Genomic DNA, 72,089 nt, shown 5'->3' with positions numbered 1-72,089 from the left:
CCCCTTTCTCTCTCATTATCCTTCCCCTTTCTCTCTCATTTCCCTTCCCCTTTCTCTCTCATTTCCCTTCCCCTTTCTCTCTCATTCCCCTTCCCCTTTCTCACATTCTCCTTTCTCTCTCATTCCCCTTCCACTTTCTCACTCTTTTCCCTTCCCTTTTCTCTCTCATTCCCCTTTCTCTCTCATTCTCCTTCCCCTTTCCCTTTCTCTCCCATTTTCCTTACCCTTTCTCTCTCATTTCCCTTCCCCTTTCTCACTCATTTTCCTTCCCTTTTCTCTCTCATTCCCCTTCCCCTTTCTCTCTCATTCTCCTTCCTCTTTCTCATTCTCCTTCCCCTTTCTCTCTCATTCTCCTAACCCCTTTCTCTCTCATTTCCCTTCCCTTTTCACTCTCATTCCCCTTCCCCTTTGTTTCGTCGCACCACGAAGTTAATTATCGTATTAATTATTAATAAACTAATTTCACCTTTTTTGTTTAAACATTAATGTGAACTAATTAGGCATAATTATATTGTATAATACAATATATAGGACAGATTGCTATAAGTATAATACAATTAGTAAAATCAATCTTCTATAATTAGATCAACTAAGAATTAGAATATTCTTCTATTTATTCTTATATTTATTTAGTAAAAACTGAAACAAAGCTGTATATTCTAATCTTTTATATTTTTCATTTTATACTCGTGCAATTATGAAAAATAGGCTGTACACTTGTGCAGATTTTCTTCCCAAATTAAATTGTATAATATATAAAAAGCCCCCTGTACAGTTTCTTGGATAAGATTACATCCATTAGTGTATATTAATCAATTTTGCCTCTGAGATTAAATATATAAATAGATATATATATATATACATATAAAGAAAAATACATATATAAATTTGCTATATTCTTTTGGAACATCGTTGCAGGTTATTTTTTTATTTCTTTTTGTAAAAATAACCAATTTTCTAATGAGTTTCATTTTAGCATCCATTTTGTATAATAAAAAGCGGGAAGGGGGAATTCACCACTTTGAAAATGCCGAGATAGGGGAGTGTGATCCATGTCAATGTAACAAATAAACAGTTTTTGTTTCATCGAAGTTTTAAAAAACTTTCAAAACAAAAACATATTACTTGCCCCCCCCCCCCCCAACTTTTTGGGCAAGCAAGTTCTGCATTAAAAAGTTCGGAAAAAAATTTTAAATGATTTATAGCCTAGATTGAGCCTTGAACCCGCCCTGCAGTTCGTTAATTATAAATTTCATCAAAAAACAATTATTTCTCAGTGTTTTTCCAGTTTAGTTTTACTTCCAAGAAATATGATTTTTATTACATTTTATCTGATTGGGAAATTTTAGAATCTGTTTTGAAATAAATGTTTTTCAATTGAATTTTTAAAATTAAATTTTTAAATTGCAAATTTCAAAGTTTTTTCCATGAAATTGGTAAAAGTTTCTGACAATCACGTGTATCAAGCTCCAACCTACATATTTTGCACAAAACGGGCTGGGTCCAAAATAAAGTGGGTTTACTGGACGGGTAAATTCTTGTACCGTACTGGTTTGGATAATGAAACAATTAACTCGTGTACACATTTTTTATCTAATTCCTGGGACAAAAACATTCATTTTAACAAGTTTAATGAGAATCGAACAATTTTTGTAAAAAGGGGATAATTTTTTGTTTTACAAAAACAAGCAATCCAGCAAACGGTCTAGTAAAAATAGGTTTTAAATATCAAGTATGTGCGTACTGTACAGCTCTATCAATAAAACAGAAATAAGTTAATTAAATATGCATTTTTCCAGTTTTCTCTTTCCCCTTTTACTAAATATACAAATATAAAGTACATACCTTCTAAATCGTTTCTATACTGGCAAGTAATCTATATTTATGGATAACCCCAACAATATTTCCGTGGGACATTCATTCAATGTTTGTACATTGCAGACATTCATTCAATGTTTGTACATTGCAGACATTCATTCAATGAATTTACATTGTAGACATTCATTCAATAAATATTTCCTTGAGACATTCATTCAATAAATATTTCCTAGAGACATTCTTTCGATGAATGTACATAGTAGACATTCATTCAATGTATTTTCATTGTAGACATTTATTTAATGTATGAACATCGTAAACATTCATTCAGTGTTTGTACATTCTAGACATTCATTCATTTCATGTACATTGCAGATATTCATTAAATGTATTTACATTAAAGACATTCATTCAATAAATTTTTCCTTGAGACATTCATTCGATAAATATTTCCCAGGGACATTCATTCAATGTTTGTACATAATAGACATTCATTCAATGTATGTACATTGTGTACATTCATCCTATGTATGTACATTGTAAACATCATTTAATGTATGTAAATTTTACATTGCAGACATTCACTTAATGTATGTACATTGTACATTGCAGACATTCATTCAATGTATGTACATTGTAAACATTTATTTAATGTATGTTCATTGTTAACATTCATTCAATGCATGTATATTCTAAACATTCATTCAATGTATATACATTGTAGACATTCATTCATTTCATGTGTGTACATTTTACATATTAAGTCATTAAATGTACATTAAATTGTATACATTCATTTATTTATTCACTCGACCATCCTCATCTATATAAACGTCCAAATACAATAGATTAGATATTTTGTTTTTCTGTTATGTTGAATTTAATTTCTTTCTTGCACCACTAGAAATAAAACAAAAAAATGTTCGCAGATTTTTCGGGGTATTTTTATTTCGAAGATTTCCAGCTCATACTTAGAGATTTTTTTCGCGGGTAATTTTCTGTTATTTTATTAAAAAAAATACTACGAAGTATCAATTTTTTGCATACATATTGATTACATTTCAAAAATTGTACTTCTTATTGTTTAGAACTTTTTTATTTTATTTTTATTTTGGTTTTTTAGATGGTTTGAATACGGAAGGTTAAAGATTTAAAAGGTTAGATTGAGGTAAAGGTAGAAATAAAAGAAAAGGATTTTGAAGTAGATTTAAGATTAGACTGGGCAAAATAGATTTAAAAGAAAAACATTCATTCTTTCCTTTGTGGAAAGCTATACACTTTAATATTATTTAAAGATGTTTTTGATGTTTTTAAATTCATTTTATTCGTTTTGTTGATTCGTTTTCAAGTTTAAAATAAATTTAGTTTGGTTTAAATTTTGACAAACGTAGCATTGTGTGTTAAATACCAGAGTTTACATGAATACAAGATAAACCTGAGGTGGGAACTTTTGTACTGTTAATCCTTTCTAGGAATAGGAATTTGTTTCTTTTAAAGTCCTTGACTCAAGTTTATTCCTTTTAAATTGCTCCGACTGATGAGAAGCCATGCTGAAAAAGTATGCTATTGACTCGCGAAATATAAGAGTCGGCTCTCTACTATATAGGATTAAGCATCAAATTAAGATTTAAAATATAGCGATTAGGTGTTTGTGATTCAACACTAGTTGAAATCACAGGACTTCTTAGTTGGACAGCATACTGGAATAAATCAATGTTGAAAGGTTAGATCATGAAACTACTGAGAATACAACTATAAGAGAATTGGTACAATCAAGTTGGAATGACAGATAGAGAGTGGAAGGAATGATAATGGAAAAGATGTAATGATAGAGACAGTGAACGTAAGTATATATGGAGTGGTTGGAAGGATAGATGGAGTGAATGGAAGGATAGATGGAGTGAATGGAAGCATAGATGGAGTAAATGTAAGGATGGATGGAGTGAATAGAAGGAAAGATCGAGTAAATTGAAGGATAGATGGAGTAATTGAAGGATAGATGGAGTAAATGTAAGGATAGATGGAGTAAATTGAAGGATAGATGGAGTAATGGAAAGATAGATGGAGTAAATGTAAGGATAGATGGAGTAAATGGAAGGATAGTTAGAAAGTTCATATTTTAAAATATTCTATATCATGACGTTGTAACCATACAAAACACATATTTATTTTGATATGTTGGTAAATAGTTCAAGGCGGTGGGTAGGGGGGGTAGGGGGAGGAGGGGGGGATCTCATTTCTTGTTTTTCAACGTTTTATGACATAGGACCTTAAATAGAGGGTTTAGTAAAAGAAGAATATAAGGTTTAGTAATAGAAGGAGCGAAGGTTTAGTACTAGAATAATAATAGAAGGAGCAAAGGTTTATTACTAGAATAATAGAAGGTTTAGTAATAGAAGAATATAAGGTTCAGTAATAGAAGGAGCGAAGGTTTAGTACTAGAATAATAGAAGGTTTAGTAATAGAAGAAAAGAAGGTTTAGTAATAGAAGGAGCGAAGGTTTAGTACTAGAATAATAGAAGGTTTAGTAATAGAAGAAAAGAAGGTTTAGTAATAGAAGGAGCGAAGGTTTAGTACTAGAATAATAGAAGGTTTAGTAATAGAAGAATAGAAGGTTTAGTAATAGAAAAATAGAAGGTTTAGTATTAGAAGAATACAGAAGGATAGAAGATTTAGTACCAGAAGGATAGAGAAAATTAGAAGGCTTAGGACTAGAAGGACATATAAGATGGAAGCCCTAGGACTATGTGCCGATGATAATAGAAGGTTTAGTGCTTAAAGGATATGGAAGGATGGAAGGTTTAGTGCTTAAAGGATATGGAAGGATGGAAGGTTTAGTGCTTAAAGGATATGGAAGGATGAAAGGTTTAGTACTAAAAGTTTAGTACTATAAGTAGTTCTAGAAGGATAAAGAAGGATGGAAGGTTTAGTACTAGAAGTTTAGTACTAGAAGAGTAAATGAGGATGGAAGGTTTAGTACTATGTGCCGATGAGAATGGAAGGTATGATACAGCTCAAAGGTTTTGTATGGAGATATTTCTTTTATTTAAACATTTCCCACTTTTTATTACATCTTTTCTACACTGAGTAAACGAATTTAGTTTAGATTACAAAGCATGAAGATTTCTTCAGAAAATTCAGATTTTGTTTTGTTTTTAGCTTGATCACTACTTTAAACTTCAGACACAGAGATACAGGTAAAGAGGCCAGGAAAAAAGATGTCGACATCAGATATGGAAACAGGATATTGACATCAGATATGGAAACAGGATATCGACACAAGATATCGAAACAGGATGTCGACATCATAAATGTAAACAGGATATTGACATCAGATATGGAAACAGGATATCGACACAAGGTATGGAAACAGGATATCGACATCAGATATGGAAACAGGATAATGACATCAGATATGGAAACAGGATAATGACATCAGATATGGAAACAGGAAATCGACATCAGGTATGGAAACAGGATATTAACATTAGATATGGAAACAGGATATCGACACCAGGGATGAGAACAGGATATCGACATAAGATATGGAAACAGGATATTGACATCAGATATGTAAACAGGATATCGACATCAGATATGGGAATAGGATATCGACATAAGATATGGAAACAGGATATCGACACCCTGGATGGGAACAGAAAATCGACATAAGTTATGGAAACAGGATATCGACATCAGATATGGAAACAGGATAGCAACACCAGGGATGGGAACAGGATATCGACATAAGATATGGAAACAGGATATCGAAACCAGGTATTGAAACATGACATTGAAACCAGGTATGGAAACAGGCTACCGAAACCAGGTATAGAAACATTACATTGAAACCAGGCATGGAAACAGGATATCGGATATCGACACCAGGTATGGAAACATGAAATTGAAACCAGTTATGGAAACAGGCTATCGAAACTAGGTATGGAAGCAGGATATTGAAACAAGGTATGGAAAACTTATATTGAAACCACGTATGGAAACAGGATATCAAAACCAGGGAGGGAACCAACGAATCGAAACCAGATATAAAAACCTTATTAAGGCCATGCATTGAAGCAAAAGTAATTATTAATACCAAGTATAAAAACAAAGAATTAAAAATACCAGATTTCTAAACCATAGTATAAAAATAAAGTTTAAAACCAAGTATAAAACCAATCATTGAAACCAAGTATCGAAACCAAATATAAAATTAAGCATCAAAACCAATTATCAAACCCTAGTATTAATACAAAGTATCTAAACCAAGTAAAAATGTCAGAAATCCAGATCAAGTTTCTATTTCAAGACTGAAAATAATGTATTCTGAATGAAGAATTCAACCTTAATGTATAGTATTGAGCAAAAGTATTTATATCAACGAAACGAGGATTTAAAACAGGTTCAGGCTCAAAAGTTCATTGGAACTTTTTCATGCGGCGTGAGATTTAATCCATCTTTTTGCCTCAACAGGATAACATTATTTTTAAATTATTTCTAGAACCAAGACAAATAATGAACCAGTAAACAGTTCTTCAGTTTTTCAGATTAATAATTTTATTCTTAGTTTAAATCATTCTTGTATTCAAGAAAATTGTTTTCTAAACAATATTTCTTTAAAAGTCACTTTTTTCACTGTCCACCATTTGTCGACAAAAAAAAGCAAAGAAATTTCTAGATAGAATATTTTAACATGATTGGAAGAGAAGAAAACTACTTGGTCATGTTAACGTGAAACTTCTTTAATCAATCACAAGAAAACTTTGATTAGTAATCCTATTAATTTAAGCTATGAAGAGGTTCCGTGAGTTAAATCAAAATATACTCCGGAGAATAAAAACCAACGGAGGTTTACTTTACTCCGAGGTATTAACCAGACTGAAGGTTCTCAATATCCCGGTGGTTCACACTCAAACCTCGGAGTAACCAGGGGCAGGAAGAAAACTCGGTGCAGGAAGGAAACTAGGAGCAGGAAGGAAACTAGGAGCAGGAGGGAAACCAGGAACAGAAGGGAAACTAGAAGCAGGAAGGAAACCAGGAGCTGAAAGGAAATTCAGTGAAGGAAGGAAACTCGGTGAAGGAAGGAAACTAAGAGCAGGAAGGAAACTAGGAGCATTAAGGAAACCAGGAGCAGAAATTGGAAACCAGAATCAGGAAAAAAGCCAGGAGCTGGAAGGAAACCAGGACCAGGAAGGAAACTCGGTGCAGGAAGGAAACTAGAAGCAGGAAGGAAACTAGGAGCATGAAGGAAACTAGGATCAGGAATTGGAAACCAGAATCAGGAATAAATTTCCAAGAGTTTAACTCAACCCCCTTTCTCGCATTGATATCGCATCGTTGGTGTGGAAAATAAACCTTAAAAACAACCAAAGAAATTGAGTTTTTGCCTAAAAACTATGATTCTTTAATTACTTTATCTTTAAAACCCAACGGCGTAGACCTTAGATATGTTAAATTGAATAATCCAAGTTTAAGTCAATTCCTTTGAATTATCCAGACATATAAGAAATTATATCCAACCATTCATCAAAAAAAGAAACAATTTTTTCAAAAATTGAAGATAAATTAATTGAACTTCTATTTGTTTTCATTACAGAAACCTTGTTGGTCTAAAATCCAAAATTATGAACCAGATTTTATTTTCAAGTGAAGAGAAAATTTTCTAAAGTAAAAAAACTCTATTTTCAATTCCCTCCTCAAATAGGTTATTTCAGCTAGGATCAGTTTAGGGTTTAGAGATATCAATAAAAGATTAGATTTTCTAACTGTACAAAACTTGCCAAGGAAAATAGGTTTTGCTTCGAGTCTGATATAGTTTTTCTCTAAAATAATATCTGTATTTTATATATATCTGTTTATTGCATCTACACTTCACGTTGTTACTTCCCACCCTGTAGCACAGTTATATAAATCATGCATCCACTAATACGTCCGGGCCAATTTTTATGTGTCACCACTGTCTTTGTCTTTGGAATTACCCTATGTTTTTCGTAGCCCGGGATATGAAGATTCCATGGCTTTAAAGGGGTTGTTTCTAGAATACTTTTTAAATGAACATTTAGCAAAATTCATATAGATTTTTTTCACAAGAAAGTGTTGGTTTTAGTCACACTTTACTTCCGTTGTTTTTAGTAAGAGCTTAACAGGCATGTTTTAAATTTGCTGTTTCTAAAATCTCATCAAATTGAGAGTATATATTAGCGTAGAGTGAAGTTTGCCCTATCACTTTCTCTTATAAGTATAAGGCTTGTGGTTCTCGTATTCTATATAATAATTCTCTTCGCTCATATATATTTGAATGTATAGTAGCTAAAGCTGGCCAAACAACCAGACCAAATGGGCTGAAACTTGTTGAGGGAACCCATGGGTGACCGGGAAATAACATAGGCTTAAAAAAATTCGACATTTTTTTTAAAATCAAAAAGTAAATTCAAAAATTGATTTTTTTCTCAAAATTAAAAAAAAATACACTTTAGCTAGCATTTAATATTTTACCTAAGAACGTCCATTTCGGTTGAATCATGCATCTCCAAACATAGCGGGGGAGAAAAAATTCTCTTGGTATTTGTTTAAAACAACTTAAAGAACAGATTTATCTTTATCAATGTTTACTTATATATCTATATTTAATATAATGACTTTTTTAAAAAAAGTCAAGGAAACAAGTTTTAATGAGTTTTTCAATTCGAGGTCACACAGGAGACAAAATACGAAATATAAAATTACTAAGAGAAATTTTCGAGAGAGAGAGAGGAGAGGTGAAATTAATTTTTCAATCAGTAATAATACTTACTTAGTAGTTTACTAGTACTATAGGAGCCATGTCCATAAGGAAAAAATCGTCGTTTTTCATTATAAAAATGTTGAATTTTGACAATTTCATTCATTGTGTGCGTAGAATATCTTGAATTCGCATACCTCTTTTCTATGAAACCGCAAGCTAAAATAATCTGTTTTTCCGAGAGAAAAATATGGATATCTCATTTATTCTTGATATAACAAGATCCCACGGCCACGACGTGATTCGTAGCGCGAAGCATCAGCATTTCCAAAAGATTTTTAATAGACAAAAGATAGAATACTCCATATTTTAATTAAATTCAATGCATTAAAATTAAATGTTTTTAACTCTGGATAAATTACACATCAATTCTTTTAATTTAGATTAATTGTGAGGTTAAGGATGTATTATTATTTTAACACGACAATTACCTCATACTTTTTGTGCCTTTTTATTCTCCACAAACACTAATGTAAATCAAAATGAAAAATGGAAAAAATGTTCTCAAATTTTCTACTCCCTATATACTTTGTAGCCTGATAGCGTAAACCTTTGATATTTCAAGCTTATATTATTTGATCGAACAGAATATAAAGTTTGAAATTTCTGAGGTCTACGACATTGGGTTATAAAGAATCAAGGGATTAGAAAACTTGAGTTTGTGGTTAGGTTAATTTCCGCTAATATTTGGAGATTTTCAGTTGTCCGCTAGGTTTTTAAATTATTTCTGTAGGGCAAGGAATTTCTTATCAGACTTTAAGGAATTTCAAATTAGATAAGAAATTAAAAAGAATTTATTTTCCATAACTTGTCCGCTGTGTTTGTGCATCTTCACATTTCTAAATATGTCTTTTCCAATTAAATTGAGTCTTTAGCACAAACTCTGATTTTTAATTCCTATAACTGAGCAAATAGGTCAAATCAAGGTACTAATGCAAGGAAAGTTAATTGCAGTCACATATACTCTGCGTACATATTGAAACCAGTTCTCTTTTGGGCGGACTTAGTAAACAAGAATAGATGCATCATTGTATGTTCAGTATCCGAGGAGGTTAAAAGCATTTAATTTTGATAGTTTTGAAAATTCACATAATAGTTTCCTATGACCAGAATATTTCATAGATCACTTTTGTAAAAATGGATCCCATGTCAGGCTGTGACATCCGTTTTGTGTTTACTTTTCCTCCAAAAGACATTACACTGCAGAACAAAAATGCGTACACCTCTGAAATAACTTTCCTTGCATTAGTACCTTGGGTCAAATAGTCTTGACTACAAAGATATAAGAATTAGAAAATCAAAATTTGTGGCTAGAGCTCAATTTCTTTATTAAATAGACCATTTAGATACTACTTTAAAGGCAGAAGACTAACTACAGACCTGTAAAAATTCATATTTGAAAAGTGTCAGGTCGTCATTGAAGTCTCTTTCTTTTCTTTTCTTCAAAATGGCTATTAATTTTCTTCTACTCTTTACTTACAATTCAGATGTGTAAAGGAGTTAAAGATTAGCACAAACTATGATTTCTTATCCCTACATCTTTGTCGTAGACCTCTGATATTTCAAACTATGAATTCTGTTAGATCAAATAATTTAAGTTTGAAATATAAAAAAAATTACACCATTGCGTTTCAAAGATATAGCGATTAGAATATTTGAGTTTGTGGCCAAGACTCAATTCTTTTATTTGATCCAAGCGCAAGAATTTAAATTTTATTGAAAAGAAACCAAGATCTTACAAGTTTAAAATGTGTTTATGTTGTTTGAGGGAAACGGGTTTCAAATGCATTTATAGTTTACAACAGAGTTTAAACTGACACATGCAGATTTTTAATTTGCTTTTAATCCAAGAAAAAAAGATTGGTTCCAAGAATAAAAAACTTAGTTAAATGGAAATAGTTGTCAATTTTTATATCATTATGTGTGAATCGGCACAGATTAAGATACACTTCTTGCAGTGTGCCACCTAAACAATTCCTCTTCTTTAAAAATATGAAATTGTCCTCGAGATATATTTAATGAACCATGTTGAACATGTTTTGTTCCCAGATTTCTTGTAAATCTCGTGCTTTTCTGTCATCCATCTTGGATACACTAGAAACACAGTGTAAGAAACCAGGGAAGAAAAATACTAAATATATAATCTTGTGTCTACGATTAGATTTGTATTTTTTTCGACAAAAATCATCAAAATTTTTCTTTTAAAAATTGACTTCGATGAAAATGTATTTATATCTCAGAAGTTTTCTGAAATTTATAACAAAAATGTTTGAATTTATTTCACAGAATCATTTAACAGAAATAAAAAACAGTTCCAATCCATTCATAATATATGGTTTATCCTAAACCAACCATTTTTATTAAAGGGACTGTAAAGGAAAAATGAAAGGGGGTATAGGCTGAAAGCTAATCACTTTAGCTCTTGATCGCGACCCATGAAAGTTTTATCTGATGTTCCTGTCTCGAGAAATTGATATAAAACTGTGTAAATTTTTATACGAAAGTTCATATATGTAAAATTTAGAAAATCACGTGACCAGAACTATCACCCTTGGCAGAGCAGTATACTGGTCACGTGTCTCCGCCTGTATCATGTGACCACTTTACTGCACTGCCATTGGTGGAATTTCTGGTCAAGCGATACGGACGTATAAATAATATTATGAATTAAATCTATAAAAAATAGAAATAACAAATATAAAATTAGAATTGGAGTAAACCTAAGTTTCAATTAGCTTTCTCTGGGATATCATCGTTTTCAGATTGGTTGCAAAGGAATTGAGTTTTTGCCACAAGCTCAAATTTTCTAATCCCTCTATCTTTGCAACTTGACGGTGTAAACATTTAATATTTCAAACACAGACTATTTAATCTAGCAGAATTTATAGTTTAAAATATCAGAGGTCTACAACATCAAGATGCAAAGATATAGGGATTAGAAAATCAGAGTTTGTGGCAAAAACTCAATTCCTTTGCTGAATTTGATCTTTTTAAACCCACTACTTTTATACAAAATTGTATATATATTAATTTTCGTATATATTTGACAAAGTTGTAAATCTATTTTTTGAGATAGGAACATCAGATATAACTTTCATGGGTCGCGATCGAGAGCTAAAGTGATTATCTTTCAGCCTATACCCTCTTTCATTTTTCCTTTGCAGTCCCTTTAAATGCTCTCTTTTTAAAGGGTTTATTCACCTATTTCTATGTACTTGAATGTCAAAAACTCTATTTCCGAAATTTTAGCGCCAATTAAACACCTCCGTTTGGTAAGGTATGCTTAGTTTTTATCCTTAAGTAAAAATAAAAATAATGCATGTATTTTGAAATATGACAACAAACCCTTTAAAGTTTGAATTTTATTTTTAGAAATATTAGGCTTACTGCAGAGGTTTGAGACCACAATATAAGCTGTCACGTATACTGAGAAGTATAGAGGGATAGAATGTATAATAAATGTACATCAAATTTTGCTTTCATCAGGGGAGTGTTCTGGACGCTGAGCACACTGAGCTGGGTTTAAAGGAAAATCGAATGAATATTAAGCCCCTAAAATACATTAACTCCCCCCCTTACCACTCCACCCCAATATTACTCCACTGTCTTTCCCATCCCACACCACTACTCTTCCTCCCTTCCCACCCCGACCCTTCCCATCCCACACCACTACTCTACCTCCCTTCCCACCCCGACCCTTCCCATCCCTTAGTCCCAACCCTTCCTGCATTCCACACAAGCTCTTCCAACACCAGGACAACACAAGACATGATATAAGTAGACAGAACTGGACAGGACACGATTTGAGTAAACAGGACTGGACAGGACACGATTTGAGTAAACATGATTGGACAGGGCACGAAAGGGGTAGACATGGCTAGACAGGACAAGACACGATTGGAATTGACAGGACAGGATAGGATATGAGTAGACAGGACTCGATATTTGGACAAAGAACAAAGATTGAGGTTCAAGCTCTTAAAACGGAGAACTTTTTCCATTCCTGGTACTTATATTAAGATATCTTGCGTCTAATAAACGGTAAAGGTGGCCGGCTATCCAGTAAATTTACAGATTTGAGACTTACCCAGTGGACATGGATAGGATAGAAAGGACAGGTAGTAATAGGACACGACATTGAAGAAACGAACTGAGTTCAAAGAATAAGATTATAAAGATTCTTAATTCCTGTTAATCAATGATTCCCTTTTCAGACTTTTGAATTTAATTGAATAAAATTTAATATTTCTTATCGTGTGAAAGCAGTTTATTAAAGATAAAAGCTGAGCAATGAACTTGTGAACGAAAATCATATTTTCCACAACCCATATTGTAAGACTATTTGAAATGTATGACAGATATTCTAGCGTGTTAAAACTAATTTAATTCAATTTGATATGTTTAAAGAGACTTTTCATTTATATATAGAGTGGGGATCGACTTTCCGACTCACTGCGGAAAAGAACGACTGAGATAAGCCAATATCCCCTTTCATTTTTCACGAACACTCCCTTTAACTCACAAAACAATGTAAAAAAAAGAAAAATAGAAAGAGAAAATGAATCTGTGATCTAAATTTGCAGAATATTATCTAGAATAGGGGTGCAGATACTGAGTATGAATGTGAATAAAAGAAACTCCTGAATAAAACCAATTTACTGAAATGAGACTTACATTTATCCAAGAGACACCTTCATATCCTGAACACAGTATATCATCAGGACTACGGTTCAACCGTACTAGGAGTCAGTAGGACTATCGTTCATCCGTTCTAGGGTTCATCAGGACTATGGTTCATCGGTACTATAGAAGTCCATCCGTGCTAGGGTTCGGGACTACGGTTCATCCTTGCCTGGGATCATCAGGACTACGGTTCATCCGTACTTGGAGTCAGTAGGACTATCGTTTATCCGTTCTAGGGTTCATCAGGACTATGGTTCATCGGTACTATAGCAGTCCATCCGTGCTAGGGTTCATAAGAGCAACGATTCATCCGTAAAAAGGGTTTACAAGGATTAATATTCGTCCGCCCTGGGATTAATCGTCCATTATAGAGTTAATAAGGACTCTGTTTCGCCCGTATTTGAATTTATCAAGGCTACTGTTTGTTCGATGTACTAGGAATACCACCCTAGAATATTGTACTGGGGTTCAACAGGAATACCACCCTGGAATATTGTACTAGGGTTCAACAGGAATACTACCCTGGAATATTGTACTAGGGTTCAACAGGAATACCACCCTGAGCCCGAAATTTAAAAGAGTATCGTTGAACGAAACTCTCGAGTTTCCTTTTTGGGGTCTTAACATTTTTAAGATGTTGATTTAAGAGATTCGAAAAAAATGGAGAATATGAAGAAGTTAAACAAAAAAATATTTCATAACAAAAAATATTGATATCCACAAAACTGCCCAATCCCATTCATGAAACCCGGGTTTTAAAACTGGTTTTCATAACTATACTCTGTCTTAAGTTTTGGGCTCTGGAATATTGTACTAGGGTTCAACAGGAATACCACCCTGGAATATTGTACTAGGGTTCAACAGGAATACCACCCTGAAATAAGGACGAGATCCTTAACATCTATAAATTCTTGTCTTGTCTTTTTACATTTTTTTTAATTAAAAACACTACCCCAAACAAAATGATATTAGATAAAAACAAAAATGTATGTTTAATTGGCCAATTTGTGATTGAAAACCACAGCTTGCTGAAATAAGGACCGAACCGTTAAATCTGCGTGCTATGGTTCGTCTGCACAAGAGATCATCCGGACTACAGTTTGGCCATACTAGGGTTCATCAGGACTAATCATCGGGAGTAAAGTCTTTAAAAATTTTGTTTAAATTAAAATTAATTAAATCTTTCGAGCAAATCTTGTCCGGTTTTGATAAGATCCCCCTAGCCCTGGTGATTTAGCATCTTCAAGAATTTAAAAATTTAGTATTCAAGGAGTTCTCTCAAGATCTTCCCTTCTCAAGAGACACACAATGCGGATTCAAAATAAATCAAAATATTTAAATTTTTTTATTTAGTTAATTTAAACTTCAGACAACTGGGAATTATAGAATTTACAAGCTTTAACAATCTTTTTAGCGAAAGATTATTGAAAAAAATACATTTTCAAGATTGAAGTTATTTAAGACGTAATTTAAAGTTGCTTGCCCTACAGTTGTAGGTGAAGGATGCAGTAGATATCCTAAATTTTTCAACTGTAAATTCAGTTTGGGAAAATTAAATGGCACCCAGGGGGCTGGATCTTAGCTACCTGTCCGTGTATGTATATTAGCTTGAATGTACACTTCTGACAGTTTACTGATAAAGGATATTAAGAGATTATGGCCTATTCATACAGTACAAACGACAAATATGCAGTACGCTTTCGGAGTACACGTGTATGGGGAGGTTTTTATCTTGAATTTTACTCAGTTTTCTCAGAACAGTTTATTAGCGATAAAATATTGCTATATAAAAGACTGCAATAGTACGTCTTCATGTGAAAATGTAATCCTGAACACGATAAAAGAGCAGTGGATTGCAATAATCAAATGGAGAAAAAAATTCTCCTAGCCGGATATGCAATATGTATTTAAAAAAATGATAAATATAAGAACTTTTTGTTAGAGGAATGGGCAGAAGGAAGTAGTTTTTAATTTTATTCTTTACATAACGGATTAAGGCTGTTGTGTTGTGTATAAATTACTGGATCAAGTTGATATCTATCCGTATCTTCTGCAGTTCTACAGATTAAATCAATACCTTTTGAATATCCTGTGGCTGTCGTATACAGGGATAGCTCAAATTAAGGGATTGGGGACTTATCTCTAAAATTAAAAATGTGTCAGAGTTGATATCGAGATTATTCGTTGTAGATTATCGCTATTTCAGATAAAAGTTTTAACCTTAATCTTTCAATAAAAATTCTAGAAAATCTACAGAAAATGTGTGTGAACGATGAGAGATTACAGAAACTAATAACTGAATAAGATAATTTATTTTCTACCATAAGAGTTAAGTTTAATTTTCTCAACCTGCTCCTAAACAACTAATTTGTTTACTGTAGAATTTGTGTTGCATTTTTTTGCGTCATTATTGAGTAATTTAAAAATTTAAAATCGATTCCCTAAAACGTAATCACCCAAATGGGTGATTTTGAAAGTCGACTTTGCGCTCAAACTCAGTAATTATACATCATTAAAATGTTTTATATGTCTCAAATGTATCCTAAAAAATTCTCTACATTACTATATATTCTCCGTTCAACTACCATACATCGCCGCTCACTTCCTTTAAATAACCCTCCAATTTGTTATTTTTTAATGACGAAGATATTTTTATCTACACAATATTGCCGGCCTTTTCATTTCATAAATCAAATTGGGGACAAAATTGTTGACTTATTGTTATTTTTTAATGCACATAAAATTTAGGTCATATTTTGAAAATCCCGAAGATCGTTGAATGAAACTCCCGAGTTTCCTTTCTGGGGTCTATGCATTTGGGGTAGATTTTGATTTCAGAAAACAGAAAACAAAAATAGAACGTAATTCATGAAAAAAAAATTCTGAACAAAAATATTTGTATCTACAAAACTGCCAGACCCCATTCATGAAATCGAGTTTCCGATACTGGGTTTTATCATGATACTCTGTCTTAAGTTTTGTGCTCAGTGGAACTTCATTAAAAACTTTAATGCCTCAAAAAATTGACTAATCTAAAGTAAGTTTCATGAAATTATCATGTTTATTGGGCCACACATGGACCACACTATAATTTAGAAAGCTGCATTTGTAAAACTAGAATTGTTTGTGTAGCTGTTCAAGCTAAATTGTGTGCACAGTGTGCAGTGTGCATTTCGGAAAAGATAAAAATAATTATAAAACATCTCTCCTTAGTTATTTTATCTTCTTGATTTTATAAACCTGAAAATGCTAGTCCTAAAATAAATCTATATTCAGAAATATGTACATAGAACCCTTTACGTGGCGTTATTGGGGTGGGACAGCTTGCGTAGACGGGACAGATGGGACAGCTTGCGTAGACGGAACAGATGGGACAGCTTGCGTAGACGGGACAGATAGGACAGCTTGCGTAGACGGGACAGATAGGACAGCTTGCGTAGACGGGACAGATGGGACAGCTTGCGTAGACGGGACAGATGGGACAGCTTGCGTAGACGGGACAGATGGGACAGCTTGTGTAGACAGGACAGATGGGAACCATAAAAAAAACTAAGTTCATGTATTCAGGAATAATCAGTTTCCCTGAGCCGGAAAGAACCCATATCTTTGCAACCCACTTTCTTGGACCTTTGATATTTCAAACTATGAATTCTGTTAGATGTTGTAAAGATATAGGGATTAGAAAATTTGAGTTTGTGACAAAAAATCAGTTTCTGTAAAAGAGTATCGTTAAACAAAACTCCCAAGTTTTCTTTTAGCTTGGGGATCTTCACATTTGGGTAAATTTTCATTAGGAAATAGAAAAAAAGGAAGTATAAAACTGATTATATTAATTAATGTTTTTTTATCTACATAATTACCTTAAGTACCCATTCGCAAAAACCCGGTTTCCGATACAGGGTTTTATTACGATACCCTGTCCTAAGTTTAGGGCTCTTAAACTGTTAAAAAGCAAGGGACTGAAATCAACAAAAATATTTCCTATTTGTGTAATCTGAGTTCTAGCTTTCTAGTGTTTTCAATTCAAACTTTTATTAAAACCAGATGCAGCTCATCCCATCATATATTCAACAGATCTTCAATTAAAGGGAATGATCACTCTTTTTTTAGAAAAATTAAACTGTAGTAACAATAAATTATGGTTTGATATAAAATCCGTTGATGTTTTAAACATTGTAAAACTCTATAACCTAGTGAGAAAAAAATCATTTTATGCACAACGCAACTTTTAAAATGACATGAATTTTCAAAAATTTAAGTAAAATGCAGTATTTTGAAATCAGTGAACAATCCCTTTTGATATTTTATTTGTGGTTTATATTCCAGTTTAAAAACCGGAAACCAGCTCTACGCGGAACTAAAATTTTTTAGTATTTTATAAGGGATTGTATGCGTGATTGACACTCTGCATGCACAAATGACAATGCCCGATTCACAACGGTATCTTTAAAAGCTTTGTCTGATCAACAAGTATTAATTAAATATCAATGTTTAAAATTTTTAAACTAATTATTTTTACATAACAGCGACGCAATATCTGTCGCAATATCTTCCATATTATTGATCAGGTAAAGGTTTGAAGGGTACCTTTAGCATGGCCATCTATGCATAGAGGGAGGGTTACTTCAAATTTTTCTTACAATTCCTATAGAATACTAAAATTTCTATTCTTCCGAGTTCAGTGCAGCAGAGCTGGTTTCTGGTTTTTAAACTGAAATATAAACCGTAAATAAAAATATTTAAATATGTGCGTTTTACATGGATAGTAAAATAACAATGTAACCCTCCACAGCACCGTGCATTTTTACCCAAGGTTGTCAATTTTCAAGTAGAAAATCAAAGATATTTACATCATGCTCAAAACCTACAAAGTAAGGATCTCAATTTTGCCTATTTTGCTGCTCAAAGATGCTCATTAGGTCTGCAGAAGGTTTAATACTTTCTGCCAAAGTATCATTGCAACAATATGCAAATTCCTATTTACACATAAAATGCGTTANTCTCAAATTTTAAAGAATTTAAATGTTAAAAATGAAATTTTGTTAAACTTTAATAAAATGAGAAAATAAAATATTACAAACATGTTTATTTCAAAATTATTGAATGAAAATGCAAAATTTAATAATGTAATGTATGCAAAATAAACAAAATAAAAAAATATTCATATCTTGAAAAAGATTAAATTAGATTTACACACGGTTTGGATCTTTGACAATATATATAAAGCTGTTTTTCTGAACTTTTTTCTTCTTCTCAATTTTCGACAAAGGAGTTGAGTTTTTGTCACAAAACCAAATTTTCTAATCTCTATATCTTTGCAACTTGATTGTGTAAACCTTTGATATTTCAAACCTAGCTTATTTGATCTAACAGAATCTATAGTTTTAAATATCAAAGGTCTATGACATTCATGACATTGGGCTGCAAAGATGTAGGGGTAAGAAAATCAAAGATTGTGGCTAGAACTCAGTTATTTACATATTAAAAATTTAAAATATTTTTGCTATGTTCAATGAGAGGAATAAAGCATTTGTTATTTCTGTCAAACTTTCAATTTTACTTCAGTTTAACATGATATTTTACAAAACTATATTTGGCAATTTTACTCCAGTTTAACATGATATTTTACAAAACAATATTTGGCAATTTTACTCCAGTTTAACATGATATTTTACAAAACAATATTTGGCAATTTTACTCCAGTTTAACATGATATTTTACAAAACTATATTTGGCAATTTTACTCCAGTTTAACATGATATTTTACAAAACAATATTTGGCAATTTTACTCCAGTTTAACATGATATTTTACAAAACTATACTTGGCAATTTTACGTCAGTTTAACATGATAATTTACAAAACAATATTTGGCAATTTTACTTCAGTTTAACATGATATTTTACAAAACTATATTTGGAAATTTTACTCTAGTTTAACATGATATTTTACAAAACTATATTTGGCAATTATACTTCAGTTTAACATGATATTTTACAAAACTATATTTGGCAAATCTAAAAACCAAGAATATTTTTCTGTGTTCAATTAATCACCTAAATATAAAAATATAAACATCTATACAGTCAAGAAACCTCTCTGACAATATATCTCTTATGACAAAGTTTCTTCTTTTTCAATAATTGTGTTAGGCTCAGATTTCTCTTTTATACTATTTTAGGAAAAACAATTTACGCATTTCAATGCAAACTGAGATGGAAACTTATAGTTGGATACTAGCTAAGCTCAAGCTGAGCCAGGTTTCCAATACAAAAGTTTATCACTCTGTATCTTAAATCATGCATAGCTGCATGTATTTCCGTCCGTCAAAAGTAAACTTCTCAGATTTAAAAAGACAGGATGATTTATTTTTGAATAAAGAATTTCCCATTCATTACACGATATACTTTATGAAGTATAACATTTCCATTGAATGAAGGAAAAGTTCAGTTCCAAGGCAGAATGGTCATTTTACAGTATTCAAGTTTGAATTCAATCTGGAATATAAAAACTAGTCAAATTTTAAATCAGAGACAGTTTCAAAGAAGTTTACTTTTGAAATACTGCCTGGATGATGTTAAATTTGATTCTATAGTTTATCTGAGATGAGCATTTATAAATGAGAGAGGTATACAGGGTTACAGTTGCTCACTAAGGATAAGTCTTAATTATTTTATTCATGGCTTCTTGTAGTTGCTGGCTTTCTTTCTGCTACTGCTGACTGCAGCTACAGGTCGTCGATAAAGGTTCATCCTTTGTGGGTAACCCTGTAGTTGAACTAAACACGGTTGTTTCTACAATTTTTTCTATATTCTTCAAAGCCCTGTAAGGTTAAAAGTACGTTGATAGTCGACTGTCAATTAAATCCATAAACTAATTAATTGAAAAAGTTTAATTATTTGAGGAAATAATTAAAATCATTTAAATTAATTAATTTCTAAAAGAACTTGAGTAATTCACTGAGTTTCAAATTAATAAAACGAATTTCACTGTTCCTCTCAAAAACTGATGAAACTTGAAGAAAATTTACGATTTATTTTTAAAATCCAAATCTTATTAAAATTTTCAGTTTTTTGTTTTAAGATTATATATATTGAATGAGCCTTAATAAAAGAATTTCCATATAAAAACACAATAAAATATACAAAAGCATGATCAGCTTGGGGTCTCAATTAAAAATCTGAGGGTCTCCAATGAACTGTTTGGGATCTTGCATGTAAATCTGGGATTGTCCGATAAAAATCTTGGGGTCTTCGATAAAAATCTTGGGGTCTTCGATAAAAATCTTGGGGTCTTCTATGAAAATCTTAAGTCTCCAATGATAAGCTTGGGGTTTTACAATGAAAATCTTGGGGTCTTTATGAATATCTGGGAGTGTCCGTTGGATATCTGGGATTGTCCGTTGAATATCTGGGAGTATCCGTTGAATATCTGGGAGTATCCGTTGAATATCTGGGAGTATCCGTTGAATATCTGGGAGTGTCCGTTGAATATCTGGAAGTATTCATTGAATATCTGGGAGTATTCGTTGAATATCTGGCAGTATGCGTTGAATATCTGGCAGTATTCGTTGAATATCTGGCAGTATGCGTTGAATATCTGGCAGTATTCGTTGAATATCTGGGAGTATCCATTGAATATCTGGGATAGTCCGTTGAATATCTGGGAGAATCCGTTGAATATCTTGGAGTATCCGTTAAATATTTGGGAGTGTCCGTTAAATATCTGGGAGGTTTCCGATGAAAAGCTTAGGTCTCCAATGATATAATATGGAATCCAAAGGTTTTCAAGGGATATCTGGAGTCTCCGAATTCTTGTTCCTTTGAATACAAAAACTATCAAACGAAAACTCCAAATCATTCATATTTTTACCTAATTTCATAACCTGCTCTCTAGTTGCACCACGGTTTTATAAACTAGAATTTGTATCAAAAAATATCTAGAATGTCATATTTATTTTTCTTATTCCAATCTGTAGAATGATATGGGTCAGAGATGGGATGTCTCTTCATAAAGGAAATGAGTTTTGCCACAATCTTTATTTTTGTTTCTCCTATATCTTAGCAACCCGATGTCGCAAACCTTTGATATTTCAAACTTTGAATTCTGTTCAGTAGTATTTAAATGTGATACGTTATTCTTTTCAAACCAAAGACCATATGAGAAAAAATTGAATTAGGAAATATAAAGTACATTATTTGTATTTTTAAATTATTTCTTTAACTGATTTATCGTTAATTTAATTTTTTTTATTTTTAGATTGATTTTTTACTTCATGCATTGCACATTCATTTTGTAATCTTTTTATTACAATTGTATTCCTTAATTAAATTCGAAAAGCGCAAAACAAATTTTCAAAACTCATGATTAATAATCGACCTTGAAAGGTTGTTTTCATTTTATGGATTTCAAACTTTTTATTTTCTTAAATGTCTTATATACTATGTACTATTTAATGAATAAATAAAACTAATTGGATGGGGAAGGTAGGTAGGGGAGACGGTAGGGAGAGGTAGGTTGGGGGAGACGGTAGGAGGAGGTAGGTAGGGAGAGGTAGGTAAGGGGAGGTAGGTAGGGGGAGACGGTAGGAGGAGGTAGGTTGGGGGAGACGGTAGGGGTAGGTAGGTAGGGAGAGGTAGGTAGGGAGAGGTAGGTAAAGGGAGATAGGTAGGGGAGGTAGGTAGGGGAATTAACTTCTTGAACTTTTACAAACCTTCATTGTTCAAAATAGAATACAATTCAACTTTCCACAAAGGATTAGACGAGATTAATGAATAATTCAAAGTTTGGAATAAAACGTCTTTCTTAAGTACCCGGCGTTGTCCGTGCCCATTAGTTTTAAGTTTGTCAGGTTTTCTGTCACTGAAAACTCAGGTTTATTTGAAGTACCGTGCAGACTTGAGGGCAAAACGAGGCAGTACACCAATTGAATTATTCACCTTTAATGGAGATTTAAATGCTGTTATGTGCTGTTATTTGCTGTTTTGTGCTGTTATATGCTGTTATGTGTTGTTATGTGCTGTTATGTGCTGTTATGTGCTGTTATGTGTTGTCATGTGCTGTTATGTACTGTTATGTGCTGTTATGTGTTGTTATGTGCTGTTATGTGCTGTTATGTGCTGTTATGTGCTGTTATGTGCTGTTATGTGTTGTTATGTGCTGTTATGTACTGTTATGTGCTGTTATGTACTGTTATGGGCTGTTATGTGCTGTTAAGTGCTGTTATATGCTGCTATGCACTGTTCTGTGCTGTTATGTATTGTTATGTGTTGTTATGTACTGTTATGCGCTGTTATGTGCTGCTATGCATTGTTATGTGCTGCTATGCACTGTTCTGTGCTGTTATGTATTGTTATGTGTTGTTATGTGCTGTTACGCACTGTTCTGTGCTGTCATGCGCTGTTATGTTCTGTAATGCACTGCTCTGTGCTGTTATGTGCTGTTATGTGATGCTATGTGCTGTTATGTGCTGTTATCTGCTGTTATGCGCTGTTTTGTGCTGTTATGTGCTGTCATTCACTGTTCTGTGCTCTTATGTGCTGTTTTGTGATCTTATGCACTGTTCTGGGCTGTTATGTGCTGTTATTTGCTGTTATGTGCTGTTTTGTTCTGTTAAGTGCTGTTATGTGCTGTTATGTGCTGTGATGTGCTGTTTTGTGCTGTTTTGTGCTATTATGTGCTGTTATGTGCTGTTATGTGCTGTTATGTGCTGTTTTGTGCTGTTATGTGCTGTTTTGTGCTGTTTTGTGCTGTTTTGTGCTGTTTTTGCTGTTTTGTGCTGTTTTTTGCTGTTATGTGCTGTTATGTGCTATTATGTGCTGTTGTGTGTTGTTATATGCTGTTATGTGCTGTTGTGCTGTTTTGTGCTGTTATATGCTGTTATGTGCTGTTATGTGCTGTTATGTGCTGTTATGTGCTGTTATGTGCTGTTATGTGCTATTATGTGCTGTTATGTGCTGTCGTTAGTACTTAGCATGTTTTGAATCGAACATATGAAAAAAAAACTTTGGCTTAGAATTGTTTAAGAATGTATTCTGTTTATTTGCTGTTATTTTGCTGCAGCTTTCATGTCATTTTTGGTGGGTTTTTACTTTTATATCGATATAAGAAGGAGTTCTGAACCGAACAGAAGTTATAAAATTTACATTTCAAATTTCGCCATCCTAAAAAATATATTTTGCCGTACATGTTTTATTAAATTTTTGCTGATTTCTGTACAGATGTCATGCTTAGACGTTTATTATTGTAATTATTGACATTGTCCTTCTTCTTAATACAATTATCAAGATTATCTGTCCAGTATCTTTATCTATAATACATCCCTCCTTTTAGGTTCACTTTCGTTTAAATATGTGAACGTGTAAATTATGTGTTAATATTTTTAACATTTTCTCAATTTATTTAAACCTAATTAATTTTAATTAATTTAAACCTAATGTTGGTTTAATTTTTTTAAAATGTTTCATCTGATAATAAGAATTAGAATAAATATAATATTTTATTACAAAGAGAAGGTGACTTCAAAATAAAAGTATAATCAATAACATGTGTTTTATTTTATTTACAACAAAAATATAGATTAATTTAGAACTAAGTTGTTCAGAGCTGAGATTTAAAAGAAAACCCGGCCTTCATGTAAGCTAAAGCGTTCGTGAGACCGATGCTTGGGATAGCTTTTGATTGGTTGTGGTTCGTGAGACCAAGGCTTGGGTTAGCTTTTGATTGGTTGTGGTTCGACCAATGAGAGACCTCTTAATCTTTAAAAATGTCAGCACAAAACTTAAAACTGAAACTTTTTACACGAGAGGGGCATTCGTAGATTTTGGGCCTCAAAACAATCCAAAAAAGCAACCAAAAAAAACATTGTTACTAGTCTTATGTGGATACAATTGCTTTCTAAACAAATTTTTAAAAGAATTTTACACTTTTTGTTACAAGGAAAATGCAAGTCAAAACTGTTGAGTGCTGACAGCAAAATATTTAGATAAAACAGTTAGTTTCAAACATTTTATAATTCATTTAAAGTTGATGAAAAAACACAAGATTAACTTAAAAGGTTTATTATAAACACTGAACTGCACCTTTGAAACATCCAAATAAAAAAATCAAATTTTGTAAAGTCTTAAATCTATGGGGAGGGAAAGGGCAGAATTAAAAGAGAAACGTACTCTATTTCTATCCTATGGTTCTTCAGAGAGAATTTTTTTTTAAATCGTTCTCTGCGGATCCTAGGAATAATCTTTCTATTCTGCCCAGGACAGAACGAGTAGCCCCTATGCATTTTTCAGATTTTTAAAAATTCCTTTGTTCAGAAAAAAAATGTTCACCATTCGAGTCACAATTTTGTTCATACTGTTTCATTTTGAAAAGAAACTTAATTATTTCTCATTTGATAATTACAAATATGGTTGTGTAATGTGCACAAATAACTTTTTGGTTCAATGTGTTAAGAGAAATTTAGAGAAATTTAGATTACGTAGTACTAATAAGTTACAAAGCACAAATAGGTTACACCTTAAAAAATGTCCAATAAACACACAGTCAGATCTAATTTTTTAAGGGGTAAGTAGAAATTCAGATTATTGAAATTTAATTGTAATTTTCTTAATATTTTTAAACATGGACATGAGATCATGAGTGCGTCTAATATTTGAAATATAACATTTTTTGTACAGGTTGTTAAACAAATACAGATTACAATGCAATACAATATAATATAATATAATACAATACAATACAATACAACAATAAACATTCAATCTTCTACACATGAAAACATAACTATGCATGTATATGTTAACCCATTCAAAGGATGAGAATGTCTAGACAACCTGAAACTCTTTAAATATGACTATTTCAAGATTAAATTGAGTTTTCTTTTGAATATAATCTTTTTATGGTTTATTCAATGATTATGAAAAAGAAGAAACAAGTTTACAGTTGCTGGGAATCATTAATATAAAGAAAACAGATAGTGCATGTACAGTTGTTTCCGAAGTTTCATCCTTTGTGGGTAACCCTGTGTGTAAAGGGTGTTTAGATTTGGAAATAAAAAAATTGAAGTTTGAAACTTTAAAGAAAAAACCCTGAATATATTACATACTTCTAGTTTCTAGAGTCTACATACGTAGTCTTCTACTTGCATTCCTTTCTCCACAATATATCTCACATTTTTACAACAATTTGCTCCAAACATTTCAGGGGAAACTTTTAATATGTTTTAGACGATTTCATGGCTTCCGAACGTGATATATTTTTGCTAAAATCTAGATTGAAGTTTAGATTTGCTCTAGTAGAAATACAGGTTTATAATGAAGTCACCTCGCAGTATCTCACATCACCTTCACTAGTCACCCTAAAAATCATTTCATTTTTATCTTATCTAAATGTATATTTGGCTTGTATGTCAGTTGGTTTGTGTAAGTTCTAGCCAAAATTGTTTATGACCGGGCAGAATAAAAAAGCCTCGAAATAATTTTGAATTAAATTTTTTTTGTAAACCCGCGAAATTTTTTTTATTTTTGTAATTATTATTTTTTTCTTCTAATTATCACGCCTTGCATTTCATTGTCACCATGGTTTTATAAAAATCCGAATGAATTCTATGAATTTAAAGAGATGACTCCGTTTTACGTAATTAAAGTAATGAACAAATGTCATCATTTCATTATTATAGTTTTTGTAGTTTAAAACTACTATCTTTTGTCACGATTTGTTTAATTGTTAATGATAAATACATTTGTTTATATTATTCAATTTATTATTGTATGTGTTACGATAATTCTGTTTTTAAATTAGTTTTTTCTGTGTATTATTGGCGCATCTAAGGGATGAGTAGAGGGGGGGGGGATATTTTACGTACTAACAAACCCCTTTTCCCCTTTTGCTCTGCATTTTTTTTAGTCTCGCATGCATTGAGTTGCAAAAAGATATAGGGCTTAGAACATAAAAGTTTTAAAGTGGTAGGCGATTATATCAATACAATGAAGACGACTTTTAAATTGAAGTTTGATTAAGTTTTTTTAAATTAAAAGTTTACAAGTAATAAAAAAAAACTTTTTTTAATTGACAGCTTCTCTTGACTTCTATGTTAATGTGTATTCAGGCTGTTTAACCACTTGATATAAATAAAAATTTAAATCGAAAGTCGTCTTCATTGTATTGATATGACGACTGTATCAAAGACTCAATTCCATTGTCTAACGAAGGGAGGAAGGCCAACCACACCAACAATTTCTCGTCCCAGCTTCATTCTCCTCATTTTCTCGACCGATCCACCTCGAAATTCTCGCCCTTTCAATATTATGTTTTTTAAGTGTTTAATCCTCCCAGATAAAACTATTTCTAAAAAATCTGGACACAATATCAAATTTTTGGAAATCGAAAAAAAAGTTTCAATTGAATTCAAGTTTTCATGTTTAATGTCTTTAAAAATGTTCACCTTTTTTACGCGCATTTTCAGATATTCCTGGTGTAGAATGCCGCAAATAATTCCGAGTTTATATAGCTAAAATCTTTTTTGTTAACTAAATAGTGAAAACCATAGACTTTTTGAGGTTTGTTCCATGTGAAAAATGATAGGTAAAGGTATGCCAAATATTTTGCTATTTTTTATATCGCGAAGTTAGCCCCCATTGCGGGGGCAGAAGAGATTTAAGTTTTACCTGAACAAAGTTTGACATCATTCTCATGGGTTTAAAGATTCCAACATGATGTAATCATTGCAATACGTCAGTCCATCCATATTTTATGCCCTAACGTGGCCAGATTTAAAAATTTTTTTATCTAGGATTAGAATAGGACAAGGATTCCGAGGTGGCTCGGACTAGAAATTGTTGTGGAAGGGCCTTCCTCCCCTCGTCTAACATTTGATGTATAATTGTATCCTACCTTGCGCTCTCAGCTCTTGAAACCATGATTCTATGATGATCAACAAACTTGAAAATATCTTCGCTCTTCCTGCGTAAAGCACGTGCCCGTATCTAGAGATATAAGTAAACAGCACTAAAGCAAAATTATTTTAGCCACTGTAAACTCGACACAAGGAGATGGTCAAATTAATTTATTTGACATTTGTTAGGACGACTTTGTGACCTTGTAGCACCTCTAGTTTAGATTTTTTGCAGAAGTACGAGAAAAATTTAGTTTTTCTCAATAGCTCTTAAATAAGAAGAATTATGATTGGAAACATATAAAATTTTAATCTTATGTATAATTTTCTTTAGTATGTAGTCTATATATAGCTTAAACAAACTATCTTCAGAATTAAGGAACATGAGACCAGTTGAACCATTTCTCTTGTACGCTGAGTAAAGCGGAAGAGATGATGGTTCAATCTATTCTATATAGCTCAACTACTTCTTGGCATGAAATTAATGTGCAGCTATGCCAATTTTGATTTATTGATTTTTAGTGGCATGGCGATTTACCGGCCATTAAGAAAGTATTTTTTGCTAACATTTTTCGTAAAAAAATTTAGCATTTTATTACGTAGTAAAACCAATGAGAGCTGTGCATTGTATATACTGTACGTTTATCTCTGGTACTAATAAGATAACACATGAAATCGGTGGTGTATTTTTCCACCTACACAAATCCGCTATACTTCACTTCTGACCTACGACAAATCCGCTATACTACACATCCAACCTACTAGCACGTGGCTTTACAGCAGGTAAATGGACTTGTGGCTGCAGCGAATGGCCCCCTAGCCTGTCCTATCCGCGGCGCTCGGCCCCCTAGCCTGTCCTAGCCGCAGCGCTCGGTCCAGAAATTGTCTTAACCTAACCTAACCCTCAAATAATACAAAAATAAACAGCTGGCGTAGGTCCGATATTGCAGTAGGTCGGAAAGTTAGTAGGTCAGAAGTTTAGTAGGGGGGATGTTGCGTATAGACGATGTAAAATTACCATGGAATCATCTTTCTTTTTAAAAAGTATACTTTAGTTTCGTTTTGTTTTAAGAATAATAAATTGTTTAATCGATATGTTCGCTAATGTGCAGTGCAGTTAAGTTTTTTTATGTAAACTTATTCCAAACGTATAACATTATCGCCAAGGAAAGTTCCTATTATTTGTATATTTTTAAAGAGACAGTACACGATCAAGTGACGTACCCTAGCGCGGCAAGTCCGATTCATTATGGTACCATTTTCATCAATGAGGAGGATAGCATTGATTTTTATTATGAATAGTTTAAATTCTGACAATTTCCATCGGTGTTTCTGCAAAAGAAATCCGCAAGTTGTTATATAAATAGTCCGCAATAGAAAAGAGAGTGAGTGATCGGACAACGGTTTAAAGGGACCCTTCTGAATCGGAAATTTTACCAACTAAAAGGAAGCTCATTGGAAATTATTCTAGAGTTCCTTTAAGAGAGTGCAAATTCCATGCTTATTGCATAAACCATTAATTGTGTCTGATTAATTTCTTTTATGCATTATTTCCTTTAACTGAAAAACTATGCATGAGTGCTACACATAAATAAACCGCCTTCTTTATGTTACACATACAGGGTGTCCCACATCAAATTAGACCGCGTCAATGGGTCTAGATTACGATTTGGGGGACAAATCAGAAAATTTAAGAAGAATGAATCATTTTGAAAAATTTAATAAGCTAATAGAAATTTTTTTTTTGCAGAAAATGCAAGATTTTTCGAGTATTATGTGCGTAAACAGGTGTTAAAGATTAGAGATAATCTAATATGATATGGGACGCTCTGTAGATCCAAACAACAATGAAATCTATGGAGTGCTCCAGATAAACCACCTTCTTTATGTATACACATACTGGTTACACATAGATCCAGACAACAATGAAAACTATGGAGTGCTACAGATAGATAAACCACCTTTTTTATGTATACACATACTGGTTACACATAGTGCAGACAACAATGAAATCTATGGAATGCTCCAGATAAATAAACCACCTTCTTTATGCATACACATACTGGTTACACATAGATCCAGATAACTATGAAATCTATGGAGTCCTCCAGATAAATAAACCACCTTCTTTATGTTACACATACTGGTTACACATTAATTTTCAACTGTCGTAATCCCTTAAACTTATTTGTAGCCCTTAGCTGGGAACTTTTGAATGGTGGATATTGGGCTTAATGGTTGATCCACACTTTTTCTTAATCTCGAGATTAAATAATGCTTGTTCTCCTCTTGTTATTAATTTCCAGATTAATGAACCAGTCGGAATTAAGGAATCCCATTCTAAAGTTTTCAGCTCAGAGTCTAAAACTAAAGAACGAAAAGTTTTGACTTAAATTTTAAGTTCATGGTTAAATGCCACTTCTGACTTAATTTAACCCTGAACTTTAACCGTGAGGTTAAATATTTAACTCGCCGAAATCGACGAGTTAAAATTTAAACACAGGGTTAAAATCTTGAAATCCTGGATTTTTCTCTATTTGTCTATTATTCAATCATCATTCAGCTGAGAAAGTTGCATTCAACTTTACGATATATTTAAAAGTGAAAACCTTGTTAAAGAAATTTCACGTTTTAGATTAATTAATTTTTGCATGTAAACCCAAAAAACGGTTGTATAACTCGAAATATGTTTTGTTTTCGGTTACGTAATCAGCTGATTATGTAATATTCTCCGTAAATCCTTTTCTCTGATTGGTTCAGATTTTCCCGGGAAATTCAAATTTAAAATTGAGAAAGTTTAATATTTAAGTAGCTACTCATTATTTTACAGAACTTTTAACCTCGAACTTAAAATTCGCGCATTCTTTAGTTTTAGACTCTGGTCATGTACATGTTAGAACACATATTTTTAAAAAGTAATTAACAAAATTATAATATGTTTTCACTAAGAACGTGCAACTTTTGGATCACTGTGAGTTTGTGAAATTATTTTCTGTCTCCCAATAATTTAATGTCCGCCTTCGTAAATTTAATTTTCCCGTCATGAATGTTGCATTTTCCGTCACAAAAAAACGAATGCGTTTAATTTCACTGATATTTTTTGCTTGCAAGAGGTTATTTTTATTGACCATTTTTTGCCGTGGTCCAACACAGCCTTTAAGCAAAATTTACAAATGTGAGGAACCGAGTTTTTGCCACATACTCATATTTTCTAATCTCCATATTTTTGTAATCTGATGGTGTAGACCTTTAATATTTCAAATTTGATCTAAGTGAATGTATAGTTTGAACATCACGCTTATTTAATTAAACGTTCTTAAAATCTCTATTCAATGTATTTAAGTTAACAGGGGTGTATACACGAGGGGCTCTATGTATTAAAGTTAACAGGGGTGTATACACGAGGGGCTCTATGTATTTAAGTTAACAGGGGCGTGCATACACGAGGGGCTCTATGTATTTAAGTTAACAGGGGCGTGCATACACGAGGGGCTCTATGTATTTAAGTTAACAGGGGCGTATACACGAGGGGCTCTATGTATTTAAGTTAACAGGGGCGTGCATAAACGAGGGGCTCTATGTATTTAAGTTAACAGGGTCCTATACACGAGGGGCTCTATGTATTTAAGTTAGCAGGGGCGTATACAGTATACACGAGGGGCTCTGCAGGCCCAGGGGAGTATGCTTCCCTTCCCCAGAACATATTCCCGTGTACACCTCTGCTAGCTAACAACAAAACTATTGAACAATTAACTATCTACTTCCAGTTTCTAAATCAAATGATTTGATTTCCAAATCAGTTGTCCTTAAATGGAGTCAGTCTCACAAATAAGGATATTTTTGCCTCTAATTTGTATAATTACTGATGAACTAATTTTAAAAGAGTCCTACTTCAAATTAGAATCAAGAAATAAACTTTTTCTTTAACTTGTGTTGGTAGAGTATATGGAATTTTCATCCATTGAAGAAAATATTGTAAACCAAACCTCTCTATCCGCTAAATTGGACATCTGAGGAAAATTATAGAAATGGTTTCATGGCTCATTGGAACATTGTATAGAGAAAAAAAAAGAATCTGTAAGAAAACTATTTTTAAATCGTTCCATACTTCTTGTTCCTCCTTAATTAAACCCGTTTTATCCTGGAACTGAACAACTTGCTATTGCTTAATTTAAAACCATACATTTTTACGGCCTAAAGTCGTAGACCATTAATATGTATATCCAAATATGAATTTAGTTTAATTAAATCAAGGTTTTAATGCAAGGAAAGTTAATTGCAGTTGCGTATACTCTGTGTACATATTGAAACCAGTTCTCTCTAGGCGGAATTTGTAAACAAGAATAGATGCATCAGTGTTCGTTCAGTATCCGAGGAGGTTAAAAGCATCAAATTTTGATAATTTTGATAATTCACATAATAGTTTCCTATGACCAGAATATTTCAATGATTTTTTTTATGTGAAAGATGGATCCCATGTCAGGCTTCGACATCCGTCTTGTGTTTACATTACCGCCCAGAACAGTAAACTGCAATACATAAGATGGGTACACCTCTGAAACAACTTTCCTTGCATTATAATCTTGAATTAAATAGTCTAAGTTTGAAATATCTAAGCTTACACCACAGCACGTCAAACTAAAGTAGAATGCAAGTAAGATATAAATCTTGTATTATTTTTATTATAACTCCTTTTATTGAAGAGCTATTGAAAAGAACGAAAATGTTTTGAATTCATAATATGTACTCAAATTAATTTTCTTTTTTAAACTTGTGCATAAAATCGGAACTAGATGAGCCACGGAGTCACAAAGTTGGACCAGTAATATCAATCGAATTTGACCTTTTACTCCTGTTAGTTGAAAAGCGTTTTTGATAAATATTCAGTTCCTTGAACTAAACCAGAATAACGTCGAACAAAGAGAAGTAGAAACTGTCTTCGACCAAATAAGATGTTTCTTATGGAACCTTTTTTAGTTCTAAGCTTGATGTTTAGCTTTGCAATTATAACTTAAATTTTTTTTTCAATTTGACCTTGCAATCGAGAAAACAATTTTATTTGTCAAAATCATGCTCCGTAAATTATTATCCACCATGTAGTAAAATAAAATGGATTTATAAACCACTTTTAAAATCGAAATCAACATATAATGATTTTTTAAAATTTTATACTTACTTGAAGCTGTCTCTCCTCCTCCTCCAATCTATCCTCTATAGAGGATATTTTATCCTCAGCTGCCTATAAATAGCAAATACAAAAATCAAAAATTTAAATTAGATGCATAAAAATAAAAAATAAATTGATAAAGAAATTAAAAAGTAGTTAAGGAAATTGAAAAATAGACAAGAAAAACAAAAACTAGATGAAGAAATAAAAAATTAGATAAAGAAATTAAAAATTAGATAAAGAAATTAAAAATGAAATAAAGAAATTAAAAATTAGGTAAGAAAATTAAAAAAATTAGATAAGGAGATTAAAATTGGATAAGGTAATCAAAAATTAGATAGGAAAATCAAAAACTAGAATAAAATATAAAAATTAGATAAGGATATCAAAAATTAGATAAGCAAATCAAAAATTAGATGAGGATATCAAAAATTAGATAAGAAAATCAAAAATTAGATAAGGAAATAAAAAATTAGATAAGAAAATCAAAATTAAAGAAGGAAATCAAAAACTCTATAAGGAAATTAAAAATTAATGATAAAATCAAAAAATAGATTAAGAAAACAAAAGCTAGATAAGAAAATCAAAAATTAGATAAGGAAATAATAAATAAGACAAGGAAATAAAATATTAGACAATAAATACAAAAAATGATAAATTATATATAAAACCAAAAAACATCCCCAGCTTGAAAACAATTGCTTTAAAAAGCGTTAAATTATATAACGTTTATATATATAAATGTGGTTTGCTAAACCTGTTATTGTTTTTTTAGGATATGATAGAAGCTTTTTAGCACTTTTGTATTGTAGCATTTTCTATATGCCCCTTTGGTTTTTATTTATGAACATCCTATCGCATCAATCTTATACTTTTTTTGTGAAAACACAATTGTAGTTTCCAAATTTCCTGGATTTTTTGAGTTGGTAACAATAATTGTTTTTCATGCTTTTTGGAAAACACTATTTAAATCCTACGTATGGTATTTAACATTCCTTCACATTTTGCATTCTGTAGAAGTTTCATGTTTTGTATACATCTGTTCTTAATAGATAAGTACAAGTGTATTGATATAATTTCATTAGTATAGAAATAATGTCAAGGTCGGGTTAAAGGTATTCAGAGTGGATTTGTGTTTGTAAGCATGGTTAAATCATAACTTAAGATAATAAAGAGCGGAAAAATCAAAAAAAAAATCAGTAAATATAAATGGTCGTCAATAATAACACAATGCACTCAAGAATGCCGTTTTAATCTTCAAACGTAGGCCTATTTAATATTTGAAAATGAGGTCGGTCTCTTTTCCAAAGGTTTTCAAAAAAAATGTTCATATGTAACTCTATTTTTGCGTGTTATTCAACAGAATAGAATAAATTGCGAATTTTCAAAGATAGATTGTATCTAAAGAAAACACTTTTTAGTACAATAAACGACGTTTGTTAAAATCTTCGTAAAAGGAACTGAGCTGAAAACTTTAAAATGGGATATCCTTAATCCTGATCGGTTAATTAATCTGGAGATTAATAACAAGAGGAGAACAAGCATTATTCAATCTGGAAATTAAGAAAAAGAGTGGATTAAGCATTAATCCCGATATTCACCATTCAAAAGTTCCCAGCTCTGAGCACATTTTTGAATACTAGACCTACTTCTCAAGTTTAAAACGGCATTTTTAAGAATATTTTGTTCTGAAATTTAAGGTTACACCATAAAAGAATAAGACTGTAAAGACAGCAATTTAATATGAGGATCCCAAAAGTGTAAATAAAGTCTTCATTCTTAGTTGGTAACCCTGTACAATACTAAAATCGGTTTAACATAATCTGACTAAAATCAAATGTAATCTTATCGTTTTTACTTAAATTATCTGTTAAACATTTCAACTGTTTCTGAAGTACCAGCCTGCTCTGTACAGCGTACAGTGTACAGTGTACAATGTACATAAAACATAACTTTTTCCAACTTTTTTTTTTTTTTTTTTTGAGAAAGGAAAGGTTTTGTAAACTGTATTTTAACCGGGAATTTGATTTGGATAATTTAGATTAAGATTTCATTTCATAAATCAAAATCTGGCTTAAATTCTCAATATCTAAATTACACAACAACAGTACAAAATATTTACTAAAGGAATTGATTCTTTGGAACAAAATAAAATATTTAATTCAATATCTTCAGAACTCGATGTTGTAAACCTTTGATATTTCAAACTCAGATTATTTGATCTAACAGAATTCATAGTTTGAAATATCTAAGGTATGCAACATTTGGTTTCAAAGATAAAGTGATTAGAAAATCAGAGTTTGTGACAAAGACTCAATTCCTTTCACTAAAATTGTATCATTAATTTGGCGTACTGTCAAGTTTTGCCTTACATAGTCTGTAATTGTACTGTACAGCTTGCTCTTGCTGGTTAAAATTCTGCCCGGTACTTGAAATGAACCAGACTTTTCAGTAAGACAATTAAACACACAGAAAAAATACTTAATAGTATACCTTCATTGCAACTGAAGCTCGCTTCATATCTTCTTTTGCTGCCTGAAATTAATTAAAAACGTTTTTAAATATCATTTTCTTTTAAAGTTAGTCTGGATGTAATGATGATGAAAACGTACACTATGAACTATTCCTTATCACTGCAAATACTAGTTTGAGAATTTAGTTATCCGAAGGGATCAAACTGTTCATCATGATTAATCTCTCTAGAATGTGTAGACTATTTGTGAGAAATAGACCCTGTCTAAAACAGAAGTATAGTTCTTCCTTCTCTTCCAATCCTGTAGTTTTCATTGATGGAGTACGGACTCCATTCCTGGCTTCCCTTACGGAGTATCAATATATGATGCCACATCAGCTGCTGGCACAGGCGTATACAGGACTGCTGCAAAGAACCGGTTTAGACAGTTCCACTATTGACTATCTTTGTGCAGGGAATGTACAGCAAGAGGTGAGGACTGGCAATGTGACTAAAGAAGCTGCTTTTGAAGCTGGTCTTCCGAAGGGGATTCCAGGCCACACTGTCACAATGGCTTGTATCTCGTCTAACCAAGCTGTAGCAACCTGTGTAGGGCTTCTTGCCACCGGACAAGCAGAAGTCTGCATTGCCGGAGGCGTTGAATTCTGTTCCGATCAACCAATAAGATATCCAAGGGTTGTCAGACAGTTACTTATGAAGGGTCCAAGAGCAAAGACATTAGAAGCCAAAGCAGAGGTGGGAGAACTCGCCAGAAATTTTAATTTGAAATCCTTTATTCCTGAGTTTGTTGACCCTAGAGAGTTTAGTTCAAATGAAATCATGGGAGAATACTGTGATAGGCTGTGTTCAATGTTTTCAGTATCTCGAGAAGATCAAGACAGATTTGGACATAGATCCCATGAGCTGGCCTTTGCCGCTGCCAAAGCGGGTTACTTATCAGATATTGTTCCTGTTACTGTACCAGGACTTGAGAGCAAAATCACAAAAGACAATGGGATTAGAGTCTCCACCTTGGAGAAGCTTGGGAGGCTTCAACCAGCATTCAGCAAGAATGGAACAGTCACTGCGGCAAATGCTTCTTTTCTCTCAGATGGAGCAACAGCTTGTCTTATCACAACTGAGTCTAAGGCAAAAGAGTTAGGACTTAAGCCCAAAGCATATCTTAGAGAAATTATGTTTTCTTCTTGTGATCCTAAAGAAGAACTGCTACTAGGACCAGCATATGCAACTCCCAGACTCATGCAGAAAGCAGGGTTAAAACTTTCCGATATCGATGTCTTTGAGATTCATGAAGCTTTTGCTGGCCAAGTTCTATCAAATCTTGTTGCCATGAACAGTGACAAGTTCTGCACTGAAAAAGTTCGTGTGCATGAAAAACTTGGAGAAATACCAATGGAAAAGACAAACCTTTGGGGAGGCTCAGTTTCTCTTGGCCACCCATTTGGAGCAACGGGAATTCGGCTTTTAAGTCATGCAGTGAACCGGCTTCACTATAAGAATGGTTCAAAAGCATTAATTACTGCATGTGCTGCTAATGCACAGGGTGTTGCAATGATTTTGGAAAAATACCCAAATGCATGAACAAAATATTCATGGGAAAATGTACATGTGGTAAAAATGTAATTACAGGAAAATATATATACCAGGGAGATATATTTGTTTGAAAATATAAGTACAGAGCTGAAAACTTAAGAATTATGGATATCGAGATCAGCGCCTGATCTCCTCTTTGTATTAATCGTACGTTAATATCCAGGAAATTGTCTAAAAACCAAACAGCCAATCAGAAGCCAATTAATAAAAGAAGTGCCGACAGTGGATACAGATATTTAGCAATTGGGATTAAGGGTTTTAGATACAAGAGTTTTCACTGAAATAAAAATAATTCAGGAATTACAAGCATGGGAAAGTATAAAGTTTGGAAAAATATATATTTATGGAAAATATCTATCGGAAAAATGTATATTTATGGAAAATATCTATGGGAAAATGTATATTTATGGAAAATTTCTATGGGAAAATATATATATTTATTGAAAATATCTATCGGAAAAATATATATTTATGGAAAATATCTATGGGAAAATGTATATTTTTCATGGAAGATTTCTATGGGAAAATATATATTTATGGAAAATATCTGTGGGAAAATGTATATTTATGGAAAATATCTATGGGAAAATGTATATTTAGGGAGAAATCTAAACTAGTATCACCATCAAGCTTTAGAAGAACACATTTAGAAAAGCAAATAATCAATTATTTTTGCTTTGACCAAAACAACTCAGTTGAGAGTGAGCAAAATGAATTTGGATTAGTTCTACCTTTCATTTATTCAAGGAACAAAGATGTTGACATAAAACGATTTTGTAGATATTGATTTGAATTATTTTTAAAAGAAATTTTATTTCCAATACAAATTCAAGACTTTATAAACACAAATGCTCAAGAACCCAATTTTCAAGTACAAATTCAAGAAAACTGAAAAGTCCAAATTCCCTTTAAAGGCGCCTGTGCAAAAGCTATTTAAAATTTTTTGCAAAAATTGTGCAATCTGCTTCCTGTGGTCATAGGCTTTCCAATGACTGCAAATAGGGCAAAAGATGAATTTAGTCTTGTATAGGTAAAATTAGGTTTTCAGGCAGCAGTTTAAACGCCACACTGTATTTCTGCCATCAAATAACTTTTATTTTACTTAAGGAAGTAGTTTATTTCTTATTTTTTTTGTATGAGGAAGTTCAGCGTATGTTAACACATAGTACAAGATATACTCCATAAATCAATAAAGGAAGGGACGGTTTTGAGGTATTAAAGTCATATTTGTACAGATTTTAAATTAAATCATCATTCAATGAATTAAACAGATTGTACAGATTGTACAGATTGTCGGATTGTATAGATTGTAAAGATTGAACAGATTGTACAGATTGTACAGATTATACAGATTGTACAAATTGTACAGATTGTATTGTGGATATTGTACAGATTGTACAAATTGTAAATATTGTGCAGATTGTGCACAACAAATATAAATGTACAAATATAGAAACTGACCGGAAAAAGTTTCTGCACATAAAAAACCTGTAAATAAATACTTTAATAAGAAAGTCCCAATTTTCTGAAGTCCTAGGACAAAATGTCACTAGAAATAAAGTCCTGAGTTTTAGTTTCTGGGATATTTTCCCTAAAATAATATGGGAGCTGCCAAGTTTCAGGAAAAGATCACAGGAGAAAAAGTCTTGAAGAAAAAATATCCGAAGAAAAAAAACAAGAATAAAATAAGTCCTAAGTCCTGGAAAAATGAGATCATTTCCAAAAAATTTTCTTAAAAAGGACATTTCTTTTTTGCATCTGCATATTGAATGCTGCCAAGAATGTCTTTAATATCAAAGCCCTTTTTTCCATGATTGTAAACATCCTTTGTTCCCAGAATACTTTTTTTCCAGGGACGTTTTTGTATGAAATCAAAAAATCAAATCAAAAAATATGAAATCAGAAAAAAATCCTAAAAAATCAAATCTCAAACTAATTTAAGACTTTATTTCCAGAGAATATTTATTTCAAGGTTTTTTTCCTCTAGACTTTTTAGTGCCAAAATTTAATACTTTATCAACAAAAACTTTTTTCGGAGAACTTTTTCGGCGGTTACCAAATGTACATTTGATAATTTATTTGGGTTTACATTCTAATATCTATAATATGAGAAGCAGGGGACCTCAATATATTGTGCCCCTGTCACCACTTAGCATATAAGATATATAAATATATGAGAATTCATTGTGTATATATATATATATTATATATACTTGAGGGTTCTGGGGGAAATAAATTGAATCCGCGTCCATTCTTCATTTTTCATATTTCCACAAATAGAGCCATATATTTTGTTATAATTCACATTGTATTTCTTTTCCAAATTGTTATTTCTGTTTTTTAGAAAATAATACATATGGAACTAGACGTATTTCTTGTGGAGAACTATTGGTTAATATTTCCTTTTTTCTATTTACATATTATATCTTTTATTCTTTTTTATTTCAAGGGTAAAAGTAAGGAAAAAATAATTTTAATTTGATTACTGATTAAAGTTACAAAAAGTCTGAACCCAAAAAATGTAGAACATGTCCTAGTAACAGATCCCACCCCTCTTATCTATCCTAGCCACAGCTCCCACCCCTCTTATCTATCCTAGCCAGAGCTCCTAACCCTCTTATCTATCCTAGACACAGCTCCCTCCCCTCTTATTTATCCTAGCCACAGCTCCCACCCCTCTTTTTTATCATAGCCACAGCTACAACCCCTCTTTTTCATCCTAGCCACAGCTACAACCCCTCTTTTTCATCCTAGCCACAGCTTCCATCCCTCTTATCTAACCTAGCCACAGCTCCCACCCCTCTTATCTGTCCTAGCCACAGCTCCCAACCCTCTTATCTAACCTAGCCACAGCTCCCACCCCTCTTATCTAACCTAGCCACAGCTTACACCCATAATAGCTATTGCACTATTTTTACTCCTTTGATAATGATTTTTTTTCGATAATTGTTTCCGAAAAAAATTGAATGTTTGAGGTTTTCTTTTGAACTTTCTTTTGATCTGAAATTGAAAGTAAATGTTGCAGGACCATATAGTTGGAAAATTCTTACTTTAGAAGAAAAAAATAATATCACTGCAAGATGTAAATTGTAAAGAAATATGAAAAATGGAGTTTTTGTAATGTAATTTTGAAAGCGCAGACAATGGAAAAATGTAGATATAAATAACGTAAAATGTCTTTGTGGAAAGAATGGATTTAAACAGAATTTTCAGAAAACACAGAGTGTCCCCAAAGATCTTTAAAAATTGAGTCCAGGCCCTAATGGGGAGTAAGCTCCCCCCCAAAGAAAGAAAAAATAAGCCCCTTCTTGGACAAATTCTAGTATACACCCTTGTTAAAAGTTATTGAATGAAAAATTTAGCATGTTAAACAAGTTATGATTCTCAAGAGTCATGGGCTCTCAATAATGTATATTCAAATCTTAAAAATTAAAAGCTTTAAATCCGATGATTAGGAGAATATTTAAGGTTAACATTGTTTTAAATATATATCGTATGAATGTAGCGCACAAGGAATTCAACAGGAACTCCCATTAATTAAAGTGTACTGCAGTTTTTGGGAGAAATGTAAACACACGCTGTGCTACTCAGGCTAAGCTTCCTCCAAGAAACTGCGGTACACTTTATTTTAAGGATATTCCATTATGTTCTTGGCATAGAGAATAGATTATATATTAGAGGGGAATTTACTAGAAAAAAGTGTAAAACGGCCATTTTGTTGTACTGTTTCCAGACTGCAGGTGTACTTCACATTTATGCTATATAACCTTTTGGGCCCTGGAATATCATTTTATAGAAAATCTAAAATTATTGTTAAAAGAAAACCAAATTATGAAATAGGCTGGTTTCATAATTGACCAATGATCATTTCACGTTGACCTTATGCCTTCCACTTTACAAACGATGATTTTCCGTTATAACTATAAATCAAATGATGTTTTTATTCACCTAATTCATTATAAAGTTTATTTAACAGTTTAAAAAATTCAAAATTGAAATGAATAGTCTAAGGAACATACTGTATTAATGTACTCTATTGCATATAATTTGTGAAAATTTACATGATTTGTACACTTTGAACTCCCTTTCAGGCTGAAAGGGACTGAAAAAAATTCATACCGAGAGATTCTTGAAATTTCCCTCTAATATATATTCTATTCTCTATGGTTCTGGGGTATCGTAGATATAGAACACTTAATTTTCAGGTCGCCTTGTTTAGTGGGACACCCTGTATCTTTGAATTTAAGATGTGATAATAATCTTTGCAGGAAGTTTATTTTTACCGTTGAAAAAAGTAATAGAAATGGCAAATTGCTCTTTATTTCTGGATGAAATGCAGACTGGTATTCAAATTATCCTATTATAAATTTAGTGCTGGAAACCAACAATCCCGATCACTTGATCTCGATATCCACAGTGGGCACTTTGGAATTTTACGCGGAATCTGTTTGATCTGTTGGTTTTTTATTTACGCAATTTCTCTGTTCTCTCATGGGTTGAGTGGAAAGTTCTTTGGCTTCTGATCTGCTGTTCACAGGATATCTGATTCACGGGATATTGAATGAAATGAAATTAATCTGCAGATTAACAAAAAGATATCCACAATACACGAATTCCTACTTATGAGCATTTCTAAAGAAAAAGTTCCCAACGACAATTCCGATTGTTTTCTAGTTATATAAAATACATATATGAAGATATTGAAGATTCTAGCGCGTGATTTTTAAAACAATGTTTAATAAAAAATTTGAACAGATCAACTATTTGTTGTGTAATACAAATCAATATGCAGGATAAAAAGTGTCATGATAAAACCTGGAAATTCAAATCAAAAATAAGTTTCAATTAAATACTATAAAGAGCATGCATATTGTTTCACATAAAGGATAAAGTATTAAAAATATGTTGAACCAATGGTTGACAATTTTGTGATAATAATGTCTCCAATTTTTATAAAATATAATTTACTTATGTTTTTGTAAATAGAAGATGAAGAAAAAAAACTATTACTAGATATTGGGACGCGAAATGTCCTAAAGGCCTAATTAAAGAGATTTAACCCCCCTCCCCCTTCTTGTGTTACCCCCCTGATTGACATATTTCTCTTAAAGCTTGGAAAGTTGTTGCTCTAGATTTTCTAGTGGACGAGTACTCAACAAATACTGTGGGATGAAGATTAAACCATTGTTGGAAAGTTTGAGAAAGAAAAGATAAGTTTTGTCTGAACCTGGTGGTTTTTATCCGTTTCTCTTTTCAGGTTCATCCAGCTTGTGAGTACACCCATCCCTCGGCTCTTCCCTTCTCCTCCCGTCTTCTTCTCAAAATCTTCTATAGCTCTTCTCTCCTTCCTTCATGGGCAAACTTTTAGTTTTTTTTCTTTGAAAGGAACTTAACTCTCGATATAAACTATATTTTTCCAATTCTGACATCTTTGCAACCTGATAGTGTTAACATTTGACTAGCTGATCCAATAGAACTCATAGTTTAAAATATCAAAGGTCTCTGACATCCGGTTGCATAGATATGATTCCAAATGAAAATTCGAAAATCAGAGTTTGTGGCGAGTATTCAGTTCCTTCTCTTAATTTTAATTCCTTCCATATCTATATATTTTTCTCCTACTTGTTTTGCATTCCTTTTCCTTTCCTTAAAGGGTGTGTTCACTAAAAATGAAATATGGTACAACCGAACAGGACTAACTGTGTTTAGATTCAGAATCTATCGTTACTTTTTCTATTTCTATCTGATGTTTGTAAAAAATAACAAGATAAAACCATCTCCACGAATCTTTCCCTCTCCGGCTTGCTAAAGGACAGTGTATGTAGGAAACATCAAATAGAAATAAAACTAAGATAATCGATCTAAACATATTAAAACAAAATAAAACAAAATAAAAGCAAATAAAACAAAATAAAACAAAAACAAAATAAAACCAACTAAAACCAAAAAAACAAAATAAAACCATAAAAAATTTAGATTCGCGCAAACACATCTAACTTATGAAGTTATGGGGGAAAAAATATTTCCAAAAGAGGAGGGGTAGGGGAATGATTTGTCAAGAAAACATACACCCCTTACACTGTGTATTTATTATTGAAATTAATGAAATATATTTGATTAAGGAGATAGCTGACCTTTAAGGCTGATATAGCTGCAAAGTATGGAGCTCCAGTGTAGAGAATACACCCTCCGAATACAGCTATTCTACCACACTTAATACTACAATTTCACTAGCAGTCCATTTAATTATTCTTTAAATATTAGTTTTTCTATGCTAATAGATTCAAAACAATTTACATAAATTTTGGATTTTGGATTTAGAATTTAATTTTACTTACTAAAGGTATAAAGAAACCCTAGCGTTTACAAAGCAATCCTTTATATTTTCTTCAAATCATTTCTACTTTATTCTAAATTTCAACCTTCATGAATTTCTTTGTCTTTTCTTTCGTACTTTTTTCCAATATAAATGCTTATTATTTTTATTATCTGAGACCACTTTGTTTCTAACCCTGTATTCTAAATGTAATTAATAATTATTTCGATCTTGAATTCTCAGTCAATTTATCTTAGCTTTTTCCCTTCCTTTATGTTTAATTTCTTTTTATATGTCTATATTAGTATTCTGATTTTATGTCTACCCTGAATTATACTTATCCGTTTTTAACCTTTTGAATCATTTACTTTTGTTAAATTTCTTATATTTCTCAGTTTCAATTGTGGCTTGCCTTTAACTTTCTTATTCTAAATATCATGTGTCTTTCCGAATTTCTCTTTTCTCAATAAGATATTGAGTTTTTGCCACAAACTCTGATTTTATAAACTCTGTAACGTTGGAACCAGATGTCGTAAACCTTTGCTATTTCAAACTATAAATTCTGTCAGATCAATTAGTCTAAATTTGAAATATTAAAGGTTTGGGAAATCGGATTCCAAAGATATAGGGATTAAAAAATCAGAGTTTGTGGCAAAAACTATTTTTTGCATGTCGAAACATTCGACGTAAATTCAAGTGACCCCTCCATCCATTTACAACGGTAACCTTTGAAAAAAATTATCTGAGAAACAATGAGTAAGATATTATTGATTTTTCTATCATGAACAGTTATAAATTCTACCTTAGATTCTACTATAAATTCTGCATAGTGCCGAAATAAAAATTTGCATATGTTATGAAAGAAAAAGATGGATGACTCGATCATTATTGCTTAAAGATAGGTTAAAAGGATACCGATGCTAAACTTGCATCTTTACATTTCCTTTAATATTATATTTGTTACTCTATGTAATAAAGCTATTCGCTCATACATATATGTTAGCTAGCTAACCAAACTGCTGGACCAAATTGGCTGAAATTTGTTTAGGGAACCCATGGGTATGGGTACCCTGGGGTCGGGTGGCTAAAGAATTTCGATGTGCTAAAAAAGATACGCTAAAAAACTGGATTATTTTCGTTCCAAAATCCTAGTATATATAATAAGACCTGATAATGTATTCCATCTCTCTAGCAGCCCACTCTACCTCTTTTTCGGACTCAGCAATCTGACCAATTGTATCTTTTACAATTCTAAAATACAATTGTATTAATCAGCAATCTGACCAATTGTATCTTTTACAATTCTAAAATACAATTGTATTAATCAGCAATCTGACCAATTGTATCTTTTACAATTCTAAAATACAATTGTATTAATCAACAATCTGATCAATTGTATCTTTTACAATTCTAAAATACAATTGTATTAATCAACAATCATTATTTGTTGAAATTGCCTTTCTAGAAAAGACAAAGAATCGACCATTCCAATTTTAGAATGAAAAACTTGGTGAATCTATGTAGAAATAGTATCTCTCGGTTTCGGCTTTCATGTTTATTGAATAACCTTGAAAATCATGTACTCTGTACCGTGGAGTTAGAACGTAATATTTCATGTTTATTGAATAACCTTGAAAATCATGAACTCTCTACCGCGGAGTTAGAACCTAATATTTCATGTTTATTGAATAACCTTGAAAATCATGAACTCTGTACCGCAGAGTTAGAACCAAATATTTCATGTTTATTGAAGATCCTTGAAAAGCCTGTACCGCGGAGTTAGAACCTAATATTTCATGTTTATTGAATAACCTTGAAAACCATGTACCCTGTACCGTGGAGTTAGAACCTAATATTTCATGTTTATTGAATAACCTTGAAAACCATGTACTCTGTACCGCGGAGTTAGAACCTAATATTTCATGTTTATTGAATAACCTTGAAAATCATTTACTCTGTATCGCGGAGTTAGAACCTAATACTTCATGTTTATTGAATAACCTTTAAAATCATGAACTCTGTACCGCGCAGGTTAGAACCTAATATTTCATGTTTATTGAATAACCTTGAAAACCATGTTTTCTCTACCGGGCCGCGGAGTTAGAACCTAATATTTTGCGGACGCCAGAATTGAGAACTTGAAGGGTTTGAAGAGAGAGTAGAAGTGGGTTCATTTGCCCAGTAGTAGATTAATGGAGACTCCAATGAACTTAGTTATTTGAATCTGTCCCCCCCCCTCTCCCTTCTCATCCTCTTCAAACCAAGTTTAATTACAATGTTTTGGTTTAGTCTAAGGCTGAGTAGAGTAAACAGAGAGAATTAAATTTCTATTTCTAGCTTTAAACTTCAAACTCCGCAGTAGTTTAAGGAGTAAGTACCATCCATGCACCTTCCCTCAAAATGAAATCCGAACTTTTTCTAATCCGAACTTCGTTCTAATTTTAATTTGTCCGGGGGAGGGGGGGGTGGCACCTTTTTTATCATTCCATGCCCCGCGGAAAGCAATAGTTTTCAATTTTTGTTCGAGATTGGGGTTAAGTGTACGGGTACGGCTACCCCTCAATTCAACTGTACTTACATAAGTAAAAACATAATGAAAAAGTGTAACGTATTTCCATGTTTCATTGATTTGATCCATAGGAGGCGCTAACGATGTTTAATGGAAGGTGGTAAAGGTTTTCATTTTTGTAAATTTCTATACCCTACATTTGTGCAACCTGATGACGTGTAAACTTTTGATTTTATTATGCATTGAGTTTTTGATCTATCAAAATTCATACTTTGAAATATTTAAGGTCTACGGCATTTCCCATGTAAAGAAAAAATCTCCAGAAGAGAATTATGAAAACGAAAATTAAGTTTTAATTAATTTTTATTGTTTTACTGTTGTTTAACAGGCGGTAAACCAAGAAACTAGGAAATTATAAAATTCTTTAATGGTTTATTTGACCCAGAAAACAACTCAGGAAGGATATCTACAGTTAAAGTACTTTTCGAAGTACATTTTTTTAAAATTTCTGTCAGTTTATTATTAATGAAAAGTTAACATTAATGTCGAGTATCTTATTCTTATAATATATATCAAACATATTTGGTAGCTATAAAAATGTTCAAAGGGCATATAGATGTAATTTCAAGTGCATCTTAGTTTATAAAGTGGTAGGTTAGATTCACAAAGGTTCCCTTAAAAGCTTTGTCTGGATACAAATAATGTGCTATAACTTTTTCACTCATTTTGAAATTTTATATATTTTCAATTGGGGTTTCTCAATATAAGTGATTTGCGGATTTCTGCTTTGCAGATCCAATGAATTCAAATGTAACAACAATAACCATTTATCTCTTTATTACATGGAGCAATAAGAATGCAATAAATACAGGCTTCCCAAGATCTTATTGGGTCTTAAAGCACCAGGAGCGTAGGTGTCATAATTTTGTTTAAAAGTTGAAAATAATTATTTTCAATGTAGAAAAACGTTATTGATTAGATACAGGTTTAAAGGATACCTATGTAATTGGGACATGTCTTTCTTTAAATAAGATCGATAGTCCTTTTAAATCAAAACAATTTCTTCCGGTCAAAAAAAAATCAGCATATGTTTCCTTACTTAGCAACTGGTTCTGCAGTGTCCGGTGCTCGGTTCGGTCGAACAGGAAGAGATCTTGTTTCCAGAAGCGGTTTATGACCCCGTCTTAAACAAAATATATTTTAGAAATTGATTACAATATTTCTCATTCAAATAACCATCTGCACAAAAATTATTTTATTTTCCAATATTTTTTAGCCAGGGGGGGGGGACAAAAAAAATCATGCCCTCTCCCTGGCTAAAATCCTGAATACGCTCCTGATAATAAAAAAAACAATGAACATTTTCGCCAAGATTTATTTTAATGAACTTAAAGATCTAACTTCTCTATTTGTTATCAGAGAAGATGCAGGAGGGTGAGAATAGGTTTCAGAGGAGCAAGAAAGAATAAGGGGGGGGGTCGTGGTGACCCTCCCCCTTGACTTTTTGGGGGGATGTTACATTAGTCTCCATGAAAGAGTAAGATTTATGTTGTATACCAATATCTCCTTGTTTTACTCTCTATAGCTGTATGTACTAGTATATACACAACATGGCTAGCCGCTTGCGAGTCGGCCTGCACAGTGTACACATCAAATAAACTAGTGTGTTACCTCCCTTAAAAAATGGGGGCACTAGTTGAGAGAGGGGGCTCGGCCTCGATTTTTAAGATTCCCCCCCCCCCGGCCCCCCTGCACAACCTCAAGAAATAAAGAGAAAAGAGGGAAAAAGGAGAAAACTAATGTAAAGAAAAAATAAACAAGAGTAAAAGAGAATATAGATAAAACGGAATGAGCTAGAATAGAATAAGGTGGAACAAATATCATGCATTAAAGACTAAAGAATAAAGGAATCAGAATACTAAAAGAATATCCGATAGAATGATTGATAAAGATATGAATTTTAAATTAACTTTATGAATAAAATCAGGTTACACGAAAAGAAAATGTTGGTGATTTTATTGATCGTTTAAAAATCTCAAAGAAATAATAACAAAAAATGAATAATTTAAAATAAAACTGCACGGATATAAGTAGGAGGGCGGAGAGCGGGGGGTTAGCCTTCAATCTTCATAATTACGCCCTTGAACTTTCTTGCATGATATACTTAAATTAAAACTATAATTGATTTATTTAGAGAATATAATGTAAAATGCAATTAAACGAAAATAGATGTATGTTTAAGTTTAAAGGAACGGGAGACGATTCCAGTGAACATTTATTTATAGGGGTTTCATGTTTGCCTTTAATACTTTGGCTAAGACGCAGATTCTCAATAAAGTTGATAATTTCTAATTTATGCTGCACAGCAAAAGAGGGAAATTATAAGAATTTATAACTTATGAGTAAAGAATGATAATTAAGTAATGTATATTTAAAACTAGTTTATAAATCAAAACGGTTTTTTATATTGCATATATATACAATTACAGACTACCTTTCTGACCAGAAAAGACTATATTATCTAAATCCTGAGATTATATGTTTCCAATTTTGTATCCGATAAAGGTTTAAAGGCGGAGTTTAAAGGGTAGCTGTTCTAAGGTCATGTATTAAGTGAATTAACCTAACCTTGATCTACTGAAGCAGGAGATGAATCCTCAAATATCTGATAATAACTCGCATTAAAGGATAATTTAAAAGTAAAAATAAAGGTTTTGTTGTGTGGGGGGGAAGGTAAAGAACTAAAATGGTTTAATTTTTAACCTTATTAGACGGTCAAAAAATTGTTCATGCATTGAAAAACTTAAAACAAAATGTATAACATGTGATGTTCCAAACTTAGATTTTTTAATCTAACATAATTTATAGTTTGAAATATCAATGATCAATTTCTTCAGAAAGTGAAAAGGTTAAAAAATGGTTTATATTGGTAGGAGTTGTAATTTTTAAATAAAAACAGAGCTTAAATAATTGCCCAGCCTACAGCTATACAGGACATACAAACTTCAGAGGCCTGTTTAAGCAAAATTTGGAGATAGAAAATTAAAAAACGTTTCATCCTTTGTCGGATACTATGTAATATACAGGGTTAACCACAGAGGATGAGTCTTCAGAGACAATTGTAAGGAATTTGTTTAGTCCGTTTTTTTGTATTCGGGGTTCCTTGCAGGCCAAAACTGGCTTATTTCTGTGCTTAGTCATTTAGCAAACAATCAAAATACTTAATTGAATGCAGAAACTTAAAATCAAGCTTCAAATTGTCATATTTTAAGAGTTTTGGGTCGTCTTTACAGTCTCGTCCTTTGTGGATAACCCTATATATTGAGTACATTTTAGACCTTAAGTAAATCATAATATTAAAAGAAAAAGTAAAAAATCAAGTAAATCTGTTCGAAACCTTTCCTGAAGATAACCAAAATAAAAATCCAAACTTTAGATATTTTGAGGATTGAATTCCTGAGAAACAATGAAATGTCGCCTTCGCTCATTCGTCCTTTCAGCTTCACCATTCTTTCCGATATCTAATGTCTGAAACAGCATTTTTGGCTAATCTACGGAGCGATAATATCAATATAATCAAGACGATTTTTTAAGTTTTAATACGGTGGTAGGCGATTAAATAAATACAATGAAGACGACTTTCGATTTCAATTTTGATTTATATCAAGCTTTTAAGCAGCATAGATACACAAAAAATGGAAACAAAGAGAAGATATAAATTTAAAAAGCTTCTTATTAATTACTTGTAAACTTGTAAATCGCAAAAAGCTTGTTAACAATAAAAACTTAAATAACAAGTCGTCTTCATTATATTGGTAATATCGCCTACCACCGTATGTTAAGAAGCTTTTTTCGCATTACAAGTTTACAAGTAATTAAAGAGAAGCTTTTTAGATTGAAAGCTTCTCTTTGTTTCCAAAATTTGTGTTTCCATTTTTGTGTATGATTCAAAATTCAATTTAAAAGTCGTCTTCATTATATTGATATTATCGCCTACCACTGTTTGAATCTTTTTAATGGAACATGTCGAAATTACTCCTTGGAGTCTGTCAAGGGAGCTTAGATAGGGTCCCCACCAAGGAGAATGAAATAGAAGGGAGATACAACTGACGCGGCCCGTCCTACCATGTGATTATACATGCTTTGCAGACGGGTACTCCATTATGATAAGAAATATTCAGAATAGGTTATTGTATACGCGGTAATTGTACATCAGACAAATATTTCTTATACAAATGGAGTACCGTCTGCAAAGCATGTATAATTTATGGTAGGGCGGGGCGCGTCAGTTATTGGATATTGGATACTCTTAAAATTCTAAATTTCATTTTTCTTTAAAAAAATTCCACGAACACCGCCGGGCACAATTCAGCTAGTATTTCATTTTAGTTTTAAAATATCAGGAGAATGTTTTTTATACCTTTCTGGAACAATTTGATTTTTAAGGATATGCAGATCATTTTCACAAAGAAATTATGTTTTTTTTTTGGTAACAAAAGTGATAATTTTTTAGTTTATGATCAATTCTTTTCTCCATAAAGTTTTCAATTGCTTAAAGCTATTGCTCATTCAATAAATGTATGAAATTGAAGGCATGAATTGAATTAGTAGGCAATACTAAAAATACTCAAAAATTCGAAGTCTTGTCATTTTGTTTACATTTTTAAAGAAAAAAGACAAAATCATAACATTTATGTCTGAAACCAAAATCTAAATGAAATGTTTCTATATTATATTGCAAAATTAAACATAATTACATTCAATCAACTCTGTTAGTTACTAAAGGCTGTAATATATATATATATATTTATGTATAAATATACACATAAACTTCTTCCTGCATCTTTTGAAAATATTTTTTAAAAGCTCGGAAACTTTGAAAGATCTCTTAACTATCAACTTGACATTCTCAAAATGTGCTCATTACAGTATTTACCATCAAGCTCTCTTCTTAAGATGTGGAATAACCTGCCTCTTGACTTAAAAAGAAGCAACTCTCTAAGTATATTTAAAAATAGACTACTAAATTCTCTTTTTGAAAATTATAGGACAATATGTTATAAACCGAATTGCTATTCATGTAAAACTAATTAGATATGTTTTAGTATGCTTTGATATTTGTTGTGTACATGTCTGAAAATTACTTTAAACTCTAGTTATTTGAATTTATGTATAAACTATTTTGCATATGATAAATTCGCACCCTGATCTCTAATCATTCTCCTTAAATCTATTTAATTGAAATATTTTGTTATTATTACTAACATTAGGTGGAAAAAATAATCAAAACAGCCAAGAGCTATTTTCCACCTAATTGCTTTATACTTGTACTGTTAATATAATCATCAATTTTGTGATTGTAAACTCTATCTGTATACACAGATACATGTATTTTAGCAATAAACTTTATCTTATCTTATCTTATCTTATCTTATCTTATCTTATTCTTTTTCACAGGGGTTGCCACGATATAACTTCAACCTTCTTAGCGTTCTTTTAATCTCATTCTAAATGATCCCCCTGTATTATGTATGTCATGTCATGTCTGCCCCCTGTATCATGTATGTCATGTCTGCCCCCTGTATCATGTATGTCATGTCTGCCCCCTGTATCATATATGTCATGTCATGTCTGCCCCTGTATCATATATGTCATGTCATGTCTGCCCCTGTACCATGTATGTTATGTCATGTCTGCCCCCTGTATTATGTATATTATGTTATGTCTGCCCCCTGTATCATATAACATGTCATGTCTGCCCCCTGTATTATGTATATTATGCTTTGTCTGCCCCCTGTATCATGTATATCATGTCATGTCTGCCCCCTGTATCATGAATGTCATGTCATGTCTGCCCCCTGTATCATATATGTCATGTCATGTCTGTCCCCTGTATCATGTATGTTATGTCTGTACCCTGTATCATGTATGTTATGTCATGTCTGCCCCCTGTATCATATAACAAGTCATGTCTGCCTCCTGTATTATGTATATCATATCATGTCTGCCCCCTGTATCATATATGTTATGTCATGTCTGCCTCCTGTATCATGTATGTCATGATGTCTGCCCCCTGTATAATGTATGTCATGTCTTCCCCCTGTATCATGTATGTCATGTCATGTCTGCCCCCTGTATTATGTATATCATGTCTGCCCCCTGTATCATATATGTTATGTCATGTCTGCCCCCTGTTTCATATATGTCATGTCTGCCCCCTGTATTATGTTATGTCTGCCCCATGTATCATGTATATCATGTCTACACTATGCGATGAGTTTAGGAATACTAGTAAACTGGAACAAATAATATTCCTTTCTCATCTGTACATCTAGATAGTATACTCTAGTAGATACACTACAGGTGGTTTTTATTTAACATTAAGCAAACATTGATTTTTCAGAGAGGACAAGTGAGATTCATGTTAATAATATAAACCTAACAAAATATATGATTTAAAATCCAAAATAAAGAAAATATACGTTTTTTACATCATACATTGCTTTTTGGTTATGCATTGTACATTATATGAGAGGCCTTTGTCTGAAACAAAGCGCTAAGCAACAACGATGAAAATTTTAATCCCTTGAAACGAGATTTCTCAAACTTTGCAAAAATAGGTCCGCTACGGTAACACGGAGGATTAGAAATAGTTAAAGATTGAAACGCTTTAGATTAAACATGATGCAGCTAGAAAAGGAAGAGAAACAACATTAATAATAAAATAACCAATAACCATACTAAAGTTACGATCACTGTTCTCAATTTTTTTCATTTTCACCAAAAGTAAACACAAGTTTAAACCAGCAACAAACTCTCTTGTCCCATCTGTGTAATCCGTGCAAATAATATTCACAGATGCAAATACTTAACACCCTCAGCTAAAAACCAACTTATGGCAGATCCAGAGATCACCAAATACTTAAACAATGGAAATTTATACAAAAAAAAGGCACTCTGCTAAGCTAAGTAAATAATCGTTGATAAAGGTGAAGTAAGAATCTACAAAGATGTAATCTGTAATCTGTAACATTTTTGATAACGTTTTAAAATAATGCACATTTTAAAAAAATGTACTTGTAAATATTATTTTCTTTTCATTCATGTTATTTTTGTATCGTCATTCGTCATGCAACATATGCATGACACAAAAACTTAACTATGGAAACTTGTACAAAAAAGGCAGAAGAATCTTGAAAGATTTAATCTGTAATCTGAGCTGAAAACTTTAGAATGTGATATCCTTAATCCCGATCTGTTAATTAATCTGGAGATTAAATTTATGAGAGAACAAGCAATATTTAATCTGGAGATCAAGAAAAAGAGTGGATCAAGCATTTTTATTAAAATTTTTAAATTACGCACATCTGAAAATCAAATTTTCTTTTTTTCATGTATTATTGTGTTTTTGGAAGATATTAAATGAACCAAAAAATGACGGAACGGCTGAATCAACTGGCCTCAGTAATCATAAGAATGAGGGGTAAATAAAAATTATAGGCGTAAAACTATAGGCATATATATATATGGCCATGGACCACGCTAGCATAAATAAATATCTATATTTATACTTTGCTTGTCTGTTTGTTTGTTTGTATCCAATAAACGTCAAAACGGCTGAACCGATCAGGCCCAAATTTTACATGTCGCCAGGGAAGGTTTATAGATGATCAAAATTTAAAAAATTTTCTTCCAACAAATTCGAGTTTCATTAAATTTTTTTAATCTACGATTTTTTTATATAATCCTCAAACTTTTTTGTTTTTGTTTTACAATGTATATACAATTATAAACAAAAAGAAAATGTTAAAAATTGATAAAATTATACGAAAATTCATATATGTAAAATTTTGAAAATCTGAAACTTAAATCACGTGACCAGAAATACCACCAATGGCAGAGCAGTATACTGGCAGAGCACATTTTTCTACAAGTTATCATACATAAGATATATATAATTAATATTTATTTTAAAAAGTCATATCGACATTAAAGCTATAGTTTTATTGATTTTTCTAACAAAGACTTTATCGGCACTGTTCTTCACTTAGGTTATTAACACACTTTTTGATATCATAAAAAGATCTAAATTCTTTTTTATAAAGTGGAAATTTCCCCCCTCCCCCCTAATTTCCCTCCCGACACAAAAGTAAAGTATGAAATTTGTTTAACGTTTTTTTACTAAAAGTTACCGAATATATTGGAAAAAAATGGCTTGTTGTGATCAGGGTAAGGCTTTGAACTTTTTCGATTTCAAAATCTAAAACCGTGAATTTTCTCAATGCATAATTCACATTTAAATTACAATTAACAAATTGATAGAAAATAATCAATGTTATTAAAATTGAGAAACCAGTTTTTGTAATATGGAAAAGTTGTGGCATTTGCTTTTACTTAAATCTCACAATTCTGCTTATTTTTAAAAACTACCGCTGACACATAAGGTTTTTATCATGAAAAAGCCCTACCTTTTCGTCGTCTTCCTGAATTTCAAAGGTTCAGGTACTCTGTCCTCCCTTCTCATAAGCCTGTATGTGACTATTTCTGGCTAACTAAGAAGGGTAATCCTACTCTGCAACCTGTAAGGTCCTCCTGTAATCTATACTGACCAGCAAGCTGTGGCTGCTGTTGTGTCAGCCCGCCTAAAAGTATCCTACTTTCAAGAGCTTGCTGGTCAATCTGTTCTGACCGGCCCAACGCGCCGGTCTCCAGGTCTACTGATATGACCTGCAGACCGGCATGGCTGGTACGGTCAACCTTTATGACCTTCACCTTAAGCGGCCACCCGGGGCCGGTCAGTTTGGTTGACCGGCCCTGTTGGCAGCTCCCTTGAGGACCCAGAGAGAAGAGAGGGTGTTAAACCCTCTTCTGAATGATAGACCAAGGAGTAGGTTGTAGGTAGGACCTGAGTGGATAGCCAGAATAGACTCCTTAACGAGGAGTGTTGACTCAGGTAGATATTTACATATGTTCCTTGTTTAAATTTAAGTTTTTGTTTTTGTTTATTGTACCATTTTTTTGTGTCCAAAATAAACTTTTAAAAATTATAGGAATAAAGGAGTAGTAAGATAAAATATATAAAAATACTCAATTTTATAGTAAAGATCGAAATACACGAGACAGGAGGCTGTACAGCGGTAGAAGAATAGCATCGAAAAGGGGCCATGGAACAAATTTTTTTTTTTACATAGGCAAATCCCGAGGCTCGAACTGCTATTAACTGTATATCAAAGATTACATTGTTTATCACTGGAACCACGGTATTGTATGTATTCATTTTATTTTACTATGTTTATTAACGGATTTGGACATTCCTTCAGCGAATTTGCTGTACCTTGTTTAGCATTATGTTGGCCACGGATTCGGGCCTGAACCCAGTGATTAATTACTCACATATACTATGTACAATGACGGAAACTGATAATAATAATAATAATAAATTACTCACATATACTATGTACAATGACGGAAATTTAAGACTGTCTATTAATCTGGCTTTTAGTGGAACTGCCAATTTTGTTTATTTTTGATAGCTTATCAAAATTGACTTGTATCTTGTTTTCACTGTATTCCGTTCTTCTAAATAAATTCGTGAGGTTATACCTGTCTTGGACTATCTACCAAGTTTTGTGGGTATAAATGCTTTATTGANGTACCTTGTGTTCACTGTATTCCGTTCTTCTAAATAAATTCGTGAGGTTATACCTGTCTTGGACTATCTACCAAGTTTAGTGGGTATAAATGCTTTATTGAAAGGAGAAGAAATGATCGTAAAAAAGAATAGAAAAAATCTGCAGAATGAAAGTACGGTACGATCAAAAGAAAAGAGCTTTACTAGGGCAAATATTTAGGCCAAAATATATAGCACTAAGAGAGAACCTGTGGCAGAAGAAAGTGGAATTTTAGCGAATGGATTTATTAGGTACATTGTTATCCTATGAAAGAGAAAAAACTAGCTAATTATAGGCGTACAGCGGTTTTGTATTAAGCTCTTTAGTGAGGTTGGTTTGGTGAGAAAAACAAACAAATGTAAAATTACAGATGTACATAGGAAGATTTAAATATTCTTTGAGTATTCTGTAATTCTTAAAACCAACTGAACTAGAAGAGACATTGAAGAGGATAATTGCAACCAAAAACTGACTGGTTGTCGCATTTGATTTTGGATATCACAGGAAGAAAAGAAATTAAAGATGTAGATATTTTTATTAATGAATACATTCTAGACACTGGGTTACATAGTTACATATATTTTAACAACATAGTATTAAACATTTACAAAATTTGTATTTAATATTATAAGAAACTAAAAGTTATAGAATTTGAAAGTTTTCAATTTTTGAGGTGGAGTGAATTTTAATATACAGTGTTATTAGCTGTATATGTGATTGAGTTCTAAAGAACTAGATTTCAAGAAATATTGGGGAGCATATTTTAATATATAATATTAATAACTTTATATGAGATAAAGTTCCAATGTTAAAACAAGATTACAAGAAATGTGGCAGAGCACATTTTTTTACAAGTTATCATACATATATAGTATGATTTCAGACAGTTCTTTGTCAAGACTATATTCCTAAAAATGTGGCGGAGCACATTTTTGAAAGTTATCATCCATATATGAAGTAAAGTTTAGACAGTTCTATTTTAAAACTAGATTCCAAGAAATGAGGCAGAGCGGATTTTAATATACAACATAGGTAACTACATATGTGATAAATTTCTAATGTTAGAATTAGAATTGCAAGAAATGTGGCAGAGAACATATATGTGGTAAAGTTTTACGTCCTGAGAGGAGACTTTGAACACAGTGGTCCAGATCAAGCGAATATTTGCAAAACTATTTACTTTCTAATTCTCAAGTAGACCGTGTCAATCGTGTTTGTTTACTAGAGGGTTCTTAAATTTGATATCAAGTTTTGAGCGTGCGCCTGCACTTTTGTAGAAAATCGTCTAAAGCATATTGTATGTCAAACTTTATCTTATTGGGGGCAAATAGCAAGAGTACAAGTTATCATACATATATAGTATGATTTCAGACAGTTCTATGTCAAGACTATATTCCTGAAATGTGGCGGAGCACATTTTTGAAAGTTATCATCCATATATGAAGTAAAGTTTAGACAGTTCTATTTTAAAACTAGATTCCAAGAAATGAGGCAGAGCGGATTTTAATATACAACATCGGTAACTACATATGTGATAAATTTCTAATGTTAGAATTAGAATTGCAAGAAATGTGGCAGAGATCATATATGTGGTAAAGTTTTACGTCCTGAGAGGAGTCTTTGAACACAGTGGTCCAGATCAAGCGAATATTTGCAAAACTATTTACTTTCTAATTCTCAAGTAGACCGTGTCAATCGTGTTTGTTTACTAGAGGGTTCTTAAATTTGATATCAAGTTTTGAGCGTGCGCCTGCACTTTTGTAGAAAATCGTCTAAAGCATATTGTATGTCAAACTTTATCTTATTGGGGGCAAATAGCAAGACCACTCTCTGTCTTCTGTCACTTAACCAAGATTCAATCCAGTTCTGAGGATGTCCATCAATACTATGAGCTCTGAAGATGTATCTTTTTACTGAATGATGGCTGTTGACACTGACAATATTACTGATTTACTAAAATTAAATAAAACTTTAAAAAATTAAAATGCCTTTTTGCGTTTACCGTTTATTCTCTTTAATATAGGCCACATGAAAATATATTAAAGGATGTTTATACTTTATTGATATTTGTGTGTATAAAGCATGATGGAAGGGTATATAGGTATATATATGAGGGTATTATTAATTGTAATTATGATAGATGATTACACATTTACATCTTTACTACAAGGTTATCTGCTAATAAAATCAAGGTTATTAATTCTTTTACTGCTTTAGCCTATAGGATTCATGATGCACTAAATATATATTATAGTATATTTGTATTAAGACAATGTATCTTGTTTTACACATAATTCATTTTACATTTTTGTTGTAATGTTACTTATTTTCGCATGATTTGTTTTACATGCACTTAATATTTACTTTTTATATACATGAGTTGTTTTACACATAATCTTTATTTTTTACATGATTTGTTTTACACGTAATATTTCTTGTTTACATGATTTGTTTTACATGCACTAAATGTTTATTTTTCACATGATTTGTTTTACACAAAATCTTTATTTTTTACATGATTTGTTTTACACATGAAACTCATTTTTTACATAATTTTTTTAGTTATGATGTTTATTTTTTAAATTTCTGTTTTCATGTTATTTATTTTTACATGATTTGTTTTACACATAAAATTAATTTTTATACGATTTGTTTTATAATATTTACAATATTTATTTTTTACATAATTTATTTTACACTACATTTTGACCCCCGCAGCATTATTCATCTATAAATAATCTACAAGTTGAAGTGCCCGTCGTTGCCCGTGGAATTTTTTAAATCGAATGTTAAGAAAAAAAATTCGTTTGTAAAAATGTTTAGCATATATTGTTACCCACGGGATACATAAAAAATGTCGTAGTCCAAACGGTCCAGACGTTTGGCCGGCAATAGCTAACATATAAATATATATACATACAAATATATATATATATTTGAGGAAAGGGCTTTATTTTATAGATTTTACAAATCAAGGCAATATATATTTTTTACAAACTTCAGTCAAAGGCATATTCAGATGGGGGGACGCCTCATGGAAAATTTGGGGGGACGTGATCCAACCCATAGATGCCTTAATCGCTCAAAATAAACAGTTTTTTAAATAAAAATATATTTACCAAAATATTCGGTAACACCGTCCAGCTCCCACACCTGCAGCTTGTATTATAGTTTTGACTAAATTCCTTGTATAAAATTCCAGGCCAGGCGGAGTGATTTTTTGCCATGAGGGGGGGGGGTGCATGGTAATTACTTTAATATGCTTAAAGTTCTGTTTAAAAATTCTGTCCTAATGCCAATTTAGGTAAAACCATAAAATTGAACCAAAACTGCACTATACTTTGATTTTTTAAAGACTCTTAAAGGGACAGTAAAGGAAAAATGAAAGGGGGTATAGGCTGAAAGCTAATCACTTTAGCTCTTGATCGCGACCCAAGTTTTATCTGATGTTCCTTTTTAATTTCAGCACCGCTTTTCTCTCCTCCCCCCTTTTCCACTCCGCAGTCCTACTTGTCCTACAGCCTATTATAGATTTCCCGCCGTAATGAACCATACTATCAGAATCTTCTAGGTATTCTAGGTTTAACACGTACTGCATAATTATGACTAATACTTTTTTTACACAAAAAAAGAAAAATCTAGAATATATCAAATATTCAATGTTAAAATTTGACGCATGTTATAGTTTACTGCAATTTCATGATTATGATATTTATCTTTAGAATGTTCTTTTCCAAAGTGATTAAATACTAAAGTGGACCAAACTCATAGTTGGATGACGACATTTTATGTCCCAAGTATTTAGAAATATGTATATATACAGGGTGTCCCACATCATATTAGATCGTCAATCGGTCTAAATTACGATTTTCGGGACTAATCAGAAAATTTAAGAAGAATGAATCATTTTGAAAAATTGAATAAGGCTAATATAAGAATTTTCTTGCGGAAAATGATAGGGTTTTCTAGTATTATGGGTTTATTTTGGCGTTAAAACTTGGAGATCTAATATGATATGGGACGCTCTGTATATAAATTGGTCTGTATACGGAGTGTACAGTACAACAGAAACTGGACTCCCTTTGTTTACAAACACAGACTTAGAATTTGTNGGTCAGCTGTCGTCGTTTCCTTAGTCTGTTCCACTTTAGTATTTATTCACTTTGGTTCTTTTCATTAAACAGTAGTTCAGTATGACATAAACATATAGTTTCTATTATCAACAATTGTAAAAAAATTTGAACGGTCTCTTGATGTTCGAATTTTTGACGGTGAGTTTTGGTTTCCCAAGAATCCACGTTGCTATGTTTAGTATGTTCTCAAAGTTTAGCTAGGTTCGAGCTGAGAATACAACATCCGTTATAGGTCGTCTTTGAAACCAACAGGGTTGCCAGATGGTTATTTTTCCAGCCACATTTCCTTAAAATGGCTATCTTTCAAGGCTGTGGCAGAAGTGTCATAAAAGTGGGTTTTTTCAAAGTTTTACAGTAAAACCTTTAAATTTACATTTATCTACCGTAAAAACTGTAATTCAAGTTCATGACACATCACACAAACCAAAATTTGGCTGCATTTCTCTCTCTTGATCAAAGTTTCTTACAAGTTGTACTTTCAAAAATCGGGTGTTTCAACTGTTTACGTCTGTAGAGTACGTTCATCTGGTGGGCACTATCTATAACTGTACAAATGTTCACAAACCAGTTTTCAGCTTCAGGTTACCTGAAACACAGTAACACTTCATTTATCAGAGGAACAAGATTCTTTTGGAAATAATCTTTTGTTTAGTGCTTGCATTTACAGTTATACAGCTTGGATTAGAATTGAAATATACTTACTATGTTTGTTAATTTACAGTTGATAAGTTATTAAAATTGTTTCATACAGAATGGGTAGTCCAGTCAAAAGAAAAAGGTTACTAATAACTAAAATCTCTCCTAAAAAGGATAAAATACCTATTTTTATAGCTAAAAAAGTGGCTTAATATTGGCTTTTTTTAGACCAGAAATGGCTTAATTGGCAATTTTTTAAAAATAAAAAGTGGCTTTTTCCTAATCTGAAAATCTGCCCACCCTGAGTCCAACCCTCCAACATTGCGTAATACCACGTCAACCGGTATTTTTAAATGTTTACTATGAATTTCACTATTTCCTAACGTTTTGATATTGTGCCCCACATTGAGCTTGATCATATTTATGCTTTTTTATCAGTATTTTAAATCCAAGTTGAACTGCAGGTACTAATTACCCGACGATGGAGGGAACCTCCGAACGCCATGAGCCTCCGCTATGTAGACACTCGAGCCTCCCAGATTCGCTAGACAGACCGAGCCTCAGCTATGTAGTATAGAGCATGCGCATCGCGCAATACATCTAATGTGCCTGTGTAATGCAGGAGGCTTTGATAACTTGAGTTTTTCGACACAGTGGCATGAGGAGCATGAGAGGTTTCTCAAATTGAGAAGTATTCTTCAATCATCATAAAATTGTGATTATTTAATATTTATGATAATTGACAAATACTTCACTAATCTGTGAGAAACCTCTCATGCCATTCTGATATTTGTAAAAAAAATCTTTTATTTGAACTTCAAACCAGTGGCTATAAATAAGCCTAGAATTTAAAAATTTGATTTTAAAATTGAATATCTTTTAAATTTGCACGAACATAATCTAAATGTGCAGATACTTCCGATACTTCAGATTTTAAATGATTCTAAATTGTAAAGTATGAGTCATTACAATTTGATGTTTTTTTAATAGAAAAAAGGTTTGGGCAATGAAAAATAAATTTTTACTTCTAAATAATGTCATTTCAATATTGGATTTATGTAAGATAAGAGCTTAACATACTTTATTGACAACAAGAACATTTTATAAATTAGAAATTAGAATATAAACAAAGACAATATTTTTTCAAAGTTTTGCAGATTAGCTTTTCTAAAGATTTAAAAATTAACATCTTTTTCCTCTTAGAGTAAAACTATTATTTTTTTTATGTAACTTAAAATAAGTATAGTTGTTTACAGATCTTTGTAGTTAATGTAAAATGAATGACTATAATGAAGGATACAAAACAAGGTGAAAGCTGAAAGGTATGAAATGAAGCCTTTTTTTGATGGAGTTTGTAAATGCCAGAAATGAGTGGAAAATGAAAATCATGGGGGGGGGGGGGTAAGCAACCCCAATAAACCCCCTTATTTACGCCACTGCCATGTATCGATTCTTTTCCAAAAAAAGTTTTCTTAAATGATTCGCTCGTGATTTTTTCGCCCATCATCTCCCTTTCATTTGGATTACTTTCATTATTCTCTTTAAAAACATTGAATTTCCCCTTTAAAATGTTTTAGAATAAATTGTGATGTTATCAATTATTTCTCTCTGAAATGAAAACACTCAAAACGAAATGAAAATATTTTACAATTAAAAGAAAAACTTATTTCTTATTTACAAGTCGAAAGTTAAAACTAAAAATTTTATGAAAAAACATCGTAATTTATTTATATATCATATAGCGTTATAAACAGTCATGTACTTAACAATACACTTGTAAATTTTTACTGTTTGGTCTGATAACACGAAAAAAATACGACGGCCTCATGTTTTCGTATACCGGGTTATAACGGTTATAATTTATTAAAATATTGGCCTCTATGCTGTTAATGCAGTACTAACAAAAAACCGCGTTGAATGTTCACGTTGTGCAGTTGTACAATATGAACGCTGTACATGTTGCACTGTACAGGGTTACGCTCAAAGAATGAAACTTTACGAACCTTTAAAGTGTTCAGCTTTATGCAGGGAAAACTATAAAACCATAAATTGATATGTATAAAACAAAGTCAATGAACCTTTTTTTGTCTCATTTTGGGTGTTATAACATGTACCGTAATATGTTTTTTAAAACACATTAAAAAATATAAAAAGGTACAAGGGGGGGGGGTTGATTGTTAGATTGATGCAACCTTATGTATAGGCAAATTGATAAGTTTTTTTTGATAATTTTAGAACTTTATAAATCAAATAGTTCAAAAATGTTATACGAGATAATTGGGGTATATGGAAAAAGGTGAATATAAAATACTGATAGAAATAAAAATTGTATAATTAGTGTCCCATCAATTTTAAACAAGAGGCGACTAAAAGATCGAATAAGATCTTGATAACAAATATATATTTAAAAATAACAAATATATTGTATATTAAGACAACTAATCTAATTTTAAAATCCTTGATTATTTTGAAACCATTAAAAAATGTCACATTTTGTATATAGATTATGATTATTGGCTTCTAAATATTCCATGTAAAATCCGATTGACAGATGAATGTCTCCCATTATATTTCATATTTTGTGTTCCCTATGTATAAACCTATTCATAAAGATCAACTTAAAAAATCCAGCAGAATTCAATTTAATAAAAAGAACAAAAATTCTAAAAAAAATGAAAGAAATGCGGTAAGCTACTAAAACTTAAATATTAAAAGTTAAATAGAAAATCTTTTAAATTGATAAATTATGCAAAATTCAAGAAAATTTGAGTTGATCGGACTTATTCTATTTGAAATTGTATATTTGAGTTGATCGGACTTATTCTATTTGAAATTGTATATTTTAGAGGACATCCCACAAAACATGACACATCAGAGTCGACTTTAAAGTCGTCATTGGCATAAATTCGTCAATTTAAATTTTCAAGAATGATTTTGAGACAATTATAATTTTATATTTCCAAAATGTGGTCTGCCTTTTTGTGCTTCCATGATTACCATAGATTTTTAATATTTCGTTTAGATTTGGATCTATTAGATGAAACCAAAATTGTCTTAACTGAAATTATCCTTTACATTTTTTAAGAAACACCCGGGTACATCTCATTATCATTAGATCTTTTTTGCTAACCATTTTGACAATGGTAACAATCAAAGATGATCTTTAAGTTGTCTCTCAACTGTAATGTTGTGTGGAATACCCATGTAAGATTTCCAATGAATGTTGAGGTTTGCATGTAAGAAAACTGGGCTCTCCTAAATGTGGTCTACGCTTAATCTTTAGAAGTGTACTTTTAAAACTTAAGTTGTATTTCACCAAAGAAAACGTATCTTATTTTTAAAATATAAAATGCAGGCACATTTTAGAAATCCATGATTAGGATGAATATGGGAAGCATTGTTTTAAGTTGACGTTATTAACTTTAATTAATAATGAATAAATGAATGTCGAGTTAAACGATGATTTAAAGTCGCCACTAACTTCCACAGATAATTAGGCTACACTGTATATACACTGTACATATATTAACAGATGGGGAAGGGATTTATGTGTACATTACTGATGTAAAAAGTTACATTTACAATCAATGTTGTTAAAGTGTATGTAAATATGTACACTTCAAGTACTTCAGGATTTCCAATGTCCAGTTACTACAATTTATACTTCTTCTTGAATTTGGACCTAAAAGAAAATACTTATTTAAAGTTTAAAACAAATATAATTATTAAATGAGAGAAGTTGAATACCCACCTCTTTTTTTTGATTTAATAAAAAGTCAGGATTAGACCGAAGACAACTGTTAGCTCCATGTGTACTCTTCCAGCGGAACTTCTACCGAATATCCCTTCTCCGATTGTCTAATTCACCAAATCAAACCATATTATGTCAAACATAATGCATTTAAAATCCAAAATGACAGGACATATATTCCGGAAAAAAACTTCGAATCCGAAAGGACGGAAAAAAATTTGGGAAACCATTTCATTCTCATTTTTAGGATTATTTTAGACCTTCTGAATTTGTGACGCTGATTGATTCGTTTCGTCCTTAAAACACTAACAGGCTAACAGTCGAACGCTGCGGCTAGAGGACACAAAAAGAGTATACTAAAATTATCGGCTGTTACAAACCTAGAAAAGTGATACTTTTCGAAAGATTCTCTTAAAAGTTGAAATTTTTAAAGTATTAAGTTTAATATAAATCTGGAAATTGTCAAGACGGTGAAATTGTGTTGACAGGAGTGAGAGGACATCTTGGTTTAACTTTCCTTCTTTCTGTCTGAGTATATGTGTGTCTGTTTTCCAGGTATACCAGGTCTATCCGTGGGGGTCAGAGCCACTTCATTTCTAGTATCCTCACCACTCTAGATATACAGGGGATTCATTTATACATTCATTCATCTATTCTTTGATTTTTTAATTAAAGCTTGATACCTAAACTGCCGTGTTATTCATAGTTGAATAGGGACATTTTTGATGTGATTTAAAAGGTTGTACCTAGTGATATGTTAAATACCTTTCAACTTTGTCAACTTAAAAGGCCTAATTCAAAACTTTCAGAGGTAGCCCCCCCCCCCCTTCACTGAACTGGAGATTTTATTGTAAACCCCTACCCCTTTATTGATTATTAAAAGAAATAATTGAAAATAAAGGAATTGAGTCTTTGCCACAAAATCAAATTTTCTAATGCAAATATCTTTGCAACCTAAAGATGCAAACCTTTGATATTTCAAACTTTGATTTAACCAAATCAATAGTTTGAAATATCTAAGGTCTACGATATTGGGTTGCTAAGATATAGCGATTAGAAAATTAAATCTTACGTTGCACAAAAATAAAATTGTTGAAAATCTGTGCATTTGAAGATAATTTTGCATCTGAGCCAGTCTAGACCTTTAATCATTTTTCAAAAGTTTTGATATTGTTGCGAACTTTCCTGGAAAATGTAGATTTAAAATTATACTTTTACTTGGCTGTTCATCTAAAACATGTTTAACAGTCACCATCTTTGTTCGTGTGTACTTTAATGTAAATTATCAATATATAATCCCAATTCAAGAACTTATATGTATATGTATTTTGTAGTTCTGTATTACTCTCCAAAGTCCTGAAAATGTCCCCTGAAGACAATGATAAGACATTGGTTCTCTGCATTAATATTATTATTATTATTATTATTATTATTATTATTATCATTATTATTATTATTATTATTAAACAATTATTACCTGTGGTTCAGGTTCGGGTGAAAATACACTGTATGTCGGAATGGTTTTGAATTCTGAAGAAAAAGAAAATATTTTTCCATGATAAAAAATGTCAGCTGTTTCATTAATTTCTTTGAATTTGCACTGAAAGAGATGGTTAATTTTTTTGAACATGATGACAAAGGAATTGTGGCTTTTCCACAAATATCAAGTTTTTAATCCATATATCTTTGCAACCTGATGGTGTAGACATTCGATATTTCAAACTTTGATTATTTGATCTGATAGAATGAATAGAACGTTTTTGTGGACTTCTTTAAGTGATTGAATTCTGTTTTTCTAATTTTAAAAAATTGTATTATTTTGTATAATTTCAAAAACTGAACAATCCTTTTAAAAAACAAAAATGCGCAGCTTACCATAAAGTTCAATATATTCCTCCGCTTGTCCAATAGAGTTCTTAGAAATACAACGAAAGCTTCCAAAATCTAAAGATAAATTTAATTCATGGTTCTAGCGCTGACGTCTGAGAATTTAGCACACTACTTAGCATTCGAAATGATTTCGTTGGGTTTCTTTCTGAATTTTAGTTAGATTTTTATTCAGTTTTTTTTGCATTTTTCTTTCAATTAAATTTACACTTTGCTTTGGAAAAAGCAGTTTTAAGGAATTTTAAACTGTAAATAAACATGTTCAAGTAAGATCCATGGGAGATGTGGAATCCATAGACTTTCTCTGTACAGCTACGGCTAGACAGCGGCGTTTTCAGGACGAGCTATATTGGAATTGGCTCCCCCCTCACACAATGGGGTTATAAAGGGGGGGGGGGTAAATGATTTTTAATACCCTTTTCTTCATTTTCTCATCACCAACTTTTGTTGGAATTAAAACAGAAGAAATCTAGGAAATAATTAGGTTTTAACTAAATATAAAGAATGAATGAAATTAAAATAGAAGAAATCTAGAAAATTATTAGGTTTTAACTAAATATAAAAGAATGAATGGAGTATATATAAAAAAGGAATCCTTTGTGCACCACCTTTTCCAGAAACTGACTCGCGGATTTCTGCAGTACTGCCGAAAAATGGCTGCAATTAAATCCATTTCCGTTATTAAAATATATTGATTGCTCTGCCATTCTCTAATAAAGGTTTAAAGGGTATAACCTTTTTACTTGTTATCTTTGAATTAAAGGGATATTGAGAATTATACATAGAGAATAGAATATATATTAGAGAGGAATTTAGAGAATCTCTCGGTATGAATTTTTTCAGTCCCCTTTCAGCCTGAAAGTGTACAAATCATGTAAATGTTCACAAATTATATGCAGTAGATTACATTAATACAGTATGTTCCCTAGACTATTAATTTCAATTTAGAATTTTTTAAACTGTTAAATAAACTTTATAATGAATTAGGTGAATAAAAACATCATTTGATTTATAGTTATAACGGAAAATCATCGTTTGTAAAGTGGAAGGCATAGAGTCTATGTGAAAGGATGAAAGGATGAAAGTACGAAAGTATGTGTAAATGTCTATGTGAAATGATCATTGGTCAATACCCCTTTAAAATTTTGATGCAAAAAATGTTCCCAATTGGATAAATCGTATGTGTATACCTTTTTCGAGTTATTTGATTATTTAATGGAATTTAATATTAGAAGATATTGATTTAATAATTGAATCATCAGAACGACAACAACAAAAAATGTCTAGCCTGCGAAAAATAAAATAACCAACGATGTAAGAACGCGCGAATCCTTTTTTGACTTGAATATGAGGTTTATGGTGTAAACCCAATTTTCATTACCACCCCCTAAAAAAAAACATCAATGTGCCCCCTTTTTATAGAGCTTATTTAAAAATTTAAAATAAAAATTATTTTTTCGGAGTAATTACTGACGTTATCTTAAACTAAGAGGATAAATAAATTACTGATCATGAAACCTCACATAATTACGATAAATAATAATAATATTACTTTTAATAAGAAATCCTTATCAAATCATGATTTTTGGGATCAACAAGTATTTTCTGACATTTAGTTTCCAAATAATAAAGGCGCTTCGTAAATTAATTTATTTTCCATTAAAGCCGGGAAAAAACTTTTCTTAGAAGAAAAGATGTTTTTGTTTGCTTTAAAGTTCTAAGATAAAAATATCTTTTTTCAATCTTGCTTGAATCTAATTAGGGTACTAATACAAGTACTGGTATCCTCCAAAGATATATTTGAGCTTACCACCCCGGACTAACCAGAGTGAGAAGCATCGGTTTCATTTATTTGAAATCAAAAGTGTTTTGGTCTACAAATCAACAATCTTTAAAACTTCAGATTTGTTTATGTTTTACTTTTCATTTAAAATATATATGCAGACAAAAAAGTATTTAAGAAAAAAGGATAAAATATTATGTATAATGGGTCATATTGTGATCAAAAGTTACAGCTTTCTGAAATATTGACAGAACCGTTAAATCTGCGTGTTACGTAGATTTAGATTGCTATTTGAATTTGTACTTCAAAAATAAACAAAAAATTGTTTTGTTTTTTCATAAAAATTTTCTTATTTTTACACTTTTTTTAAAGAAAAACTATATGACAAGAAGGGGAGGGGTATTTTAATGTCATTTACCTGGGGGGATGAGATTCTTAATTGTGAGTGTAATCATGAACCTGTAACTACTCTCATCTACCTCCTACAAAAACAAATACAAATTCAACAAATGAAAAAATATTGCTCTCTGATTCAATTCCAACTATGAAAATATAAAAATTGGCAAGAAATAAAATGAGTCATGGGATGGCATCCTAATGTGAGCACATCAAGAAGTATGGAGTACCAACGAGCAGAAGACAAGTTCCCCCCTCATCGTATGCATGACTGGTCCTCCATTTGGAAAGGAATATCTTTAAAGGTCGTCTTTCTTGAAAATACATGTTTTTTACTTTGCTACATTAAATAAAACCGACTTTTTAAATTGTTATAATAAGTAGTTCATGTAATTAGTGAATATATCATAAAGGTGTCCACTATAAATTGACTAAGGACATTTTCGCATGATCTCTTTTACATCTTCCATTGCAAAAACTTACCATCTCCTTCTTGCAAAAAGACTGACCAAGTTTCAAGAAGAATTATGTTGATGAAAAAGTACAGAAGGCCTTTCTGCCGGGCATTAATGGCACAATTGAGCATAATGTCGTCCTTGAAGAGATTATAAGCCAAGCAAAGACAAACAAGATAACGGTCCATAAAACATTTTTAGATTTAGAAGTAGCATTTGGTTCAGTGACGCACCCTCTCATCATGCATATCCTCAAAAGGTTTCATGTTCCTGCAGAAATTCAGTTTTTTATCAATACCCTGCATATTAATTAATTTTCTCGTGTATTTACAGACAACTTCTCTACTGATGGGTTTCACTTTAAAAAAGGAGTATTCCAAGGTAACCCGCTTAGTCCCATCATATTTCTGATGGTTTTCAATCCAATCATTGAATTTCAACAGAGTTATAGAATGATTGTGGATTTAATCTGAATGGAGAGAAAATTATTACTCTGCCCTATGCTGACAATTTTTGCCTGATACAAAACAGATCTGAGAAAACATAAAAAAAGTAAATAAAATCAAATATTGAAAGTATGGGAATGAAATTAAACCCCACAAAATGTAGATCATTTTCCATCAGATCAGGTGTACCTAGCAGAATAAACTTTACTATTGGTGAAACTGAAATTCCAAATATATTTCAAGAAGAGCAGAAATTTCTTGGCAAGCTTCTATTTCCTACTGGTAAACTTAGTGATGCGTTCGATTACATCAAGAGTGAATTTGAAACAAAGCTCATAAATATAAATGCCCTTCTTATTTCGGGATGAATATAAAGTCTGGATCTACAAACATTATTTCATTCCTTCTATTTCTGCTCACTGTTCATACGATATTACAAAGCAATCTGAAGAAACTACATACATTCACTGATAAATTTGTAAAAAAAATGAACCATGGATTACCAGGGTGGTAATCCAGTCCATTTTTTCACCCCGCTCTACACTAGAAACCTGCCTTAGACATCACTTAAATATCCACCCTGTACAAAACAACTATGATGCAAGCATTCACTAGAATACTAGTTAACTGTGCCATACAATCTAAATGAGACGGGGAAAAAAATTGGCTCCGCAAAAATTCCATCACAGACTATGCAGAAAAAATGTTTCAACAAGCCACATTAGAGAACTATGGTCAAGCAGAAATGCCTGAGTGGGATGACCAAGCTTCCAAACATCAATGCTATAAAAAAAAATGAAAACAACTGTCAGTAAAAAAGTATCTTTTAAAAATTAAACTTTCTGGAGAGAACATACAGAAACCCACAAATAAGGACGTTTCTCTGCCTGGCAATGCTTGAAAAATCTGACATGATCTGGAAATTTTACATGTTCAATCTGAAGAAAGGTACACTGAAATTTCTACTTAATTCCTGTTTGGACACCCTGCCAACACAAACTAGCCTTCTACAATGAGGAAAATCCGCATCAGATCTCTGTAAACTATGTTTACAGGCAGGCGCTGAATTGCAAGGTAGAAGACAAGAAACTGCAAACCATATTTTGAATGGCTGCAAGGTTGCACTACACCAAAGAGGCACAACAATCTTATTAATATACCACTGGATCAATTGATATTGACCGATTTTTGATGTATGCCGACATCCCGTTCCATACCCTTCCAGGGGGAGGTACTGTTCCCCCCCCCCACCTCCTTGTGACCGCAGAGAAACCAGATCTAGTAATTATCGATAGAATGGATGAAAAGATGGATATTTTTGAGCTTACTGTCCCATTGGAAAAAATATAAAAAATGCCAACACTCAAAAGATGAACAAGTATGAACATTTTATCACAGATATAACAACTAGGAATGTGTCTGTTCATCCTTTTGAAATCGGCTCAAGAGGATATCTCAACATCATCTATCAATCTATCAAGCCTTGCAAAAAATTTAAAACACAAATTTAATTTCTTTTCATCAGATTTTTAAAAAGAATACTATTAAATACATGTATATTTTTTATTGTTTATTTCTATAATTGTGTCTAAATACATCTATCTATCTATTCGAATAGTTTTTATTTGCAGATTTAGCTAAATTTTATTTTGACAAATCAGAAATGTTACAATAGTTAGTCTTTGCCGGAAGTTGATTTTCTAATCCCTATATCTTAGCAACCTGATAGTGTAAACTTTTAATATTTCCAACTTAGATTACTTGATCTTACAGGCTTCATAGTTTGAAATATCAAAGGTCTGTGACATTGGGTTGCGAAAATATAGAAATTAGAAAATCAGAGTTTGTGTCAAAAGACTTAATTTAGAATAAAGTCTAGAATTATTAAGTGTAAAGGTTCTGAAAAGAGTAAGAATATAATATTTTCAGTTTAACAAGAAATGTTAAAAATTTTTCAAATTTCTCATTTTAAAATAGTTGCAGTTCCTGTGAAACTAAGAGAAGAAATTTAGGTCCATATTTGCTTTTACTTGATATATTCAATATTCATGCTAACCAACGTTTACTTTTTAATGAATGCGTTTTTATAAAGTTGGGGCTGGGTTATATTTCAAGCCCAAAATCTTCAAGCACATTTTGTTAAGCTCATTAAAGACTAAAGTCTAAAGCCCTCCTTTAGTTTTATAATTCCCATTTCCCTTAGCGGAAACCTTTCTGAAAACAAATACGCCTTTGAAATGTATTTTAAAATATTCTGCCTGTCTTATAGCTTGATTGAACAAGGATTACACCAAGTAAAATTAAATTGACTGTCTGTATAGGACACGAATTATTTATTGTAGAATCAATTATCATTTAATTTTAGTTAAAATTCTTGCAAGAGAATCAAAAAGAAGGATTAAAATATTTGAATGCAACCAACAAAAGAATTATTTCCTCATTGTGATAATTGTTTTCTTGTAACATGCGCAAGAAAATTGTCAAGGAAGAGCTCAGTGGTTTTTGAGGTTTCATACCGCAACTTTTTTGTTGTTCGCCGCTACACGTGCTCAAAATTGCAACAAGTTATCTGCTTTTAACTTTTAAGGTTTCTCTTTTTTTGCTACAAAATGCTTTAAATTGATTAACAACAACCTTTTGACGAATGGACAGATTTTATTCATTATTTATCAAATTCGTGGTTGGTTCCAGCACTTTCTTTATTTTTTTGCTACCCCATTTACACGCGCACATTTACAAGATTTTATACAGTGAAAAAAAAACTCAATTTAACCTTTAGATAGTTTAGTTAAATAGTTTTAGGTCGTCATTAAAGTTGCATTCTTGATGAATAGTCCTGCAGAACATGGATAGAACATGGATAGAACATGGATAGAACATGGATAGAAAATGTGTAAAAGTTATATGAAATAAGAGTTTACAAAGGAAAAAATACTTTAGGAGTTAACAAACCAACTCTGAACAGCACAAGGTAGACTGTGAGTATTATCAACCCCTGAACAGCACAAGGTAGACTGTGATTATTATCAACCCCTGAACAGCAAAAGGTAGACTGTGAGTATTATCAACCCCTGAACAGCACAAGGTAGACTGTGAGTATTATCAACCCCTGAACAGCACAAGGTAGACTGTGAGTATTATCAACCCCTGAACAGCACAAGGTAGACTGTGAGTATTATCAACCCCTGAACAGCACAATATTGACTAGGTGTATTATCAACCCCTCAAGCCCAAGGTAGACTGTGAGTATTATCAACCCCTGAACAGCACAAGGTAGACTGTGAGTATTATCAACCCCTGAACAGCACAAGGTAAACTAGGAGTATTATCAACCCCTGAACAGCACAAGATTGACTAGGTGTATTATCAACCCCTCAAGCCCAAGGTAGACTGATACAACTTTAACAAAAGGGATATTCTTATTATTCCATTCAAGCTCATCTTTTCTTTGTCCCTTTCCGAGAGAAAATAGTTAGATTTTCAGCGAAATTCTAGACATCAAAATATTAAAATATATATAATTGGTTTCCTATAATCTTTCTTTTTCATTTTATAAACTTACCACCACCTGACAAACCTACTTGTATTTTGTAAGCCTAAACCACGTCATTCGATACACCAGCCACCATTTTATAAAGTTATTTTTATCTCATATTTATGGATCGAACGAACAATCATAATTGGTCAACCCGATAAAATTT

General features: G+C 32.0%; 2 protein-coding genes and 1 long non-coding RNA gene across 3 annotated transcripts in view; all 3 read right to left on the bottom strand.

Annotated features, from left to right (window-relative positions):
* Positions 1 to 25,181: 25,181 nt before the first annotated feature.
* Positions 25,182 to 48,760, bottom strand: LOC111708278 (uncharacterized). The gene is made up of 9 exons (XM_023481597.1): positions 48,687 to 48,760; positions 47,859 to 47,867; positions 46,330 to 46,413; positions 43,889 to 43,972; positions 41,633 to 41,753; positions 34,833 to 34,874; positions 32,349 to 32,411; positions 27,172 to 27,263; positions 25,182 to 25,636 (listed from the first exon to the last, which is right to left on the bottom strand). The coding sequence occupies exons 1-9, from the start codon at positions 48,737 to 48,739 to the stop codon at positions 25,588 to 25,590; spliced, it is 597 nt and encodes a 198-aa protein (XP_023337365.1). The 5' UTR covers positions 48,740 to 48,760; the 3' UTR covers positions 25,182 to 25,587.
* Positions 48,761 to 63,195: 14,435 nt separating this feature from the next.
* Positions 63,196 to 63,524, bottom strand: LOC111708276 (uncharacterized). Its single transcript, XR_002766621.1, has 2 exons — positions 63,422 to 63,524; positions 63,196 to 63,352 (listed from the first exon to the last, which is right to left on the bottom strand). It is a non-coding gene; the product is annotated as an uncharacterized LOC111708276 (long non-coding RNA).
* Positions 63,525 to 63,929: 405 nt separating this feature from the next.
* Positions 63,930 to 72,089, bottom strand: part of LOC111708277 (protein amalgam) — a 23,505-nt gene continuing 15,345 nt past the window's right edge. The window contains exons 11-14 of the mRNA XM_023481596.1: positions 67,510 to 67,573; positions 65,297 to 65,365; positions 64,899 to 64,951; positions 63,930 to 64,034 (exon numbers count right to left, since the gene is read on the bottom strand). Of these exons, the coding sequence (XP_023337364.1) occupies positions 63,930 to 64,034; positions 64,899 to 64,951; positions 65,297 to 65,365; positions 67,510 to 67,573 (291 nt within the window). The remainder of the gene's footprint in view (positions 64,035 to 64,898; positions 64,952 to 65,296; positions 65,366 to 67,509; positions 67,574 to 72,089) is intronic.

Source organism: Eurytemora carolleeae, unplaced genomic scaffold (genome assembly GCF_000591075.1).
Source record: "Eurytemora carolleeae unplaced genomic scaffold, Eaff_2.0 scaffold872, whole genome shotgun sequence".
In the NCBI taxonomy this organism is placed as follows: Eukaryota; Metazoa; Arthropoda; class Copepoda; order Calanoida; family Temoridae; genus Eurytemora; species Eurytemora carolleeae.
This window is presented reverse-complemented; position numbering and strand designations above follow the sequence as displayed.

Excerpts from the sequence above, each read along its gene's own strand:
- LOC111708278 (XM_023481597.1), bottom strand. The coding sequence starts at position 48,739 with ATGGTGAAGCTGAAAGGACGAATGAGCGAAGGCGACATTTCATTGTTT. Across the intron at positions 43,973-46,329 it reads ACTGCAGAACCAGTTGCTAA|AATTGTAAAAGATACAATTG; the intron begins GTAAGGAAACAT and ends ATTGTATTTTAG. Across the intron at positions 32,412-34,832 it reads GAGCTTCAGTTGCAATGAAG|GCAGCTGAGGATAAAATATC; the intron begins GTATACTATTAA and ends TGCTATTTATAG.